The 72,089-nt window shown below is 49.0% G+C and overlaps 5 pseudogenes; all 5 read left to right on the forward strand.

Annotated features, from left to right (window-relative positions):
* Window positions 1–15,223: 15,223 nt before the first annotated feature.
* Window positions 15,224–16,116, forward strand: LOC129737480 (NADH-ubiquinone oxidoreductase chain 2-like; annotated as a pseudogene).
* Window positions 16,117–29,446: 13,330 nt separating this feature from the next.
* On the forward strand, window positions 29,447–30,085 carry LOC129737481 (NADH-ubiquinone oxidoreductase chain 2-like; annotated as a pseudogene).
* A 3,752-nt stretch (window positions 30,086–33,837) lies between these two features.
* Window positions 33,838–36,191, forward strand: LOC129737479 (NADH-ubiquinone oxidoreductase chain 2-like; annotated as a pseudogene).
* A 10,294-nt stretch (window positions 36,192–46,485) lies between these two features.
* LOC129737478 (NADH-ubiquinone oxidoreductase chain 2-like) lies at window positions 46,486–47,319 on the forward strand (annotated as a pseudogene).
* Window positions 47,320–51,060: 3,741 nt separating this feature from the next.
* Window positions 51,061–51,947, forward strand: LOC129737482 (NADH-ubiquinone oxidoreductase chain 2-like; annotated as a pseudogene).
* The last annotated feature ends 20,142 nt before the right edge of the window (window positions 51,948–72,089 follow it).

Consider the following 72,089-nt stretch of genomic DNA (forward strand, 5'->3'; position numbering starts at 1 on the left):
GCCACCGCTTCTGTCTCGTGCCCTAAGTAACTGCCTACTGCCACTATTGGCACTGACTCACCAGCGGTCAGCTACAAGCACTTCTGCTCTTCAGCAGAGCACAAGCATTCCTCTGCTTTGAGAAGAGAGCATTGTGCTCATAAAACATTGAAAAGACTTACTTCTACGCCTCTCCAGCTATAACCAAGAGAATCCTTCCTTCTCCGCACCAAAAAAAATAATGCTGACTTTTCAAGGATGCTATGGATGAGGTTCATAACCAAGGGGTGTCATCCACCTGGCCACACAATTTGTCTCCTGCAAGTTCGATTAAGCATGCCAAGACATCCTATGGATGTGACAAACACCTCATCACCTCTGCTCTGTTGCCCCTTCTTCCCCCAGTTTCTTACTGGAACTAGTAACTCCAGCTCACCAGTTCCTTGAGCATGGCTTCAATCGGTTCCTGAGCCACATGCACATCTTCTGTAGGTCCTTCCAAAGTGATGTTATCCTGTGGCGAGCAGCCTCACAGTTTGCCCTCTTGCCTGTGCTAACAATTGTCTCCGAGTTGCTGTTCTTTGCTGGGAGATCAATTATGGTGTTGCTTTCTTTACGGATCTGCCACAAAGGAAAAAAAAAAAAAAAATCATCTCAGAAGTGTCCCATGTCAGAAGAAAAACCCTCGCAGGCTATATTGGACATCACCAATGGGCAGGAGAGAGCATCCAGTGGGATTTTGCTGCAGGCAGTGATCATCACGAGCACTTGAGTTAGGAGCAATATCTCACCTTCTTGATGTTGGCACCTCCTTTCCCTACGATGTTCTTGTGGAACTGTTTGCGGATGGGGACAGAAATAGAAAAGCTGTTTTCAACCTAAGGGAGAAAGGAAGGGAGAACTGAAGATTACACTGTCGTGGCAAGGGAGGCCCGACTTCAGGAACTCTGATAAACGAGCTTTTGAAAAGAGGCTTAGACCCAAGGAAGTTCTCTATACGAGGGACTTGTAAGACTAAACAAAGGCAAGGACGTTCCCCTATAGCCTTCCCATAACAGGTACTACCCCCTGCCTCCATTCAGCCAAAACAGCGTCGACAGCTCCCTCCTCTTGAGGTGTTTTAGCTCTACCCAAGCCAGTAGAGCTCTGCTTTGCCCCAGGGTTATCCAGGCACGGAGGAGGGAAGTGCAGGCAGAAGACCTCCTTACCAGGTCTGCCACCGTCTTTTGCATGTACTCGGTGCACTTCTCCACCTCGTTTTTGGGACCTCGGAGTTGGACGATGTCACTCTTGTGTGCAGGGTCTGGGAAGTTGATGATAACCTGCAGGAGCGGTCATTTAGAGTTAGCTCAAGCAAAAGCAAGAACCCTTGTGTCAGACACATGCAAAGGTTGGGGGGATCCTACACATGCCCTTTTCCCATTCAGAAAAGGGGAACCGTGTTAGCGGCCTCTGGCTAAAAGAACTATCTTCTCAGACACTTGCGCTACAGAGCCACTAAAGTTACGACTTCTGTGACGACAGGCCTACTACCCATGTAGGAAAGAACCCCTCTGGATTCCTCCTCTCCTACAAAGCCTTACCTCTGGGAATTGCTCCCGGATTTCCCAGACCCGCTCAGCCTTCTGCCCAGTGATGGTCCGGTGGAATTTCTGCTCAACGATTAGGTCCGCAGCGTGTTCATTTTCCTGACGGGAACAGAGGGCACACTGAGTGTTCAGCCGGAGAGCCGTCTACTTTGACTTAGCGGTTTGCTGCCCGACGGTTTACTTGCCAGCACTGTCCCTCTTTTCTCCAGACCAAATTCACTCTGCGTTGACAGAGAAGGGCTACCCGAGGGAACAGGGGAAGACATTTGTGAAGAGGAACTTGCACTTGTCATGAGATCCAAGTGCTCCGTGGGCAAGGGGCACACACTCGCACCAGAAGGTTACAAGGGAACACGAGAGCCCAAACCCTGCAGTCTCCCAAACATCACGTCCTACCCACTCACCATACGGGAAGCGAGTTCCAGCAGCTCGCTCTTGGCCTGTGGGACCCCCTGTGGGTCTCCTTCCATTCTGATCGGGTTGCTCTTCTCGTTGTCCGGGGGAATGCGCACAGACACCTTGTACAGATCCTTCATCCTGTTCACTTCGAGGCAAGGACTGTGGTGACGCCGTCTGCTAGGCAAAGACCTGGAAGCAAGGCACCTGGATTATCACTGCTCAGAGGCTGATGAAGAAGTAAAGCCGCCTCTGGGAAGGGCTCGGTGGGGTAGGGTTGAGCCAGGGGAAATTGCCTCTTCCCCCTGGAGTTCAGCGAGAGCAGACCTGTGCCACACGAGAGCCTGTCCAAGTAAATACCGTGGCATCTACAGAGCCCATTGTTCCCTTGTCAGAGCCAGGCGTGTTTCTTCCCCAAACAGTATCACATTTAGAGCAGAGGATAATCGTTCCTTTCTACCCCAAACTCTTGGCTGGGGACACGTTGCAGTGCTATCAAACTAGCAGACCGCAACAAGGCTTTAGCGTTGGCCATATTCTACTGCCGGTGCTGTAGCACCTTCCTCCAGAGGCCAGACCACACTGCTCCTCCTCCAGCTGACACCCTCTCCCACAAGCCACAGGGCTATTTAACCCCTTAGCGGGAACCAGCTACACCTGCACATCGCCCATGTCAATCAACCCACTGCCTCTGAGGCAAGGCCACAGCTGCGTGTTATCAATGCTAATCAACCCACCGCCTTCATTCCTCTACAGGGAGAAGCTCACCAAGCACATTTCCACCACCCACAACTGGCTGCTAAAATGTCATTCGCACAGAGCAACGTGTGGAAAAAAAAAAAAAAAAAAATTCCTCCAGGACACATCAAAGTAATTCCACTACTGTTCAGGCTCCCAAGGTACTTTCACCCGTTCAAGCCATCGCAAGGCCTCACGGCCCATTTCTCTCCTTGTACCACCACCACTCCAGAAAAGCAGAGGAAATGTGATGGAGACAGCACACTGGGTGAGCTACAGAGCCCCTGATACCATCTACTAAACACGAAGAGTGTGAGCATGGGAAGGACTAGAAAGGCACTCCACTTACCGTTTAGCTGCTTTCTTGCCAATGAGGTGTCGGTGGAATTGGTGGTCAGCCTTGATTATTGCGTAATCCGTCCCGTGGATCTAAAAAGAATTATATCTTTTATATCTATCTATATATGTATGGATGTACATTATTTTATATTATAATATATAGGGCCAGGTAGGACAGGCCACCGCTTCTGTCTCGTGCCCTAAGTAACTGCCTACTGCCACTATTGGCACTGACTCACCAGCGGTCAGCTACAAGCACTTCTGCTCTTCAGCAGAGCACAAGCATTCCTCTGCTTTGAGAAGAGAGCATTGTGCTCATAAAACATTGAAAAGACTTACTTCTACGCCTCTCCAGCTATAACCAAGAGAATCCTTCCTTCTCCGCACCAAAAAAAATAATGCTGACTTTTCAAGGATGCTATGGATGAGGTTCATAACCAAGGGGTGTCATCCACCTGGCCACACAATTTGTCTCCTGCAAGTTCGATTAAGCATGCCAAGACATCCTATGGATGTGACAAACACCTCATCACCTCTGCTCTGTTGCCCCTTCTTCCCCCAGTTTCTTACTGGAACTAGTAACTCCAGCTCACCAGTTCCTTGAGCATGGCTTCAATCGGTTCCTGAGCCACATGCACATCTTCTGTAGGTCCTTCCAAAGTGATGTTATCCTGTGGCGAGCAGCCTCACAGTTTGCCCTCTTGCCTGTGCTAACAATTGTCTCCGAGTTGCTGTTCTTTGCTGGGAGATCAATTATGGTGTTGCTTTCTTTACGGATCTGCCACAAAGGAAAAAAAAAAAAAAAATCATCTCAGAAGTGTCCCATGTCAGAAGAAAAACCCTCGCAGGCTATATTGGACATCACCAATGGGCAGGAGAGAGCATCCAGTGGGATTTTGCTGCAGGCAGTGATCATCACGAGCACTTGAGTTAGGAGCAATATCTCACCTTCTTGATGTTGGCACCTCCTTTCCCTACGATGTTCTTGTGGAACTGTTTGCGGATGGGGACAGAAATAGAAAAGCTGTTTTCAACCTAAGGGAGAAAGGAAGGGAGAACTGAAGATTACACTGTCGCGGCAAGGGAGGCCCGACTTCAGGAACTCTGATAAACGAGCTTTTGAAAAGAGGCTTAGACCCAAGGAAGTTCTCTATACGAGGGACTTGTAAGACTAAACAAAGGCAAGGACGTTCCCCTATAGCCTTCCCATAACAGGTACTACCCCCTGCTTCCATTCAGCCAAAACAGCGTCGACAGCTCCCTCCTCTTGAGGTGTTTTAGCTCTACCCAAGCCAGTAGAGCTCTGCTTTGCCCCAGGGTTATCCAGGCACGGAGGAGGGAAGTGCAGGCAGAAGACCTCCTTACCAGGTCTGCCACCGTCTTTTGCATGTACTCGGTGCACTTCTCCACCTCGTTTTTGGGACCTCGGAGTTGGACGATGTCACTCTTGTGTGCAGGGTCTGGGAAGTTGATGATAACCTGCAGGAGCGGTCATTTAGAGTTAGCTCAAGCAAAAGCAAGAACCCTTGTGTCAGACACATGCAAAGGTTGGGGGGATCCTACACATGCCCTTTTCCCATTCAGAAAAGGGGAACCGTGTTAGCGGCCTCTGGCTAAAAGAACTATCTTCTCAGACACTTGCGCTACAGAGCCACTAAAGTTACGACTTCTGTGACGACAGGCCTACTACCCATGTAGGAAAGAACCCCTCTGGATTCCTCCTCTCCTACAAAGCCTTACCTCTGGGAATTGCTCCCGGATTTCCCAGATCCGCTCAGCCTTCTGCCCAGTGATGGTCCGGTGGAATTTCTGCTCAACGATTAGGTCCGCAGCGTGTTCATTTTCCTGACGGGAACAGAGGGCACACTGAGTGTTCAGCCGGAGAGCCATCTACTTTGACTTAGCGGTTTGCTGCCCGACGGTTTACTTGCCAGCACTGTCCCTCTTTTCTCCAGACCAAATTCACTCTGCGTTGACAGAGAAGGGCTACCCGAGGGAACAGGGGAAGACATTTGTGAAGAGGAACTTGCACTTGTCATGAGATCCAAGTGCTCCGTGGGCAAGGGGCACACACTCGCACCAGAAGGTTACAAGGGAACACGAGAGCCCAAACCCTGCAGTCTCCCAAACATCACGTCCTACCCACTCACCATACGGGAAGCGAGTTCCAGCAGCTCGCTCTTGGCCTGTGGGACCCCCTGTGGGTCTCCTTCCATTCTGATCGGGTTGCTCTTCTCGTTGTCCGGGGGAATGCGCACAGACACCTTGTACAGATCCTTCATCCTGTTCACTTCGAGGCAAGGACTGTGGTGACGCCGTCTGCTAGGCAAAGACCTGGAAGCAAGGCACCTGGATTATCACTGCTCAGAGGCTGATGAAGAAGTAAAGCCGCCTCTGGGAAGGGCTCGGTGGGGTAGGGTTGAGCCAGGGGAAATTGCCTCTTCCCCCTGGAGTTCAGCGAGAGCAGACCTGTGCCACACGAGAGCCTGTCCAAGTAAATACCGTGGCATCTACAGAGCCCATTGTTCCCTTGTCAGAGCCAGGCGTGTTTCTTCCCCAAACAGTATCACATTTAGAGCAGAGGATAATCGTTCCTTTCTACCCCAAACTCTTGGCTGGGGACACCTTGCAGTGCTATCAAACTAGCAGACCGCAACAAGGCTTTAGCGTTGGCCATATTCTACTGCCGGTGCTGTAGCACCTTCCTCCAGAGGCCAGACCACACTGCTCCTCCTCCAGCTGACACCCTCTCCCACAAGCCACAGGGCTATTTAACCCCTTAGCGGGAACCAGCTACACCTGCACATCGCCCATGTCAATCAACCCACTGCCTCTGAGGCAAGGCCACAGCTGCGTGTTATCAATGCTAATCAACCCACCGCCTTCATTCCTCTACAGGGAGAAGCTCACCAAGCACATTTCCACCACCCACAACTGGCTGCTAAAATGTCATTCGCACAGAGCAACGTGTGGAAAAAAAAAAAAAAAAAAATTCCTCCAGGACACATCAAAGTAATTCCACTACTGTTCAGGCTCCCAAGGTACTTTCACCCGTTCAAGCCATCGCAAGGCCTCACGGCCCATTTCTCTCCTTGTACCACCACCACTCCAGAAAAGCAGAGGAAATGTGATGGAGACAGCACACTGGGTGAGCTACAGAGCCCCTGATACCATCTACTAAACACGAAGAGTGTGAGCATGGGAAGGACTAGAAAGGCACTCCACTTACCGTTTAGCTGCTTTCTTGCCAATGAGGTGTCGGTGGAATTGGTGGTCAGCCTTGATTATTGCGTAATCCGTCCCGTGGATCTAAAAAGAATTATATCTTTTATATCTATCTATATATGTATGGATGTACATTATTTTATATTATAATATATAGGGCCAGGTAGGACAGGCCACCGCTTCTGTCTCGTGCCCTAAGTAACTGCCTACTGCCACTATTGGCACTGACTCACCAGCGGTCAGCTACAAGCACTTCTGCTCTTCAGCAGAGCACAAGCATTCCTCTGCTTTGAGAAGAGAGCATTGTGCTCATAAAACATTGAAAAGACTTACTTCTACGCCTCTCCAGCTATAACCAAGAGAATCCTTCCTTCTCCGCACCAAAAAAAATAATGCTGACTTTTCAAGGATGCTATGGATGAGGTTCATAACCAAGGGGTGTCATCCACCTGGCCACACAATTTGTCTCCTGCAAGTTCGATTAAGCATGCCAAGACATCCTATGGATGTGACAAACACCTCATCACCTCTGCTCTGTTGCCCCTTCTTCCCCCAGTTTCTTACTGGAACTAGTAACTCCAGCTCACCAGTTCCTTGAGCATGGCTTCAATCGGTTCCTGAGCCACATGCACATCTTCTGTAGGTCCTTCCAAAGTGATGTTATCCTGTGGCGAGCAGCCTCACAGTTTGCCCTCTTGCCTGTGATAACAATTGTCTCCGAGTTGCTGTTCTTTGCTGGGAGATCAATTATGGTGTTGCTTTCTTTACGGATCTGCCACAAAGGAAAAAAAAAAAAAAAATCATCTCAGAAGTGTCCCATGTCAGAAGAAAAAGCCTCGCAGGCTATATTGGACATCACCAATGGGCAGGAGAGAGCATCCAGTGGGATTTTGCTGCAGGCAGTGATCATCACGAGCACTTGAGTTAGGAGCAATATCTCACCTTCTTGATGTTGGCACCTCCTTTCCCTACGATGTTCTTGTGGAACTGTTTGCAGATGGGGACAGAAATAGAAAAGCTGTTTTCAACCTAAGGGAGAAAGGAAGGGAGAACTGAAGATTACACTGTCGTGGCAAGGGAGGCCCGACTTCAGGAACTCTGATAAACGAGCTTTTGAAAAGAGGCTTAGACCCAAGGAAGTTCTCTATACGAGGGACTTGTAAGACTAAACAAAGGCAAGGACGTTCCCCTATAGCCTTCCCATAACAGGTACTACCCCCTGCCTCCATTCAGCCAAAACAGCGTCGACAGCTCCCTCCTCTTGAGGTGTTTTAGCTCTACCCAAGCCAGTAGAGCTCTGCTTTGCCCCAGGGTTATCCAGGCACGGAGGAGGGAAGTGCAGGCAGAAGACCTCCTTACCAGGTCTGCCACCGTCTTTTGCATGTACTCGGTGCACTTCTCCACCTCGTTTTTGGGACCTCGGAGTTGGACGATGTCACTCTTGTGTGCAGGGTCTGGGAAGTTGATGATAACCTGCAGGAGCGGTCATTTAGAGTTAGCTCAAGCAAAAGCAAGAACCCTTGTGTCAGACACATGCAAAGGTTGGGGGGATCCTACACATGCCCTTTTCCCATTCAGAAAAGGGGAACCGTGTTAGCGGCCTCTGGCTAAAAGAACTATCTTCTCAGACACTTGCGCTACAGAGCCACTAAAGTTACGACTTCTGTGACGACAGGCCTACTACCCATGTAGGAAAGAACCCCTCTGGATTCCTCCTCTCCTACAAAGCCTTACCTCTGGGAATTGCTCCCGGATTTCCCAGATCCGCTCAGCCTTCTGCCCAGTGATGGTCCGGTGGAATTTCTGCTCAACGATTAGGTCCGCAGCGTGTTCATTTTCCTGACGGGAACAGAGGGCACACTGAGTGTTCAGCCGGAGAGCCATCTACTTTGACTTAGCGGTTTGCTGCCCGACGGTTTACTTGCCAGCACTGTCCCTCTTTTCTCCAGACCAAATTCACTCTGCGTTGACAGAGAAGGGCTACCCGAGGGAACAGGGGAAGACATTTGTGAAGAGGAACTTGCACTTGTCATGAGATCCAAGTGCTCCGTGGGCAAGGGGCACACACTCGCACCAGAAGGTTACAAGGGAACACGAGAGCCCAAACCCTGCAGTCTCCCAAACATCACGTCCTACCCACTCACCATACGGGAAGCGAGTTCCAGCAGCTCGCTCTTGGCCTGTGGGACCCCCTGTGGGTCTCCTTCCATTCTGATCGGGTTGCTCTTCTCGTTGTCCGGGGGAATGCGCACAGACACCTTGTACAGATCCTTCATCCTGTTCACTTCGAGGCAAGGACTGTGGTGACGCCGTCTGCTAGGCAAAGACCTGGAAGCAAGGCACCTGGATTATCACTGCTCAGAGGCTGATGAAGAAGTAAAGCCGCCTCTGGGAAGGGCTCGGTGGGGTAGGGTTGAGCCAGGGGAAATTGCCTCTTCCCCCTGGAGTTCAGCGAGAGCAGACCTGTGCCACACGAGAGCCTGTCCAAGTAAATACCGTGGCATCTACAGAGCCCATTGTTCCCTTGTCAGAGCCAGGCGTGTTTCTTCCCCAAACAGTATCACATTTAGAGCAGAGGATAATCGTTCCTTTCTACCCCAAACTCTTGGCTGGGGACACCTTGCAGTGCTATCAAACTAGCAGACCGCAACAAGGCTTTAGCGTTGGCCATATTCTACTGCCGGTGCTGTAGCACCTTCCTCCAGAGGCCAGACCACACTGCTCCTCCTCCAGCTGACACCCTCTCCCACAAGCCACAGGGCTATTTAACCCCTTAGCGGGAACCAGCTACACCTGCACATCGCCCATGTCAATCAACCCACTGCCTCTGAGGCAAGGCCACAGCTGCGTGTTATCAATGCTAATCAACCCACCGCCTTCATTCCTCTACAGGGAGAAGCTCACCAAGCACATTTCCACCACCCACAACTGGCTGCTAAAATGTCATTCGCACAGAGCAACGTGTGGAAAAAAAAAAAAAAAAAATTCCTCCAGGACACATCAAAGTAATTCCACTACTGTTCAGGCTCCCAAGGTACTTTCACCTGTTCAAGCCATCGCAAGGCCTGACGGCCCATTTCTCTCCTTGTACCACCACCACTCCAGAAAAGCAGAGGAAATGTGATGGAGACAGCACACTGGGTGAGCTACAGAGCCCCTGATACCATCTACTAAACACGAAGAGTGTGAGCATGGGAAGGACTAGAAAGGCACTCCACTTACCGTTTAGCTGCTTTCTTGCCAATGAGGTGTCGGTGGAATTGGTGGTCAGCCTTGATTATTGCGTAATCCGTCCCGTGGATCTAAAAAGAATTATATCTTTTATATCTATCTATATATGTATGGATGTACATTATTTTATATTATAATATATAGGGCCAGGTAGGACAGGCCACCGCTTCTGTCTCGTGCCCTAAGTAACTGCCTACTGCCACTATTGGCACTGACTCACCAGCGGTCAGCTACAAGCACTTCTGCTCTTCAGCAGAGCACAAGCATTCCTCTGCTTTGAGAAGAGAGCATTGTGCTCATGAAACATTGAAAAGACTCACTTCTATGCCTCTCCAGCTATAACCAAGAGAATCCTTCCTTCTCCGCACCAAAAAAATTAATGCTGACTTTTCAAGGATGCTATGGATGAGGTTCATAACCAAGGGGTGTCATCCACCTGGCCACACAATTTGTCTCCTGCAAGTTCGATTAAGCATGCCAAGACATCCTATGGATGTGACAAACACCTCATCACCTCTGCTCTGTTGCCCCTTCTTCCCCCAGTTCCTGTTCTCCTTCATAATACCTAGTTGTTCTCTCATTATGAATCCTCCCTTCCCCTTATCAGTGTCAATGGAATCATCGTTCCATGGACAATGAGTCGTCCCTTTCCCCCGCTTGGTCCGAGAGTATTACCTCTGTTCAGTGGCTTGATCCAGGGTGATAGTGCTCGTTCTAGGCGCTGTAAAAAGCGAAATCTATATCCTATGTCCTGATTTTGGGTATCTAACATTAATGCAAAACAGTAATCCTCACACAGTTTTTATTTCATTCTGTAGCGTCGGTGTCGCTATCAGCTGCCTGCGGTAAAGGTTCACGGAAAGGTCTTACATTCTTCGCTGGGATCCATCTAGGTCCTTTTTCTGTAGAGACACAAGCATAACCTTTTCCCCGTGTAACAAGAGGATATGGTCCCATAATTTTACCTGTTTCTGCATCTCGGACCGATACCGGGCCTTTAACCCGTGCCTCGACGGAGGTAGCTGCAGTGAAACGTCGACCTATCGGTGGGTCGTTATCTATTCAAGAACAATTCAAAAAATTAAAAACATACAACGCTTTCTGTAACCGTTCCTCGGGAATAGCCATGCCCATTCCCCCTTTTTGTTGTTGTCATAAACGTTTCAGAGACCGATGAGACCCTTCAATGAGAGATCGACCGGTGGGGGAATGAGCAATGCCGGTAATGTGAGTTCTACCCCATAGGGCAAAAGAGGTTTTTACAGTTGTTGAAACGTAAAGATAAAGACCGATAACGGTCCAGCTTAAGGGAATACCTAAAGCAGCAAAAGCACGCATTAAACGTCTACGAACAGCTCGTGCCTTTTCTCCTGTGTGACACGAGGCAACCAAGGCACCTGAAAATGTATCAATGGAAGAGTGGATATATTTAAGGCTACCAAATTCAGAATCATGCGTGACATCTGTTTGCCATAACGGTAGGCTTTGTAATCCTCTAGGATTAGCTCCTGCAGCAACTGATGGGAAAGAATGTTTTTGACAGTCGGGACAGACAGCAATAATACTTGATGCTTGTTGAGCAGCAAGGCCAAACTGTCGCTTAAGAGCTCCAGCGTTTCGATGGAAAAAAAGAGTGACTTCGCTTAGCTTGTGCAATACGGTCTGGCAGTACTTGAACTGGTCACGGCAATAGGTCAGCTCGTCGATTGCCTTCTGCAAGAAAACCAGGTAGCGAGGTATGAGACCTAATATGCATAACAAAATAAGGCGCAGATCGAGAGTCCAAAAGGAAAATAAGTTCCTGTAACAGGGTAAAGGGTTGTGAATGCGAAACACTCCGCAGCACAGAAGCTTCAGCTCGTGGAACAATACCTGCAACATAAGCAGAATCAGTAACAAGGTGGAGTGGTACATTCCATTCTCGGAAAACACGAACAACTGCATTCAGTTCTCCTGTTTGAGGTGAACCGGAGACCGTCTCTATGTCCGAATCCCATTGCCTCCGTTGATCATCCCACCACAGAAGAACAGATTTATGCGATTGGCCCGATCCATCTGTAAACACAGTAAGCGCCGGTAAGGGTTGTTCGCTTCTTCTGGGTTTTAACATCAGACGAAAATCAACGTTAAACAGTTTGTGTGAAGGTGGATGGGAAGTTATTCGACCTGTATGTTCTCGCCTGGCACCTCCCCGGGACCTACAGCTTGACAAACTATTGCTGTACAATTCAACCACGAGAACCTCTAACACCTTTACCGCTCAAACCTAGCCTTCTCCTTAACATCTTATATATCCCATAAACACCACCTACCCAAAACCTCAGCACTAAAATCATATTAACCCAAACCCCCCATACACACACGCCCCTAAGACTATAGGCGCCCAAACAGCCAACGAAGCCAACGAAACCAACGAAACCACGTCCCCGTAGCTTACAATCCAAAGCGTGGCACTGAAGATGCCAAGATGGCGTCCAATATGAAAGCCGAGGACAAAAGACTTAGCCCTAACCTTACGGTTGGCTCCTGCTAGACCTAGACGTGCAAGTATCTGCGGCCCAGTGTAAATGCCCTAGGCCTCCTGCTAAGACCGAAGGAGCAGGCATCAGGCACACGCTACCAACTGCAGCCCAAGACGCCTTGCTCAGCCACACCCCCACGGGCACTCAGCAGTAATTAACAGTAAGCAAGAAGCGCAAGCTTGACTTAGTCACGGCAACCTTCAGGGTTGGTAAATCTCGTGCCAGCCGCCGCGGTCACACCAGAAACCCAAGCCAACAGTCACACGGCGTAGAGAGCGGACCAGAGCCTGTCAGAATAACTAGGAAACCGAAACACAGCTAAGCTGTCGTAAGCCCGAGATACCCCTAAGGCCAACCTAAAGATGATCCTAGTAAACCTGACTGCGGCCAATGAAGAGAAGGGACGCAGCTTGATGCAAGCAAATGTCAATGCGTTGTGCAGAAGCACGAGGTTTTATACGCTTGCAGAAGCTGCGCGTTTTAAACCAATTGCTTCTTGAGGCTAAGCCTTGCATACTAGGCAATCCCTGATTGGTGGTTAACTACCGGCACTTAACAGCAAGGTGTTACCTTTCCTTGGCGCCATCCGTCTCCCACTCCCCTGTGCTCTGTAAACATGCCCCATCATGTTGTTAATTGTTGTCTAGACAAGCTCGAGCACACTCCCCTCAGCTGACCGATTGCCACGCGTGGTCCTAGTTTCCAGCCCGCTCCTGCACCTCCCCCCCTTCCTGTTGCACAAAAGAACCTTTGAAAGCGAACGAGGAAAAACAAGGCCTAAGCAACAGAACAAATAAAAAACCAACTAAGACATATTATCACTGTCAAAATAACCCACTGCCTTTGTTCCGTACAATTCTACAATTTCCCCTTTTTGTTTTTGAACAGCTAGTACCAGGTTTGCCATGTTCCGCAGGGCCCTTGCAAACATGACAGCAACCAAGGTAATAGCAAACAAACAACACTGCCAATCGAGTGAATGGATGCCAGAAAAGGCTGAAATTTTCTCAGATTTTGATAACATGTTGCTGCAGTGGGGCGCCTAAAATCCACGCAGCACATACCATCAAAATCCTCACAGCCACGTCCTTGAACCAACAACAAAAAGCAGCGGCAATTTTGACTCACATGCTTAACTGCCTACCAAACAAGGTGATTGAACTCTTTAATGCTTTCCCTGCTGTTACTCTGCATAAGAGAAGAAGCGCTGCGACACGTTCCCATCCTAGCCTCCTACTACATTAGCATCTACAGAAAGACAATGCTCGACATGCAAAGTGTAAACAACATCACCTTCTTTTGGATTAACGTTATACGTAGGCGGAAGGGCACACCAAACATGAACCGTTTCCGTCAAAAAGTTCGAAACATAGCATGCCTTCTCTGAACATACCTCTGGGGTCATCCCCTTCATTCCCTCCTTTTGATGCAAAGAGAGACACTTTACCCTAACAGAGAAGCCCCTGTTTACATCTCTGAGCCAGGACACAAGCCACAGCTGTGCGCGCCACCAGGCTCAGGGCAGAAACCACTCCTGTAGTTACCTAACTATATATCTCGACAAGCGTGCAGACACCTATTAAACACTAAATAACCATGTTTATCGTTCCTGTTCTCCTTCGTAATACCTAGTTGTTCTCTCATTATGAATCCTCCCTTCCCCTTATCAGTGTCAATGGAATCATCGTTCCATGGACAATGAGTCGTCCCGTTCCCCCGCTTGGTCCGAGAGTATTACCTCTGTTCAGTGGCTTGATCCAGGGTGATAGTGCTCGTTCTAGGCGCTGTAAAAAGCGAAATCTATATCCTATGTCCTGATTTTGGGTATCTAACATTAATGCAAAACAGTAATCCTCACACAGTTTTTATTTCATTCTGTAGCGTCGGTGTCGCTATCGGCTGCCTGCGGTAAAGGTTCACGGAAAGGTCTTACATTCTTCGCTGGGATCCATCGAGGTCCTTTTTCTGTAGAGACACAAGCATAACCTTTTCCCCGTGTAACAAGAGGATATGGTCCCATAATTTTACCTGTTTCTGCATCTCGGACCGATACCGGGCCTTTAACCCGTGCCTCGACGGAGGTAGCTGCAGTGAAACGTCGACCTATCGGTGGGTCGTTATCTATTCAAGAACAATTCAAAAAATTAAAAACATACAACGCTTTCTGTAACCGTTCCTCGGGAATAGCCATGCCCATTCCCCCTTTTTGTTGTTGTCATAAACGTTTCAGAGACCGATGAGACCCTTCAATGAGAGATCGACCGGTGGGGGAATGAGCAATGCCGGTAATATGAGTTCTACCCCATAGGGCAAAAGAGGTTTTTACAGTTGTTGAAACGTAAAGATAAAGACCGATAACGGTCCAGCTTAAGGGGATACCTAAAGCAGCAAAAGCACGCATTAAATGTCTACGAACAGCTCGTGCCTTTTCTCCTGTGTGACACGAGGCAACCAAGGCACCTGAAAATGTATCAATGGAAGAGTGGATATATTTAAGGCTACCAAATTCAGAATCATGCGTGACATCTGTTTGCCATAACGGTAGGCTTTGTAATCCTCTAGGATTAACTCCTGCAGCAACTGATGGGAAAGAATGTTTTTGACAATCGGGACAGACAGCAATAATACTTGATGCTTGTTGAGCAGCAAGGCCAAACTGTCGCTTAAGAGCTCCAGCGTTTCGATGGAAAAAAAGAGTGCCTTCGCTTAGCTTGTGCAATACGGTCTGGCAGTACTTGAACTGGTCACGGCAATAGGTCAGCTCGTCGATTGCCTTCTGCAAGAAAACCAGGTAGCGAGGTATGAGACCTAATATGCATAACAAAATAAGGCGCAGATCGAGAGTCCAAAAGGAAAATAAGTTCCTGTAACAGGGTAAAGGGTTGTGAATGCGAAACACTCCGCAGCACAGAAGCTTCAGCTCGTGGAACAATACCTGCAACATAAGCAGAATCAGTAACAAGGTGGAGTGGTACATTCCATTCTCGGAAAACACGAACAACTGCATTCAGTTCTCCTGTTTGAGGTGAACCGGAGACCGTCTCTATGTCCGAATCCCATTGTCTCCGTTGAAAACCTTAGGAAGACAGGAATTGAACCTGCACAGAAGAGATCAAAGCGCTCCATACTCCCCTTATATTACTTCCCAGTAGGGTCAGCTAAACAAAAGCTATCGGGCCCATACCCCGAAAATGATGGTTTAACCTCTTCCTCTACTAAATGAGCCCCGTCACAAAACTAACGTTCTCCTTAAGCCTTCTACTAGGAACAACCATCACAATTTCAAGCAACCACTGACTGCTAGCCTGGCCTGGACTAGAAATCAACACCCTTGCCATTATCCCCTTCCTTTCAAAATCACACCACCCTCGAGCTATGGAAGCTGCAATCAAATACTTTCTCGTCCAAGCAACCGCCTCCGCATTAATCCTCTTCTCAAGCACAATCAACGCACAGTTCACCGGACAATGAGACATTCCGCGACTAAGCCACCCAACAGCCTCCCTACTACTAACTACAGCAGTCGCAATAAAACTAGGCCTAGTACCCTTTCACTTCCGATGTCCAGAGGTCATACAAGGCTCACCTATAACCACTGCCCTACTCGTCTCTACATGAATAAAACTCCCCCCACTCACTCTTCTTTTCTTAACTGCCCCCTCACTGAACCCACTCCTACTGACAACCGTGGCCATTGCATCCGCAGCCATCGGAGGGCGAACAGGACTTAACCAAACACAAATCCGAAAAGTCCTAGCTTTCTCATCGATCGCCCACCTAGGCTGAATAACCATCATCCTCATATACAACCCCAAGCTAACATTAATAACCTTCTACCTATACTCCTTAAGAACCGCCTCCATTTTCTTAGCCCTCAACACAACCAACTCCTCAAAACTATCCACAATAATAACCTCCTGAACAAAAATACCATCACTAAACGCATCCTTGACGCTAGCACTACTATCCCTAGCCGGCCTGCCCCCACTCCCTGGCTTTTTACCAAAATGACTCATTATCCAGGAACTAACTAAGCAAGAGATATCAACCGCAGCCATAATTATTTCAATACTCTCCCTACTAGGTTTATTTTTCTACCTACGCCTTGCATATTGCTCCACACTCCCACCAAACACTACAAGCTTCATAAAACAATGATACAATAACAAATCCACAGGCACACCAATTGCTACCTTAATTTCTCTGTCAGTCCTCCTTCTCCCCCCTTCTCCCGCAATCCTGACCGTTACCTAAGAAACTTAGGATCCCCTGCCTACCAAACCGAAGGCCTTCAAAGCCTTAACTAAGAGTTAAATCCTCTTAGTTTCTGCCCACACCACTAAGGCCCGCAGGACACTAAACCTGCACCATCTAAATGCAACGCAGATACTCTAATTCAGCTAGGGCCTCCACGATAAGCCTAGACAGACGGGCCTCGATCCCATAAACTTCTAATTAACAGCTAGACGCTCAAACCAACGAGCTTCTGTCTACCAGACTCCGGCACACTCTCAGCGTACATCAATGAGTTTGCAACTCAACATGAACTTCACCACAGAGTCGATAAGAAGAGGAATTCAACCTCTGTAAAAAGGACTACAGCCTAACGCCTAAACACTCAGCCACCTGACCCGTGACCTTCATCAACCGATGACTAGTTTCAACAAACCACAATGACATCGGCACCCTATACCTACTCTTCGGAGCATGGGCAGGCATAGCCGAGTACCGCCCTCAGCCTCCTTATTCGAGCAGAACTTGGCCAACCAGGAACTCTCCTAGGAGACGACCAAATCTACAATGTCATCATCACCGCCCATGCCTTCGTAAGAATCTTCTTCACAGTTATAGCCATTATAATCGAAGGGTTTGGAAACTGACTAGTCCCCCTTATAATTGGAGCCCCAGACATAGCATTCCCCCGCATAAACAACATCAGTTTCTGAACTACTTCCTCCGTCCTTCCTACTGCTCCTAGCGTCCTCCACAGTAGAAGCTGGAGTCGGAACAGGATGAACCATATACCCGCCCCTAGCAGGCAACCTAGCCCATGCTGGCGCCTCAGTAGACCTAGCCATCTTCTCCCTACACCTCGCAGGTGTGTCTTCCATCTTAGGGGCCATCAACTTTAACACAACAGCCATTAACATAACCCCCCCTGCCTTATCGCAATATCCAACTCCCCTATTCGTATGATCCGTACTCCTAGTGCCCTCACTTCCAGTCCTGGCCGCCGGCATCACCATACTACTGACCGACCGAAACCTAAACACTTTTCATTGACCCCGCTGGAGGGGGAGACCCCATTCTCTACCAGCACCTGTTCTGATTCTTTGGCCACCAGGAAGTTTACATCTTAATCCTTCACGGCTTTGGAATCATCTCACATGTTGTAACGTATTACGCAGGCAAAAAAGAACCATTCGGCTACATAGGAATAGTCTGAGCTATACTATCGATTGGATTCCTGGGCTTTGTCATATGAGCCCACCACATATTCACTGTCGGAATAGACGTAGACAGCCGAGCATACTTCATCTCCGCCACTATAATCATCGCCATCCCAACCGGCATTCAGGTATTCAGCTGACTAGCCACACCACACGGAGGCACCATCAAATGAGATCCACCGATACTGTGAGCCTTGGGCTTCATCTTCCTCTTCACACTTGCCAATAAGGTGTCGGTGGAATTGGTGGTCAGCCTTGATTACTGCGTAATCCATCCCGTGGATCTAAAAAGAATTTTATATATATATAATATTGTACGCACATACATACATATATATATTATATAGGGCCAGGTAGGACAGGCCACCGCTTCTGTCTCGTGCCCTAAGTAACTGCCTACTGCCAGTATTGGCACTGACTCACCAGCGGTCAGCTACAAGCACTTCTGCTCTTCAGCAGAGCACAAGCATTCCTCTGCTTTGAGAAGAGAGCATTGTGCTCATGAAACATTGAAAAGACTCACTTCTACGCCTCTCCAGCTATAACCAAGAGAATCCTTCCTTCTCCGCACCAAAAAAAATAATGCTGACTTTTCAAGGATGCTATGGATGAGGTTCATAACCAAGGGGTGTCATCCACCTGGCCACACAATTTGTCTCCTGCAAGTACGATTAAGCATGCCAAGACATCCTATGGATGTGACAAACACCTCATCACCTCTGCTCTGTTGCCCCTTCTTCCCCCAGTTTCTTACTGGAACTAGTAACTCCAGCTCACCAGTTCCTTGAGCATGGCTTCAATCTGTTCCTGAGCCACATGCACATCTTCTGTAGGTCCTTCCAAAGTGATGTTATCCTGTGGCGAGCAGCCTCACAGTTTGCCCTCTTGCCTGTGATAACAATTGTCTCCGAGTTGCTGTTCTTTGCTGGGAGATCAATTTTGGTGTTGCTTTCTTTACGGATCTGCCACAAAGGGAAAAAAAAAAAAAATCATCTCAGAAGTGTCCCATGTCAGAAGAAAAAGCCTCGCAGGCTATATTGGACATCACCAATGGGCAGGAGAGAGCATCCAGTGGGATTTTGCTGCAGGCAGTGATCATCACGAGCACTTGAGTTAGGAGCAGTATCTCACCTTCTTGATGTTGGCACCTCCTTTCCCTACGATGTTCTTGTGGAACTGTTTGCAGATGGGGACAGAAATAGAAAAGCTGTTTTCAACCTAAGGGAGAAAGGAAGGGAGAACTGAAGATTACACTGTCGTGGCAAGGGAGGCCCGACTTCAGGAACTCTGATAAACGAGCTTTTGAAAAGAGGCTTAGACCCAAGGAAGTTCTCTATACGAGGGACTTGTAAGACTAAACAAAGGCAAGGACGTTCCCCTATAGCCTTCCCATAACAGGTACTACCCCCTGCCTCCATTCAGCCAAAACAGCGTCGACAGCTCCCTCCTCTTGAGGTGTTTTAGCTCTACCCAAGCCAGTAGAGCTCTGCTTTGCCCCAGGGTTATCCAGGCACGGAGGAGGGAAGTGCAGGCAGAAGACCTCCTTACCAGGTCTGCCACCGTCTTTTGCATGTACTCGGTGCACTTCTCCACCTCGTTTTTGGGACCTCGGAGTTGGACGATGTCACTCTTGTGTGCAGGGTCTGGGAAGTTGATGATAACCTGCAGGAGCGGTCATTTAGAGTTAGCTCAAGCAAAAGCAAGAACCCTTGTGTCAGACACATGCAAAGGTTGGGGGGATCCTACACATGCCCTTTTCCCATTCAGAAAAGGGGAACCGTGTTAGCGGCCTCTGGCTAAAAGAACTATCTTCTCAGACACTTGCGCTACAGAGCCACTAAAGTTACGACTTCTGTGACGACAGGCCTACTACCCATGTAGGAAAGAACCCCTCTGGATTCCTCCTCTCCTACAAAGCCTTACCTCTGGGAATTGCTCCCGGATTTCCCAGATCCGCTCAGCCTTCTGCCCAGTGATGGTCCGGTGGAATTTCTGCTCAACGATTAGGTCCGCAGCGTGTTCATTTTCCTGACGGGAACAGAGGGCACACTGAGTGTTCAGCCGGAGAGCCGTCTACTTTGACTTAGCGGTTTGCTGCCCGACGGTTTACTTGCCAGCACTGTCCCTCTTTTCTCCAGACCAAATTCACTCTGCGTTGACAGAGAAGGGCTACCCGAGGGAACAGGGGAAGACATTTGTGAAGAGGAACTTGCACTTGTCATGAGATCCAAGTGCTCCGTGGGCAAGGGGCACACACTCGCACCAGAAGGTTACAAGGGAACACGAGAGCCCAAACCCTGCAGTCTCCCAAACATCACGTCCTACCCACTCACCATACGGGAAGCGAGTTCCAGCAGCTCGCTCTTGGCCTGTGGGACCCCCTGTGGGTCTCCTTCCATTCTGATCGGGTTGCTCTTCTCGTTGTCCGGGGGAATGCGCACAGACACCTTGTACAGATCCTTCATCCTGTTCACTTCGAGGCAAGGACTGTGGTGACGCCGTCTGCTAGGCAAAGACCTGGAAGCAAGGCACCTGGATTATCACTGCTCAGAGGCTGATGAAGAAGTAAAGCCGCCTCTGGGAAGGGCTCGGTGGGGTAGGGTTGAGCCAGGGGAAATTGCCTCTTCCCCCTGGAGTTCAGCGAGAGCAGACCTGTGCCACACGAGAGCCTGTCCAAGTAAATACCGTGGCATCTACAGAGCCCATTGTTCCCTTGTCAGAGCCAGGCGTGTTTCTTCCCCAAACAGTATCACATTTAGAGCAGAGGATAATCGTTCCTTTCTACCCCAAACTCTTGGCTGGGGACACGTTGCAGTGCTATCAAACTAGCAGACCGCAACAAGGCTTTAGCGTTGGCCATATTCTACTGCCGGTGCTGTAGCACCTTCCTCCAGAGGCCAGACCACACTGCTCCTCCTCCAGCTGACACCCTCTCCCACAAGCCACAGGGCTATTTAACCCCTTAGCGGGAACCAGCTACACCTGCACATCGCCCATGTCAATCAACCCACTGCCTCTGAGGCAAGGCCACAGCTGCGTGTTATCAATGCTAATCAACCCACCGCCTTCATTCCTCTACAGGGAGAAGCTCACCAAGCACATTTCCACCACCCACAACTGGCTGCTAAAATGTCATTCGCACAGAGCAACGTGTGGAAAAAAAAAAAAAAAAAAATTCCTCCAGGACACATCAAAGTAATTCCACTACTGTTCAGGCTCCCAAGGTACTTTCACCCGTTCAAGCCATCGCAAGGCCTCACGGCCCATTTCTCTCCTTGTACCACCACCACTCCAGAAAAGCAGAGGAAATGTGATGGAGACAGCACACTGGGTGAGCTACAGAGCCCCTGATACCATCTACTAAACACGAAGAGTGTGAGCATGGGAAGGACTAGAAAGGCACTCCACTTACCGTTTAGCTGCTTTCTTGCCAATGAGGTGTCGGTGGAATTGGTGGTCAGCCTTGATTATTGCGTAATCCGTCCCGTGGATCTAAAAAGAATTATATCTTTTATATCTATCTATATATGTATGGATGTACATTATTTTATATTATAATATATAGGGCCAGGTAGGACAGGCCACCGCTTCTGTCTCGTACCCTAAGTAACTGCCTACTGCCACTATTGGCACTGACTCACCAGCGGTCAGCTACAAGCACTTCTGCTCTTCAGCAGAGCACAAGCATTCCTCTGCTTTGAGAAGAGAGCATTGTGCACATGAAACATTGAAAAGACTGACTTCTATGCCTCTCCAGCTATAACCAAGGGAATCCTTCCTTCTCCGCACCAAAAAAATTAATGCTGACTTTTCAAGGATGCTATGGATGAGGTTCATAACCAAGGGGTGTCATCCACCTGGCCACACAATTTGTCTCCTGCAAGTTCGATTAAGCATGCCAAGACATCCTATGGATGTGACAAACACCTCATCACCTCTGCTCTGTTGCCCCTTCTTCCCCCAGTTTCTTACTGGAACTAGTAACTCCAGCTCACCAGTTCCTTGAGCATGGCTTCAATCGGTTCCTGAGCCACATGCACATCTTCTGTAGGTCCTTCCAAAGTGATGTTATCCTGTGGCGAGCAGCCTCACAGTTTGCCCTCTTGCCTGTGATAACAATTGTCTCCGAGTTGCTGTTCTTTGCTGGGAGATCAATTATGGTGTTGCTTTCTTTACGGATCTGCCATAAAGAAAAAAAAAAAAAAAATCATCTCAGAAGTGTCCCATGTCAGAAGAAAAACCCTCGCAGGCTATATTGGACATCACCAATGGGCAGGAGAGAGCATCCAGTGGGATTTTGCTGCAGGCAGTGATCATCACGAGCACTTGAGTTAGGAGCAATATCTCACCTTCTTGATGTTGGCACCTCCTTTCCCTACGATGTTCTTGTGGAACTGTTTGCAGATGGGGACAGAAATAGAAAAGCTGTTTTCAACCTAAGGGAGAAAGGAAGGGAGAACTGAAGATTACACTGTCGTGGCAAGGGAGGCCCGACTTCAGGAACTCTGATAAACGAGCTTTTGAAAAGAGGCTTAGACCCAAGGAAGTTCTCTATACGAGGGACTTGTAAGACTAAACAAAGGCAAGGACGTTCCCCTATAGCCTTCCCATAACAGGTACTACCCCCTGCCTCCATTCAGCCAAAACAGCGTCGACAGCTCCCTCCTCTTGAGGTGTTTTAGCTCTACCCAAGCCAGTAGAGCTCTGCTTTGCCCCAGGGTTATCCAGGCACGGAGGAGGGAAGTGCAGGCAGAAGACCTCCTTACCAGGTCTGCCACCGTCTTTTGCATGTACTCGGTGCACTTCTCCACCTCGTTTTTGGGACCTCGGAGTTGGACGATGTCACTCTTGTGTGCAGGGTCTGGGAAGTTGATGATAACCTGCAGGAGCGGTCATTTAGAGTTAGCTCAAGCAAAAGCAAGAACCCTTGTGTCAGACACATGCAAAGGTTGGGGGGATCCTACACATGCCCTTTTCCCATTCAGAAAAGGGGAACCGTGTTAGCGGCCTCTGGCTAAAAGAACTATCTTCTCAGACACTTGCGCTACAGAGCCACTAAAGTTACGACTTCTGTGACGACAGGCCTACTACCCATGTAGGAAAGAACCCCTCTGGATTCCTCCTCTCCTACAAAGCCTTACCTCTGGGAATTGCTCCCGGATTTCCCAGATCCGCTCAGCTTTCTGCCCAGTGATGGTCCGGTGGAATTTCTGCTCAACGATTAGGTCCGCAGCGTGTTCATTTTCCTGACGGGAACAGAGGGCACACTGAGTGTTCAGCCGGAGAGCCATCTACTTTGACTTAGCGGTTTGCTGCCCGACGGTTTACTTGCCAGCACTGTCCCTCTTTTCTCCAGACCAAATTCACTCTGCGTTGACAGAGAAGGGCTACCCGAGGGAACAGGGGAAGACATTTGTGAAGAGGAACTTGCACTTGTCATGAGATCCAAGTGCTCCGTGGGCAAGGGGCACACACTCGCACCAGAAGGTTACAAGGGAACACGAGAGCCCAAACCCTGCAGTCTCCCAAACATCACGTCCTACCCACTCACCATACGGGAAGCGAGTTCCAGCAGCTCGCTCTTGGCCTGTGGGACCCCCTGTGGGTCTCCTTCCATTCTGATCGGGTTGCTCTTCTCGTTGTCCGGGGGAATGCGCACAGACACCTTGTACAGATCCTTCATCCTGTTCACTTCGAGGCAAGGACTGTGGTGACGCCGTCTGCTAGGCAAAGACCTGGAAGCAAGGCACCTGGATTATCACTGCTCAGAGGCTGATGAAGAAGTAAAGCCGCCTCTGGGAAGGGCTCGGTGGGGTAGGGTTGAGCCAGGGGAAATTGCCTCTTCCCCCTGGAGTTCAGCGAGAGCAGACCTGTGCCACACGAGAGCCTGTCCAAGTAAATACCGTGGCATCTACAGAGCCCATTGTTCCCTTGTCAGAGCCAGGCGTGTTTCTTCCCCAAACAGTATCACATTTAGAGCAGAGGATAATCGTTCCTTTCTACCCCAAACTCTTGGCTGGGGACACATTGCAGTGCTATCAAACTAGCAGACCGCAACAAGGCTTTAGCGTTGGCCATATTCTACTGCCGGTGCTGTAGCACCTTCCTCCAGAGGCCAGACCACACTGCTCCTCCTCCAGCTGACACCCTCTCCCACAAGCCACAGGGCTATTTAACCCCTTAGCGGGAACCAGCTACACCTGCACATCGCCCATGTCAATCAACCCACTGCCTCTGAGGCAAGGCCACAGCTGCGTGTTATCAATGCTAATCAACCCACCGCCTTCATTCCTCTACAGGGAGAAGCTCACCAAGCACATTTCCACCACCCACAACTGGCTGCTAAAATGTCATTCGCACAGAGCAACGTGTGGAAAAAAAAAAAAAAAAAAAAATTCCTCCAGGACACATCAAAGTAATTCCACTACTGTTCAGGCTCCCAAGGTACTTTCACCCGTTCAAGCCATCGCAAGGCCTCACGGCCCATTTCTCTCCTTGTACCACCACCACTCCAGAAAAGCAGAGGAAATGTGATGGAGACAGCACACTGGGTGAGCTACAGAGCCCCTGATACCATCTACTAAACACGAAGAGTGTGAGCATGGGAAGGACTAGAAAGGCACTCCACTTACCGTTTAGCTGCTTTCTTGCCAATGAGGTGTCGGTGGAATTGGTGGTCAGCCTTGATTATTGCGTAATCCGTCCCGTGGATCTAAAAAGAATTATATCTTTTATATCTATCTATATATGTATGGATGTACATTATTTTATATTATAATATATAGGGCCAGGTAGGACAGGCCACCGCTTCTGTCTCGTGCCCTAAGTAACTGCCTACTGCCACTATTGGCACTGACTCACCAGCGGTCAGCTACAAGCACTTCTGCTCTTCAGCAGAGCACAAGCATTCCTCTGCTTTGAGAAGAGAGCATTGTGCTCATAAAACATTGAAAAGACTTACTTCTACGCCTCTCCAGCTATAACCAAGAGAATCCTTCCTTCTCCGCACCAAAAAAAATAATGCTGACTTTTCAAGGATGCTATGGATGAGGTTCATAACCAAGGGGTGTCATCCACCTGGCCACACAATTTGTCTCCTGCAAGTTCGATTAAGCATGCCAAGACATCCTATGGATGTGACAAACACCTCATCACCTCTGCTCTGTTGCCCCTTCTTCCCCCAGTTTCTTACTGGAACTAGTAACTCCAGCTCACCAGTTCCTTGAGCATGGCTTCAATCGGTTCCTGAGCCACATGCACATCTTCTGTAGGTCCTTCCAAAGTGATGTTATCCTGTGGCGAGCAGCCTCACAGTTTGCCCTCTTGCCTGTGATAACAATTGTCTCCGAGTTGCTGTTCTTTGCTGGGAGATCAATTATGGTGTTGCTTTCTTTACGGATCTGCCATAAAGAAAAAAAAAAAAAAAATCATCTCAGAAGTGTCCCATGTCAGAAGAAAAACCCTCGCAGGCTATATTGGACATCACCAATGGGCAGGAGAGAGCATCCAGTGGGATTTTGCTGCAGGCAGTGATCATCACGAGCACTTGAGTTAGGAGCAATATCTCACCTTCTTGATGTTGGCACCTCCTTTCCCTACGATGTTCTTGTGGAACTGTTTGCAGATGGGGACAGAAATAGAAAAGCTGTTTTCAACCTAAGGGAGAAAGGAAGGGAGAACTGAAGATTACACTGTCGTGGCAAGGGAGGCCCGACTTCAGGAACTCTGATAAACGAGCTTTTGAAAAGAGGCTTAGACCCAAGGAAGTTCTCTATACGAGGGACTTGTAAGACTAAACAAAGGCAAGGACGTTCCCCTATAGCCTTCCCATAACAGGTACTACCCCCTGCCTCCATTCAGCCAAAACAGCGTCGACAGCTCCCTCCTCTTGAGGTGTTTTAGCTCTACCCAAGCCAGTAGAGCTCTGCTTTGCCCCAGGGTTATCCAGGCACGGAGGAGGGAAGTGCAGGCAGAAGACCTCCTTACCAGGTCTGCCACCGTCTTTTGCATGTACTCGGTGCACTTCTCCACCTCGTTTTTGGGACCTCGGAGTTGGACGATGTCACTCTTGTGTGCAGGGTCTGGGAAGTTGATGATAACCTGCAGGAGCGGTCATTTAGAGTTAGCTCAAGCAAAAGCAAGAACCCTTGTGTCAGACACATGCAAAGGTTGGGGGGATCCTACACATGCCCTTTTCCCATTCAGAAAAGGGGAACCGTGTTAGCGGCCTCTGGCTAAAAGAACTATCTTCTCAGACACTTGCGCTACAGAGCCACTAAAGTTACGACTTCTGTGACGACAGGCCTACTACCCATGTAGGAAAGAACCCCTCTGGATTCCTCCTCTCCTACAAAGCCTTACCTCTGGGAATTGCTCCCGGATTTCCCAGATCCGCTCAGCTTTCTGCCCAGTGATGGTCCGGTGGAATTTCTGCTCAACGATTAGGTCCGCAGCGTGTTCATTTTCCTGACGGGAACAGAGGGCACACTGAGTGTTCAGCCGGAGAGCCATCTACTTTGACTTAGCGGTTTGCTGCCCGACGGTTTACTTGCCAGCACTGTCCCTCTTTTCTCCAGACCAAATTCACTCTGCGTTGACAGAGAAGGGCTACCCGAGGGAACAGGGGAAGACATTTGTGAAGAGGAACTTGCACTTGTCATGAGATCCAAGTGCTCCGTGGGCAAGGGGCACACACTCGCACCAGAAGGTTACAAGGGAACACGAGAGCCCAAACCCTGCAGTCTCCCAAACATCACGTCCTACCCACTCACCATACGGGAAGCGAGTTCCAGCAGCTCGCTCTTGGCCTGTGGGACCCCCTGTGGGTCTCCTTCCATTCTGATCGGGTTGCTCTTCTCGTTGTCCGGGGGAATGCGCACAGACACCTTGTACAGATCCTTCATCCTGTTCACTTCGAGGCAAGGACTGTGGTGACGCCGTCTGCTAGGCAAAGACCTGGAAGCAAGGCACCTGGATTATCACTGCTCAGAGGCTGATGAAGAAGTAAAGCCGCCTCTGGGAAGGGCTCGGTGGGGTAGGGTTGAGCCAGGGGAAATTGCCTCTTCCCCCTGGAGTTCAGCGAGAGCAGACCTGTGCCACACGAGAGCCTGTCCAAGTAAATACCGTGGCATCTACAGAGCCCATTGTTCCCTTGTCAGAGCCAGGCGTGTTTCTTCCCCAAACAGTATCACATTTAGAGCAGAGGATAATCGTTCCTTTCTACCCCAAACTCTTGGCTGGGGACACGTTGCAGTGCTATCAAACTAGCAGACCGCAACAAGGCTTTAGCGTTGGCCATATTCTACTGCCGGTGCTGTAGCACCTTCCTCCAGAGGCCAGACCACACTGCTCCTCCTCCAGCTGACACCCTCTCCCACAAGCCACAGGGCTATTTAACCCCTTAGCGGGAACCAGCTACACCTGCACATCGCCCATGTCAATCAACCCACTGCCTCTGAGGCAAGGCCACAGCTGCGTGTTATCAATGCTAATCAACCCACCGCCTTCATTCCTCTACAGGGAGAAGCTCACCAAGCACATTTCCACCACCCACAACTGGCTGCTAAACTGTCATTCGCACAGAGCAACGTGTGGAAAAAAAAAAAAAAAAAAATTCCTCCAGGACACATCAAAGTAATTCCACTACTGTTCAGGCTCCCAAGGTACTTTCACCCGTTCAAGCCATCGCAAGGCCTCACGGCCCATTTCTCTCCTTGTACCACCACCACTCCAGAAAAGCAGAGGAAATGTGATGGAGACAGCACACTGGGTGAGCTACAGAGCCCCTGATACCATCTACTAAACACGAAGAGTGTGAGCATGGGAAGGACTAGAAAGGCACTCCACTTACCGTTTAGCTGCTTTCTTGCCAATGAGGTGTCGGTGGAATTGGTGGTCAGCCTTGATTATTGCGTAATCCGTCCCGTGGATCTAAAAAGAATTATATCTTTTATATCTATCTATATATGTATGGATGTACATTATTTTATATTATAATATATAGGGCCAGGTAGGACAGGCCACCGCTTCTGTCTCGTGCCCTAAGTAACTGCCTACTGCCACTATTGGCACTGACTCACCAGCGGTCAGCTACAAGCACTTCTGCTCTTCAGCAGAGCACAAGCATTCCTCTGCTTTGAGAAGAGAGCATTGTGCTCATGAAACATTGAAAAGACTCACTTCTATGCCTCTCCAGCTATAACCAAGAGAATCCTTCCTTCTCCGCACCAAAAAAAATAATGCTGACTTTTCAAGGATGCTATGGATGAGGTTCATAACCAAGGGGTGCCATCCACCTGGCCACACAATTTGTCTCCTGCAAGTTCGATTAAGCATGCCAAGACATCCTATGGATGTGACAAACACCTCATCACCTCTGCTCTGTTGCCCCTTCTTCCCCGAGTTCCTGTTCTCCTTCATAATACCTAGTTGTTCTCTCATTATGAATCCTCCCTTCCCCTTATCAGTGTCAATGGAATCATCGTTCCATGGACAATGAGTCGTCCCGTTCCCCCGCTTGGTCCGAGAGTATTACCTCTGTTCAGTGGCTTGATCCAGGGTGATAGTGCTCGTTCTAGGCGCTGTAAAAAGCGAAATCTATATCCTATGTCCTGATTTTGGGTATCTAACATTAATGCAAAACAGTAATCCTCACACAGTTTTTATTTCATTCTGTAGCGTCGGTGTCGGTATCGGCTGCCTGCGGTAAAGGTTCACGGAAAGGTCTTACATTCTTCGCTGGGATCCATCGAGGTCCTTTTTCTGTAGAGACACAAGCATAACCTTTTCCCCGTGTAACAAGAGGATATGGTCCCATAATTTTACCTGTTTCTGCATCTCGGACCGATACCGGGCCTTTAACCCGTGCCTCGACGGAGGTAGCTGCAGTGAAACGTCGACCTATCGGTGGGTCGTTATCTATTCAAGAACAATTCAAAAAATTAAAAACATACAACGCTTTCTGTAACCGTTCCTCGGGAATAGCCATGCCCATTCCCCCTTTTTGTTGTTGTCATAAACGTTTCAGAGACCGATGAGACCCTTCAATGAGAGATCGACCGGTGGGGGAATGAGCAATGCCGGTAATGTGAGTTCTACCCCATAGGGCAAAAGAGGTTTTTACAGTTGTTGAAACGTAAAGATAAAGACCGATAACGGTCCAGCTTAAGGGAATACCTAAAGCAGCAAAAGCACGCATTAAATGTCTACGAACAGCTCGTGCCTTTTCTCCTGTGTGACACGAGGCAACCAAGGCACCTGAAAATGTATCAATGGAAGAGTGGATATATTTAAGGCTACCAAATTCAGAATCATGCGTGACATCTGTTTGCCATAACGGTAGGCTTTGTAATCCTCTAGGATTAACTCCTGCAGCAACTGATGGGAAAGAATGTTTTTGACAGTCGGGACAGACAGCAATAATACTTGATGCTTGTTGAGCAGCAAGGCCAAACTGTCGCTTAAGAGCTCCAGCGTTTCGATGGAAAAAAAGAGTGCCTTCGCTTAGCTTGTGCAATACGGTCTGGCAGTACTTGAACTGGTCACGGCAATAGGTCAGCTCGTCGATTGCCTTCTGCAAGAAAACCAGGTAGCGAGGTATGAGACCTAATATGCATAACAAAATAAGGCGCAGATCGAGAGTCCAAAAGGAAAATAAGTTCCTGTAACAGGGTAAAGGGTTGTGAATGCGAAACACTCCGCAGCACAGAAGCTTCAGCTCGTGGAACAATACCTGCAACATAAGCAGAATCAGTAACAAGGTGGAGTGGTACATTCCATTCTCGGAAAACACGAACAACTGCATTCAGTTCTCCTGTTTGAGGTGAACCGGAGACCGTCTCTATGTCCGAATCCCATTGTCTCCGTTGAAAACCTTAGGAAGACAGGAATTGAACCTGCACAGAAGAGGTCAAAGCGCTCCATACTCCCCTTATATTACTTCCCAGTAGGGTCAGCTAAACAAAAGCTATCGGGCCCATACCCCGAAAATGATGGTTTAACCTCTTCCTCTACTAAATGAGCCCCGTCACAAAACTAACGTTCTCCTTAAGCCTTCTACTAGGAACAACCATCACAATTTCAAGCAACCACTGACTGCTAGCCTGGCCTGGACTAGAAATCAACACCCTTGCCATTATCCCCTTCCTTTCAAAATCACACCACCCTCGAGCTATGGAAGCTGCAATCAAATACTTTCTCGTCCAAGCAACCGCCTCCGCATTAATCCTCTTCTCAAGCACAATCAACGCACAGTTCACCGGACAATGAGACATTCCGCGACTAAGCCACCCAACAGCCTCCCTACTACTAACTACAGCAGTCGCAATAAAACTAGGCCTAGTACCCTTTCACTTCTGATGTCCAGAGGTCATACAAGGCTCACCTATAACCACTGCCCTACTCGTCTCTACATGAATAAAACTCCCCCCACTCACTCTTCTTTTCTTAACTGCCCCCTCACTGAACCCACTCCTACTGACAACCGTGGCCATTGCATCCGCAGCCATCGGAGGGCGAACAGGACTTAACCAAACACAAATCCGAAAAGTCCTAGCTTTCTCATCGATCGCCCACCTAGGCTGAATAACCATCATCCTCATATACAACCCCAAGCTAACATTAATAACCTTCTACCTATACTCCTTAAGAACCGCCTCCATTTTCTTAGCCCTCAACACAACCAACTCCTCAAAACTATCCACAATAATAACCTCCTGAACAAAAATACCATCACTAAACGCATCCTTGACGCTAGCACTACTATCCCTAGCCGGCCTGCCCCCACTCCCTGGCTTTTTACCAAAATGACTCATTATCCAGGAACTAACTAAGCAAGAGATATCAACCGCAGCCATAATTATTTCAATACTCTCCCTACAAGGTTTATTTTTCTACCTACGCCTTGCATATTGCTCCACACTCCCACCAAACACTACAAGCTTCATAAAACAATGATACAATAACAAATCCACAGGCACACCAATTGCTACCTTAATTTCTCTGTCAGTCCTCCTTCTCCCCCCTTCTCCCGCAATCCTGACCGTTACCTAAGAAACTTAGGATCCCCTGCCTACCAAACCGAAGGCCTTCAAAGCCTTAACTAAGAGTTAAATCCTCTTAGTTTCTGCCCACACCACTAAGGCCCGCAGGACACTAAACCTGCACCATCTAAATGCAACCACAAATACCCAAATAGCCAATAAGGCAAACAAACAAAAACTATTAAACAAAATAAACAAAATAAACAAAATAAACGAGATAAACAAAATAAACAAAATAAACAAAATAAACAAAATAAACGAAATAGATGAGATAAACAAAATAAACGAAATAGATGAGATAAACAAAATAAACGAAATAGATGAGATAAACAAAATAAACGAAATAGATGAGATAAACAAAATAAACGAAATAGATGAGATAAACAAAATAAACGAAATAGATGAGATAAACAAAATAAACGAAATAGATGAGATAAACAAAATAAACGAAATAGATGAGATAAACAAAATAAACGAAATAGATGAGATAAACAAAATAAACGAAATAGATGAGATAAACAAAATAAACGAAATAGATGAGATAAACGTCCCCGTAGCTTACAGTCCAAAGCATGGCACTGAAGATGCCAAGATGGTGTGCAATATAAAACCCAGGGACAAAAGACTTAGTTCTAGCCTTACAGTTGGCCCCTGCTAGACATATACATGCAAGTATCTGCGGTCCAGTGTAGATGCCCTAAACCTCTTGCCAAGACTAAAGGAGCAGGCATCAGGCACACACCATCAACTGTAGCCCAAGACGCCTTGCTCAGCCACACCCCCACGGGCACTCAGCAGTAATTAACATTAAGCAATAAGCGCAAGCTTGACTTAGTCATAGCAGCCTTAGGGTTGGTAAATCTTGTGCCAGCCACCGCGGTCATACAAGAAACCCGAGCCAACAGTCACACGGCGTAAAGAGTGGACTAGAACCTGTCATAATAACTAGGAATAACCAAAACATAACTGAGCTGTCATAAGCCCAAGATATCCCTAAGGCCAACTTAAAAATGATCCTAGTATATCCGACGGACCAAACCCCACGAAAGCTAGGGTCCAAACTGGGATTAGATACCCCACTATGCCTAGCCCTAAATCCTGATGTTCATCGTACCATAGCACATCCGCCCGAGAATTACGAGCACAAACGCTTGAAACTCTAAGGACTTGGCGGTGCCCCAAACCCACCTAGAGGAGCCTGTTCTGTAAACGACACCCCACGCTACACCCTACCACTTCTCGCCAGAATACAGCCTACATACCGCCGTCGCCAGCTCACCCTAATTGAAGGGCGCACAGTGAGCACAATAACCACCCCGTTAGCACGACAGGTCAAGGTATAGCCTACGAAGTGGAAGTAATGGGCTACATTTTCTAATATAGAACACTCCAACGGAAGGAGACATGAAATTGTTTCCAGAAGGCGGATTTAGCAGTAAAGCAGGATAACATAAGCCTACTTTAAGTTGGCCCTGAGGCACGTACATACCGCCCGTCACCCTCCTCACAAGCTACCAACCCCAGATAACTAACCCACCACTATAGCCAAAGATGAGGTAAGTCGTAACAAGGTAAGTGTACCGGAAGGTGTACTTAGCATATCAGGGTGTAGCTACAAGACTAAAGCACTCAGCTTACACCTGAGAGATATCTGCCACCAACCAGATCACCCTGAGCCTCCTCTAGCCCAGCCACAACACCCGAAGACTAATCAAAAATTCACCCTTCCCCATCACTAAGCCAAAACATTCTCCTGCCTTAGTATAGGCGATAGAAAAGGCCCACTGGCGCAATAGAGCTCCGTACCGCAAGGGATAGATGAAATAAAAATGAAACCTCAAGCAATAAACAGCAAAGATATACCCTTTTACCTCCTGCATCATGGTTTAGCAAGAACAACCAAGCAAAGCGAACTTAAGCTTGCCACCCCGAAACCCATGCGAGCTACTTACAAGCAGCTACCCCCGAGCGAACCCGTCTCTGTTGCAAAAGAGTGGGACGACTTGTCAGTAGAGGTGAAAAGCCAACCGAGCTGGGTGATAGCTGGTTACCTGCAAAACGAATCTAAGTTCACCCTTAGTCTCTCCCTCAAGGACCCCAATCAACCCAAATTGAAATGAGCTAAGAGCTATTTAAAGGGGGTACAGCTCCTTTAATAAAGAATACAGCCTTCATTAGCGGATAACTTATAAAGCTTTAAAAATTGTAGGCCCTCAAGCAGCCACCAACAAAGAGTGCGTCAAAGCTCCATGTAAAAAAATACAAAAGCAGCACGACTCCCTTCAAAACTAGCAGGTCAATCTATAAGCAATAGAAGAGCTAATGCTAAAATGAGTAACTAGGTAATCTACTACCTCTCGAGCGCAAACTTAGTAACAAGTACCATTAACAGAAAAATTAATGTTCCCAACCACAACAAGACCAAACATTCCAATACACTGTTAACCCAACCCAGGTGCGCCCACTAGAAAGATTAAAATCTGTAAAAGGAATTCAGCAAACACAAGGCCCGACTGTTTACCAAAAACATAGCCTCCAGCTTAACAAGTATTGGAGGTGATGCCTGCCCAGTGACACCACATTAAACGGCCGCGGTATCCTAACCGTGCAAAGGTAGCGCAATCAATTGTCTCATAAATCGGGACCTGTATGAATGGCTAAACGAGGTCTTAACTGTCTCTTACAGATAATCAGCGAAATTGATCTTCCTGTGCAAAAGCAGGAATAAGCACATAAGACGAGAAGACCCTGTGGAACTTAAAAATCAATGGCCATCACGCACCAAACTTAAACCTACCAGGCACACTACCCCCTCACAACATTGGCTCATAATTTTTCGGTTGGGGCAACCTTGGAGTAAAACACACCCTCCAAAAATAAGACAACCCATCTTAACCAAGAACCACCCATCAACGTGCAAACAGCAACCAGACCCAACACAGTTGAACAATGGACCAAGCTACCCCAGGGATAACAGCGCAATCTCTCCCAAGAGCCCCCATCGACGGAGAGGTTTACGACCTCGATGTTGGATCAGGACATCCCAATGGTGCAGCCGCTATTAAAGGTTCGTTTGTTCAACGATTAACAGTCCTACGTGATCTGAGTTCAGACCGGAGCAATCCAGGTCGGTTTCTATCTATGATAAACCTTTCCCAGTACGAAAGGACCGGAAAGGTGGGGCCAATACTCCCCGGCACGCCCCCCTCCCCAAGCAATGACCTCAACTAAACTGCTCAAGGGACTACCCACCCCAAACCCCTAAAAAAGGGCCGCTAGTGTAGCAAAGCCTGGCAAATGCAAAAGGCTTAAACCCTTTAATTAGAGGTTCAAATCCTCTCCCTAGCTCCCCACAACTCAACCATGACCCAACCAACACCCCTAATGCACCTTACCATATTCTTAGCCTATGCTCTTCCAATCTTAATCGCCGTAGCCTTCCTAACACTAGTAGAACGAAAAGTCCTAAGCTACATGCAAGCCCGAAAAGGCCCAAACATTGTTGGCCCCTTTGGACTCCTACAACCAGTAGCAGATGGTGTAAAACTATTCACCAAAGAACCCATCCGACCATCAACCTCCTCCCCCCTACTCTTCACCCTAACCCCAATACTAGCCCTCCTTCTTGCAGTTTCAATTTGAACCCCTCTCCCCCTACCCTTCTCTCTTGCAGACTTGAACCTGGGCCTACTATTCCTCTTAGCCATGTCAAGCTTAGCAGTATATTCAATTTTATGATCGGGCTGAGCTTCAAACTCAAAATACGCCCTAATCGGCGCCCTCCGAGCAGTCGCACAGACCATCTCATACGAAGTAACACTAGCTATCATCCTCCTCTCCATAATCATACTAAGTGGAAACTATACCCTAAACACCCTTGCCACCACCCAAGAACCCCTATACCTAATCTTCTCCACCTGACCCCTCATAATAATATGATACATTTCCACCCTTGCTGAAACCAACCGCGCCCCATTCGATCTGACAGAGGGGGAATCCGAACTAGTCTCAGGCTTCAATGTAGAATACGCCGCAGGTCCATTCGCCTTATTCTTCCTAGCTGAGTACGCAAACATTATATTAATAAACACACTCACCGCCATTCTTTTCATCAACCCAAGCTCCCTAGGCCTCCCCCCAGAACTATTCCCAATAATCCTCGCCACAAAAACCCTCCTCCTCTCCTTTGGCTTTCTCTGAATTCGCGCCTCATACCCACGATTTCGTTACGACCAACTCATACACCTTCTCTGAAAAAACTTCCTACCGCTAACACTAGCTCTATGCCTATGACACACCAGCATACCAATCTGCTATGCAGGCCTCCCTCCCGCTTAAAACACGCCTGCATAAGGAAATGTGCCTGAACACCTAAGGGTCACTATGATAAAGTGAACATAGAGGTCTACCAATCCTCTCATTTCCTTGCAAAACCTTAGGAAGATAGGAATTGAACCTGCACAGAAGAGATCAAAACCCTCCATACTTCCCTTATATTACTTCCTAGTAGGGTCAGCTAAACATAAAGCTATCGGGCCCATACCCCGAAAATGATGGTTTAACCCCTTCCTCTACTAAATGAGCCCGCTCACAAAACTAATATTCTCCTTAAGTCTTCTACTGGGAACAACCATTACAATTTCAAGCAACCATTGAATACTAGCCTGAACTGGATTAGAAATCAACACCCTTGCCATTATCCCCTTCATTTCAAAATCACATCATCCTCGAGCTGTCGAAGCTGCAATCAAATACTTTCTCATCCAAGCAACCGCCTCCGCACTAATCCTTTTCTCGAGCACAATCAACGCACAGCTCACCGGACAATGAGACATTACCCAATTAACCCAACCAGTAGCCTCCCTCCTACTGACTATAGCAGTAGCAATAAAACTAGGACTAGTACCCTTCCATTTCTGATTCCCAGAGGTCATGCAAGGCTCACCCATAACCACCGCCCTACTCCTCTCCACATTAATAAAACTCCCCCCCATCACTATTTTATTCTTAACTGCCCCCTCACTAAACCCACTCCTGCTAACAACCATGGCCATCGCATCCGCAGCTGTCGGAGGGTGAATAGGACTCAACCAGACACAAATTCGAAAAATCCTAGCCTTCTCATCAATCGCCCACCTACGCTGAATGACCATTATCCTCATATACAACCCCAAACTAACAATAATATCCTTCTACCTATACTCCCTGATAACTGCCTCCATTTTCTTAGCCCTCAACACAACCAACTCATTAAAACTATCCACAATAATAACCTCCTGAACAAAAATACCATCGCTAAACGCATCCTTGACGCTAGCACTACTATCCCTAGCCGGCCTGCCCCCACTCCCTGGCTTTTTACCAAAATGACTCATCATTCAAGAATTAACTAAACAAGAGATATCAACCACGGCCATAATTATCTCAATACTCTCCCTATTAGGCCTATTTTTTTACCTACGCCTTGCATATTGCTCCACAATCACACTCCCACCAAACACCACAAATTTCATAAAGCAATGATACAATAACAAACCTACAAACACGCCAACTGCTGCCCTAATTTCCCTATCAATCCTTCTCCTCCCCCTTTCCCCCACAATCTTAACCATCACCTAAGAAACTTAGGATAACCGCCCACTTAAACCGAAGGCCTTCAAAGCCTTAAATAAGAGTTAAATCCTCTTAGTTTCTGCCCGCACCACTAAGGCCCGCAGGACACTAAACCTGCACCATCTAAATGCAACGCAGATACTCTAATTCAGCTAGGGCCTCCACGATAAGCCTAGACAGACGGGCCTCAATCCCATAAACTTCTAATTAACAGCTAGACGCTCAAACCAACGAGCTTCTGTCTACCAGACTCCGGCACACTCTCAGCGTACATCAATGAGTTTGCAACTCAACATGAACTTCACCACAGAGTCGATAAGAAGAGGAATTCAACCTCTGTAAAAAGGACTACAGCCTAACGCCTAAACACTCAGCCACCTGACCCGTGACCTTCATCAACCGATGACTAGTTTCAACAAACCACAATGACATCGGCACCCTATACCTACTCTTCGGAGCATGGGCAGGCATAGCCGAGTACCGCCCTCAGCCTCCTTATTCGAGCAGAACTTGGCCAACCAGGAACTCTCCTAGGAGACGACCAAATCTACAATGTCATCATCACCGCCCATGCCTTCGTAAGAATCTTCTTCACAGTTATAGCCATTATAATCGAAGGGTTTGGAAACTGACTAGTCCCCCTTATAATTGGAGCCCCAGACATAGCATTCCCCCGCATAAACAACATCAGTTTCTGAACTACTTCCTCCGTCCTTCCTACTGCTCCTAGCGTCCTCCACAGTAGAAGCTGGAGTCGGAACAGGATGAACCATATACCCGCCCCTAGCAGGCAACCTAGCCCATGCTGGCGCCTCAGTAGACCTAGCCATCTTCTCCCTACACCTCGCAGGTGTGTCTTCCATCTTAGGGGCCATCAACTTTAACACAACAGCCATTAACATAACCCCCCCTGCCTTATCGCAATATCCAACTCCCCTATTCGTATGATCCGTACTCCTAGTGCCCTCACTTCCAGTCCTGGCCGCCGGCATCACCATACTACTGACCGACCGAAACCTAAACACTTTTCATTGACCCCGCTGGAGGGGGAGACCCCATTCTCTACCAGCACCTGTTCTGATTCTTTGGCCACCAGGAAGTTTACATCTTAATCCTTCACGGCTTTGGAATCATCTCACATGTTGTAACGTATTACGCAGGCAAAAAAGAACCATTCGGCTACATAGGAATAGTCTGAGCTATACTATCGATTGGATTCCTGGGCTTTGTCATATGAGCCCACCACATATTCACTGTCGGAATAGACGTAGACAGCCGATCATACTTCATCTCCGCCACTATAATCATCGCCATCCCAACCGGCATTCAGGTATTCAGCTGACTAGCCACACCACACGGAGGCACCATCAAATGAGATCCACCGATACTGTGAGCCTTGGGCTTCATCTTCCTCTTCACACTTGCCAATAAGGTGTCGGTGGAATTGGTGGTCAGCCTTGATTACTGCGTAATCCATCCCGTGGATCTAAAAAGAATTTTATATATATATAATATTGTACGCACATACATACATATATATATTATATAGGGCCAGGTAGGACAGGCCACCGCTTCTGTCTCGTGCCCTAAGTAACTGCCTACTGCCAGTATTGGCACTGACTCACCAGCGGTCAGCTACAAGCACTTCTGCTCTTCAGCAGAGCACAAGCATTCCTCTGCTTTGAGAAGAGAGCATTGTGCTCATGAAACATTGAAAAGACTGACTTCTATGCCTCTCCAGCTATAACCAAGAGAATCCTTCCTTCTCCGCACCAAAAAAATTAATGCTGACTTTTCAAGGATGCTATGGATGAGGTTCATAACCAAGGGGTGTCATCCACCTGGCCACACAATTTGTCTCCTGCAAGTTCGATTAAGCATGCCAAGACATCCTATGGATGTGACAAACACCTCATCACCTCTGCTCTGTTGCCCCTTCTTCCCCCAGTTTCTTACTGGAACTAGTAACTCCAGCTCACCAGTTCCTTGAGCATGGCTTCAATCTGTTCCTGAGCCACATGCACATCTTCTGTAGGTCCTTCCAAAGTGATGTTATCCTGTGGCGAGCAGCCTCACAGTTTGCCCTCTTGCCTGTGATAACAATTGTCTCCGAGTTGCTGTTCTTTGCTGGGAGATCAATTTTGGTGTTGCTTTCTTTACGGATCTGCCACAAAGGGAAAAAAAAAAAAAATCATCTCAGAAGCGTCCCATGTCAGAAGAAAAAGCCTCGCAGGCTATATTGGACATCACCAATGGGCAGGAGAGAGCATCCAGTGGGATTTTGCTGCAGGCAGTGATCATCACGAGCACTTGAGTTAGGAGCAATATCTCACCTTCTTGATGTTGGCACCTCCTTTCCCTACGATGTTCTTGTGGAACTGTTTGCAGATGGGGACAGAAATAGAAAAGCTGTTTTCAACCTAAGGGAGAAAGGAAGGGAGAACTGAAGATTACACTGTCGTGGCAAGGGAGGCCCGACTTCAGGAACTCTGATAAACGAGCTTTTGAAAAGAGGCTTAGACCCAAGGAAGTTCTCTATACGAGGGACTTGTAAGACTAAACAAAGGCAAGGACGTTCCCCTATAGCCTTCCCATAACAGGTACTACCCCCTGCCTCCATTCAGCCAAAACAGCGTCGACAGCTCCCTCCTCTTGAGGTGTTTTAGCTCTACCCAAGCCAGTAGAGCTCTGCTTTGCCCCAGGGTTATCCAGGCACGGAGGAGGGAAGTGCAGGCAGAAGACCTCCTTACCAGGTCTGCCACCGTCTTTTGCATGTACTCGGTGCACTTCTCCACCTCGTTTTTGGGACCTCGGAGTTGGACGATGTCACTCTTGTGTGCAGGGTCTGGGAAGTTGATGATAACCTGCAGGAGCGGTCATTTAGAGTTAGCTCAAGCAAAAGCAAGAACCCTTGTGTCAGACACATGCAAAGGTTGGGGGGATCCTACACATGCCCTTTTCCCATTCAGAAAAGGGGAACCGTGTTAGCGGCCTCTGGCTAAAAGAACTATCTTCTCAGACACTTGCGCTACAGAGCCACTAAAGTTACGACTTCTGTGACGACAGGCCTACTACCCATGTAGGAAAGAACCCCTCTGGATTCCTCCTCTCCTACAAAGCCTTACCTCTGGGAATTGCTCCCGGATTTCCCAGATCCGCTCAGCCTTCTGCCCAGTGATGGTCCGGTGGAATTTCTGCTCAACGATTAGGTCCGCAGCGTGTTCATTTTCCTGACGGGAACAGAGGGCACACTGAGTGTTCAGCCGGAGAGCCGTCTACTTTGACTTAGCGGTTTGCTGCCCGACGGTTTACTTGCCAGCACTGTCCCTCTTTTCTCCAGACCAAATTCACTCTGCGTTGACAGAGAAGGGCTACCCGAGGGAACAGGGGAAGACATTTGTGAAGAGGAACTTGCACTTGTCATGAGATCCAAGTGCTCCGTGGGCAAGGGGCACACACTCGCACCAGAAGGTTACAAGGGAACACGAGAGCCCAAACCCTGCAGTCTCCCAAACATCACGTCCTACCCACTCACCATACGGGAAGCGAGTTCCAGCAGCTCGCTCTTGGCCTGTGGGACCCCCTGTGGGTCTCCTTCCATTCTGATCGGGTTGCTCTTCTCGTTGTCCGGGGGAATGCGCACAGACACCTTGTACAGATCCTTCATCCTGTTCACTTCGAGGCAAGGACTGTGGTGACGCCGTCTGCTAGGCAAAGACCTGGAAGCAAGGCACCTGGATTATCACTGCTCAGAGGCTGATGAAGAAGTAAAGCCGCCTCTGGGAAGGGCTCGGTGGGGTAGGGTTGAGCCAGGGGAAATTGCCTCTTCCCCCTGGAGTTCAGCGAGAGCAGACCTGTGCCACACGAGAGCCTGTCCAAGTAAATACCGTGGCATCTACAGAGCCCATTGTTCCCTTGTCAGAGCCAGGCGTGTTTCTTCCCCAAACAGTATCACATTTAGAGCAGAGGATAATCGTTCCTTTCTACCCCAAACTCTTGGCTGGGGACACGTTGCAGTGCTATCAAACTAGCAGACCGCAACAAGGCTTTAGCGTTGGCCATATTCTACTGCCGGTGCTGTAGCACCTTCCTCCAGAGGCCAGACCACACTGCTCCTCCTCCAGCTGACACCCTCTCCCACAAGCCACAGGGCTATTTAACCCCTTAGCGGGAACCAGCTACACCTGCACATCGCCCATGTCAATCAACCCACTGCCTCTGAGGCAAGGCCACAGCTGCGTGTTATCAATGCTAATCAACCCACCGCCTTCATTCCTCTACAGGGAGAAGCTCACCAAGCACATTTCCACCACCCACAACTGGCTGCTAAACTGTCATTCGCACAGAGCAACGTGTGGAAAAAAAAAAAAAAAAAAAATTCCTCCAGGACACATCAAAGTAATTCCACTACTGTTCAGGCTCCCAAGGTACTTTCACCCGTTCAAGCCATCGCAAGGCCTCACGGCCCATTTCTCTCCTTGTACCACCACCACTCCAGAAAAGCAGAGGAAATGTGATGGAGACAGCACACTGGGTGAGCTACAGAGCCCCTGATACCATCTACTAAACACGAAGAGTGTGAGCATGGGAAGGACTAGAAAGGCACTCCACTTACCGTTTAGCTGCTTTCTTGCCAATGAGGTGTCGGTGGAATTGGTGGTCAGCCTTGATTATTGCGTAATCCGTCCCGTGGATCTAAAAAGAATTATATCTTTTATATCTATCTATATATGTATGGATGTACATTATTTTATATTATAATATATAGGGCCAGGTAGGACAGGCCACCGCTTCTGTCTCGTGCCCTAAGTAACTGCCTACTGCCACTATTGGCACTGACTCACCAGCGGTCAGCTACAAGCACTTCTGCTCTTCAGCAGAGCACAAGCATTCCTCTGCTTTGAGAAGAGAGCATTGTGCTCATGAAACATTGAAAAGACTGACTTCTATGCCTCTCCAGCTATAACCAAGAGAATCCTTCCTTCTCCGCACCAAAAAAATTAATGCTGACTTTTCAAGGATGCTATGGATGAGGTTCATAACCAAGGGGTGTCATCCACCTGGCCACAGAATTTGTCTCCTGCAAGTACGATTAAGCATGCCAAGACATCCTATGGATGTGACAAACACCTCATCACCTCTGCTCTGTTGCCCCTTCTTCCCCGAGTTCCTGTTCTCCTTCATAATACCTAGTTGTTCTCTCATTATGAATCCTCCCTTCCCCTTATCAGTGTCAATGGAATCATCGTTCCATGGACAATGAGTCGTCCCTTTCCCCCGCTTGGTCCGAGAGTATTACCTCTGTTCAGTGGCTTGATCCAGGGTGATAGTGCTCGTTCTAGGCGCTGTAAAAAGCGAAATCTATATCCTATGTCCTGATTTTGGGTATCTAACATTAATGCAAAACAGTAATCCTCACACAGTTTTTATTTCATTCTGTAGCGTCGGTGTCGGTATCAGCTGCCTGCGGTAAAGGTTCACGGGAAGGTCTTACATTCTTCGCTGGGATCCATCGAGGTCCTTTTTCTGTAGAGACACAAGCATAACCTTTTCCCCGTGTAACAAGAGGATATGGTCCCATAATTTTACCTGTTTCTGCATCTCGGACCGATACCGGGCCTTTAACCCGTGCCTCGACGGAGGTAGCTGCAGTGAAACGTCGACCTATCGGTGGGCCGTTATCTATTCAAGAACAATTCAAAAAATTAAAAACATACAACGCTTTCTGTAACCGTTCCTCGGGAATAGCCATGCCCATTCCCCCTTTTTGTTGTTGTCATAAACGTTTCAGAGACCGATGAGACCCTTCAATGAGAGATCGACTGGTGGGGGAATGAGCAATGCCGGTAATATGAGTTCTACCCCATAGGGCAAAAGAGGTTTTTACAGTTGTTGAAACGTAAAGATAAAGACCGATAACGGTCCAGCTTAAGGGAATACCTAAAGCAGCAAAAGCACGCATTAAATGTCTACGAACAGCTCGTGCCTTTTCTCCTGTGTGACACGAGGCAACCAAGGCACCTGAAAATGTATCAATGGAAGAGTGGATATATTTAAGGCTACCAAATTCAGAATCATGCGTGACATCTGTTTGCCATAACGGTAGGCTTTGTAATCCTCTAGGATTAACTCCTGCAGCAACTGATGGGAAAGAATGTTTTTGACAGTCGGGACAGACAGCAATAATACTTGATGCTTGTTGAGCAGCAAGGCCAAACTGTCGCTTAAGAGCTCCAGCGTTTCGATGGAAAAAAAGAGTGCCTTCGCTTAGCTTGTGCAATACGGTCTGGCAGTACTTGAACTGGTCACGGCAATAGGTCAGCTCGTCGATTGCCTTCTGCAAGAAAACCAGGTAGCGAGGTATGAGACCTAATATGCATAACAAAATAAGGCGCAGATCGAGAGTCCAAAAGGAAAATAAGTTCCTGTAACAGGGTAAAGGGTTGTGAATGCGAAACACTCCGCAGCACAGAAGCTTCAGCTCGTGGAACAATACCTGCAACATAAGCAGAATCAGTAACAAGGTGGAGTGGTACATTCCATTCTCGGAAAACACGAACAACTGCATTCAGTTCTCCTGTTTGAGGTGAACCGGAGACCGTCTCTATGTCCGAATCCCATTGCCTCCGTTGATCATCCCACCACAGAAGAACAGATTTATGCGATTGGCCCGATCCATCTGTAAACACAGTAAGCGCCGGTAAGGGTTGTTCGCTTCTTCTGGGTTTTAACATCAGACGAAAATCAACGTTAAACAGTTTGTGTGAAGGTGGATGGGAAGTTATTCGACCTGTATGTTCTCGCCCGGCACCTCCCCGGGACCTACAGCTTGACAAACTATTGCTGTACAATTCAACCACGAGAACCTCTAACAGCTTTACCGCTCAAACCTAGCCTTCTCCTTAACATCTTATATATCCCATAAACACCACCTACCCAAAACCTCAGCACTAAAATCATATTAACCCAAACCCCCCATACACACACGCCCCTAAGACTATAGGCGCCCAAACAGCCAACGAAGCCAACGAAACCAACGAAACCACATCCCCGTAGCTTACAATCCAAAGCGTGGCACTGAAGATGCCAAGATGGCGTCCAATATGAAAGCCGAGGACAAAAGACTTAGCCCTAACCTTACGGTTGGCTCCTGCTAGACCTAGACGTGCAAGTATCTGCGGCCCAGTGTAAATGCCCTAGGCCTCCTGCTAAGACCGAAGAAGCAGGCATCAGGCACACGCTACCAACTGCAGCCCAAGACGCCTTGCTCAGCCACACCCCCACGGGCACTCAGCAGTAATTAACAGTAAGCAAGAAGCGCAAGCTTGACTTAGTCACGGCAACCTTCAGGGTTGGTAAATCTCGTGCCAGTCGCCGCGGTCACACCAGAAACCCAAGCCAACAGTCACACGGCGTAGAGAGTGGACCAGAGCCTGTCAGAATAACTAGGAAACCGAAACACAACTAAGCTGTCGTAAGCCCGAGATACCCCTAAGGCCAACCTAAAGATGATCCTAGTAAACCTGACTGCGGCGAATGAAGAGAAGGGACGCAGCTTGATGCAAGCAAATGTCAATGCGTTGTGCAGAAGCACGAGGTTTTATACGCTTGCAGAAGCTGCGCGTTTTAAACCAATTGCTTCTTGAGGCTAAGCCTTGCATACTAGGCAATCCCTGATTGGTGGTTAACTACCGGCACTTAACAGCAAGGTGTTACCTTTCCTTGGCGCCATCCGTCTCCCACTCCCCTGTGCTCTGTAACCATGCCCCATCATGTTGTTAATTGTTGTCTAGACAAGCTCGAGCACACTCCCCTCAGCTGACCGATTGCCACGCGTGGTCCTAGTTTCCAGCCCGCTCCTGCACCTCCCCCTTCCTGTTGCACAAAAGAACCTTTGAAAGCGAACGAGGAAAAACAAGGCCTAAGCAACAGAACAAATAAAAAACCAACTAAGACATATTATCACTGTCAAAATAACCCACTGCCTTTGTTCCGTACAATTCTACAATTTCCCCTTTTTGTTTTTGAACAGCTAGTACCAGGTTTGCCATGTTCCGCAGGGCCCTTGCAAACATGACAGCAACCAAGGTAATAGCAAACAAACAACACTGCCAATCGAGTGAATGGATGCCAGAAAAGGCTGAAATTTTCTCAGATTTTGATAACATGTTGCTGCAGTGGGGCGCCTAAAATCCACGCAGCACATACCATCAAAATCCTCACAGCCACGTCCTTGAACCAACAACAAAAAGCAGCGGCAATTTTGACTCACATGCTTAACTGCCTACCAAACAAGGTGATTGAACTCTTTAATGCTTTCCCTGCTGTTACTCTGCATAAGAGAAGAAGCGCTGCGACACGTTCCCATCCTAGCCTCCTACTACATTAGCATCTACAGAAAGACAATGCTCGACATGCAAAGTGTAAACAACATCACCTTCTTTTGGATTAACGTTATACGTAGGCGGAAGGGCACACCAAACAAGAACCGTTTCCGTCAAAAAGTTCGAAACATAGCATGCCTTCTCTGAACATACCTCTGGGGTCATCCCCTTCATTCCCTCCTTTTGATGCAAAGAGAGACACTTTACCCTAACAGAGAAGCCCCTGTTTACATCTCTGAGCCAGGACACAAGCCGCAGCTGTGCGCGCCACCAGGCCTAGGGCAGAAACCACTCCTGTAGTTACCTAACTATATATCTCGACAAGCGTGCAGACACCTATTAAACACTAAATAACCATGTTTATCGTTCCTGTTCTCCTTCGTAATACCTAGTTGTTCTCTCATTATGAATCCTCCCTTCCCCTTATCAGTGTCAATGGAATCATCGTTCCATGGACAATGAGTCGTCCCGTTCCCCCGCTTGGTCCGAGAGTATTACCTCTGTTCAGTGGCTTGATCCAGGGTGATAGTGCTCGTTCTAGGCGCTGTAAAAAGCGAAATCTATATCCTATGTCCTGATTTTGGGTATCTAACATTAATGCAAAACAGTAATCCTCACACAGTTTTTATTTCATTCTGTAGCGTCGGTGTCGGTATCGGCTGCCTGCGGTAAAGGTTCACGGAAAGGTCTTACATTCTTCGCTGGGATCCATCTAGGTCCTTTTTCTGTAGAGACACAAGCATAACCTTTTCCCCGTGTAACAAGAGGATATGGTCCCATAATTTTACCTGTTTCTGCATCTCGGACCGATACCGGGCCTTTAACCCGTGCCTCGACGGAGGTAGCTGCAGTGAAACGTCGACCTATCGGTGGGTCGTTATCTATTCAAGAACAATTCAAAAAATTAAAAACATACAACGCTTTCTGTAACCGTTCCTCGGGAATAGCCATGCCCATTCCCCCTTTTTGTTGTTGTCATAAACGTTTCAGAGACCGATGAGACCCTTCAATGAGAGATCGACCGGTGGGGGAATGAGCAATGCCGGTAATGTGAGTTCTACCCCATAGGGCAAAAGAGGTTTTTACAGTTGTTGAAACGTAAAGATAAAGACCGACAACGGTCCAGCTTAAGGGAATACCTAAAGCAGCAAAAGCACGCATTAAATGTCTACGAACAGCTCGTGCCTTTTCTCCTGTGTGACACGAGGCAACCAAGGCACCTGAAAATGTATCAATGGAAGAGTGGATATATTTAAGGCTACCAAATTCAGAATCATGCGTGACATCTGTTTGCCATAACGGTAGGCTTTGTAATCCTCTAGGATTAACTCCTGCAGCAACTGATGGGAAAGAATGTTTTTGACAGTCGGGACAGACAGCAATAATACTTGATGCTTGTTGAGCAGCAAGGCCAAACTGTCGCTTAAGAGCTCCAGCGTTTCGATGGAAAAAAAGAGTGACTTCGCTTAGCTTGTGCAATACGGTCTGGCAGTACTTGAACTGGTCACGGCAATAGGTCAGCTCGTCGATTGCCTTCTGCAAGAAAACCAGGTAGCGAGGTATGAGACCTAATATGCATAACAAAATAAGGCGCAGATCGAGAGTCCAAAAGGAAAATAAGTTCCTGTAACAGGGTAAAGGGTTGTGAATGCGAAACACTCCGCAGCACAGAAGCTTCAGCTCGTGGAACAATACCTGCAACATAAGCAGAATCAGTAACAAGGTGGAGTGGTACATTCCATTCTCGGAAAACACGAACAACTGCATTCAGTTCTCCTGTTTGAGGTGAACCGGAGACCGTCTCTATGTCCGAATCCCATTGTCTCCGTTGAAAACCTTAGGAAGACAGGAATTGAACCTGCACAGAAGAAATCAAAGCGCTCCATACTCCCCTTATATTACTTCCCAGTAGGGTCAGCTAAACAAAAGCTATCGGGCCCATACCCCGAAAATGATGGTTTAACCTCTTCCTCTACTAAATGAGCCCCGTCACAAAACTAACCTTCTCCTTAAGCCTTCTACTAGGAACAACCATCACAATTTCAAGCAACCACTGACTGCTAGCCTGGCCTGGACTAGAAATCAACACCCTTGCCATTATCCCCTTCCTTTCAAAATCACACCACCCTCGAGCTATGGAAGCTGCAATCAAATACTTTCTCGTCCAAGCAACCGCCTCCGCATTAATCCTCTTCTCAAGCACAATCAACGCACAGTTCACCGGACAATGAGACATTCCGCGACTAAGCCACCCAACAGCCTCCCTACTACTAACTACAGCAGTCGCAATAAAACTAGGCCTAGTACCCTTTCACTTCCGATGTCCAGAGGTCATACAAGGCTCACCTATAACCACTGCCCTACTCGTCTCTACATGAATAAAACTCCCCCCACTCACTCTTCTTTTCTTAACTGCCCCCTCACTGAACCCACTCCTACTGACAACCGTGGCCATTGCATCCGCAGCCATCGGAGGGCGAACAGGACTTAACCAAACACAAATCCGAAAAGTCCTAGCTTTCTCATCGATCGCCCACCTAGGCTGAATAACCATCATCCTCATATACAACCCCAAGCTAACATTAATAACCTTCTACCCATACTCCTTAAGAACCGCCTCCATTTTCTTAGCCCTCAACACAACCAACTCCTCAAAACTATCCACAATAATAACCTCCTGAACAAAAATACCATCACTAAACGCATCCTTGACGCTAGCACTACTATCCCTAGCCGGCCTGCCCCCACTCCCTGGCTTTTTACCAAAATGACTCATTATCCAGGAACTAACTAAGCAAGAGATATCAACCGCAGCCATAATTATTTCAATACTCTCCCTACAAGGTTTATTTTTCTACCTACGCCTTGCATATTGCTCCACACTCCCACCAAACACTACAAGCTTCATAAAACAATGATACAATAACAAATCCACAGGCACACCAATTGCTACCTTAATTTCTCTGTCAGTCCTCCTTCTCCCCCCTTCTCCCGCAATCCTGACCGTTACCTAAGAAACTTAGGATCCCCTGCCTACCAAACCGAAGGCCTTCAAAGCCTTAACTAAGAGTTAAATCCTCTTAGTTTCTGCCCACACCACTAAGGCCCGCAGGACACTAAACCTGCACCATCTAAATGCAACGCAGATACTCTAATTCAGCTAGGGCCTCCACGATAAGCCTAGACAGACGGGCCTCGATCCCATAAACTTCTAATTAACAGCTAGACGCTCAAACCAACGAGCTTCTGTCTACCAGACTCCGGCACACTCTCAGCGTACATCAATGAGTTTGCAACTCAACATGAACTTCACCACAGAGTCGATAAGAAGAGGAATTCAACCTCTGTAAAAAGGACTACAGCCTAACGCCTAAACACTCAGCCACCTGACCCGTGACCTTCATCAACCGATGACTAGTTTCAACAAACCACAATGACATCGGCACCCTATACCTACTCTTCGGAGCATGGGCAGGCATAGCCGAGTACCGCCCTCAGCCTCCTTATTCGAGCAGAACTTGGCCAACCAGGAACTCTCCTAGGAGACGACCAAATCTACAATGTCATCATCACCGCCCATGCCTTCGTAAGAATCTTCTTCACAGTTATAGCCATTATAATCGAAGGGTTTGGAAACTGACTAGTCCCCCTTATAATTGGAGCCCCAGACATAGCATTCCCCCGCATAAACAACATCAGTTTCTGAACTACTTCCTCCGTCCTTCCTACTGCTCCTAGCGTCCTCCACAGTAGAAGCTGAAGTCGGAACAGGATGAACCATATACCTGCCCCTAGCAGGCAACCTAGCCCATGCTGGCGCCTCAGTAGACCTAGCCATCTTCTCCCTACACCTCGCAGGTGTGTCTTCCATCTTAGGGGCCATCAACTTTAACACAACAGCCATTAACATAACCCCCCCTGCCTTATCGCAATATCCAACTCCCCTATTCGTATGATCCGTACTCCTAGTGCCCTCACTTCCAGTCCTGGCCGCCGGCATCACCATACTACTGACCGACCGAAACCTAAACACTTTTCATTGACCCCGCTGGAGGGGGAGACCCCATTCTCTACCAGCACCTGTTCTGATTCTTTGGCCACCAGGAAGTTTACATCTTAATCCTTCCCGGCTTTGGAATCATCTCACATGTTGTAACGTATTACGCAGGCAAAAAAGAACCATTCGGCTACATAGGAATAGTCTGAGCTATACTATCGATTGGATTCCTGGGCTTTGTCATATGAGCCCACCACATATTCACTGTCGGAATAGACGTAGACAGCCGAGCATACTTCATCTCCGCCACTATAATCATCGCCATCCCAACCGGCATTCAGGTATTCAGCTGACTAGCCACACCACACGGAGGCACCATCAAATGAGATCCACCGATACTGTGAGCCTTGGGCTTCATCTTCCTCTTCACACTTGCCAATAAGGTGTCGGTGGAATTGGTGGTCAGCCTTGATTACTGCGTAATCCATCCCGTGGATCTAAAAAGAATTTTATATATATATAATATTGTACGCACATACATACATATATATATTATATAGGGCCAGGTAGGACAGGCCACCGCTTCTGTCTCGTGCCCTAAGTAACTGCCTACTGCCACTATTGGCACTGACTCACCAGCGGTCAGCTACAAGCACTTCTGCTCTTCAGCAGAGCACAAGCATTCCTCTGCTTTGAGAAGAGAGCATTGTGCTCATGAAACATTGAAAAGACTGACTTCTATGCCTCTCCAGCTATAACCAAGAGAATCCTTCCTTCTCCGCACCAAAAAAATTAATGCTGACTTTTCAAGGATGCTATGGATGAGGTTCATAACCAAGGGGTGTCATCCACCTGGCCACACAATTTGTCTCCTGCAAGTTCGATTAAGCATGCCAAGACATCCTATGGATGTGACAAACACCTCATCACCTCTGCTCTGTTGCCCCTTCTTCCCCGAGTTCCTGTTCTCCTTCATAATACCTAGTTGTTCTCTCATTATGAATCCTCCCTTCCCCTTATCAGTGTCAATGGAATCATCGTTCCATGGACAATGAGTCGTCCCTTTCCCCCGCTTGGTCCGAGAGTATTACCTCTGTTCAGTGGCTTGATCCAGGGTGATAGTGCTCGTTCTAGGCGCTGTAAAAAGCGAAATCTATATCCTATGTCCTGATTTTGGGTATCTAACATTAATGCAAAACAGTAATCCTCACACAGTTTTTATTTCATTCTGTAGCGTCGGTGTCGCTATCAGCTGCCTGCGGTAAAGGTTCACGGGAAGGTCTTACATTCTTCGCTGGGATCCATCGAGGTCCTTTTTCTGTAGAGACACAAGCATAACCTTTTCCCCGTGTAACAAGAGGATATGGTCCCATAATTTTACCTGTTTCTGCATCTCGGACCGATACCGGGCCTTTAACCCGTGCCTCGACGGAGGTAGCTGCAGTGAAACGTCGACCTATCGGTGGGTCGTTATCTATTAAAGAACAATTCAAAAAATTAAAAACATACAACGCTTTCTGTAACCGTTCCTCGGGAATAGCCATGCCCATTCCCCCTTTTTGTTGTTGTCATAAACGTTTCAGAGACCGATGAGACCCTTCAATGAGAGATCGACCGGTGGGGGAATGAGCAATGCCGGTAATGTGAGTTCTACCCCATAGGGCAAAAGAGGTTTTTACAGTTGTTGAAACGTAAAGATAAAGACCGATAACGGTCCAGCTTAAGGGAATACCTAAAGCAGCAAAAGCACGCATTAAACGTCTACGAACAGCTCGTGCCTTTTCTCCTGTGTGACACGAGGCAACCAAGGCACCTGAAAATGTATCAATGGAAGAGTGGATATATTTAAGGCTACCAAATTCAGAATCATGCGTGACATCTGTTTGCCATAACGGTAGGCTTTGTAATCCTCTAGGATTAGCTCCTGCAGCAACTGATGGGAAAGAATGTTTTTGACAGTCGGGACAGACAGCAATAATACTTGATGCTTGTTGAGCAGCAAGGCCAAACTGTCGCTTAAGAGCTCCAGCGTTTCGATGGAAAAAAAGAGTGACTTCGCTTAGCTTGTGCAATACGGTCTGGCAGTACTTGAACTGGTCACGGCAATAGGTCAGCTCGTCGATTGCCTTCTGCAAGAAAACCAGGTAGCGAGGTATGAGACCTAATATGCATAACAAAATAAGGCGCAGATCGAGAGTCCAAAAGGAAAATAAGTTCCTGTAACAGGGTAAAGGGTTGTGAATGCGAAACACTCCGCAGCACAGAAGCTTCAGCTCGTGGAACAATACCTGCAACATAAGCAGAATCAGTAACAAGGTGGAGTGGTACATTCCATTCTCGGAAAACACGAACAACTGCATTCAGTTCTCCTGTTTGAGGTGAACCGGAGACCGTCTCTATGTCCGAATCCCATTGTCTCCGTTGAAAACCTTAGGAAGACAGGAATTGAACCTGCACAGAAGAGATCAAAGCGCTCCATACTCCCCTTATATTACTTCCCAGTAGGGTCAGCTAAACAAAAGCTATCGGGCCCATACCCCGAAAATGATGGTTTAACCTCTTCCTCTACTAAATGAGCCCCGTCACAAAACTAACCTTCTCCTTAAGCCTTCTACTAGGAACAACCATCACAATTTCAAGCAACCACTGACTGCTAGCCTGGCCTGGACTAGAAATCAACACCCTTGCCATTATCCCCTTCCTTTCAAAATCACACCACCCTCGAGCTATGGAAGCTGCAATCAAATACTTTCTCGTCCAAGCAACCGCCTCCGCATTAATCCTCTTCTCAAGCACAATCAACGCACAGTTCACCAGACAATGAGACATTCCGCGACTAAGCCACCCAACAGCCTCCCTACTACTAACTACAGCAGTCGCAATAAAACTAGGCCTAGTACCCTTTCACTCCTGATGTCCAGAGGTCATACAAGGCTCACCTATAACCACTGCCCTACTCGTCTCTACATGAATAAAACTCCCCCCACTCACTCTTCTTTTCTTAACTGCCCCCTCACTGAACCCACTCCTACTGACAACCGTGGCCATTGCATCCGCAGCCATCGGAGGGCGAACAGGACTTAACCAAACACAAATCCGAAAAGTCCTAGCTTTCTCATCGATCGCCCACCTAGGCTGAATAACCATCATCCTCATATACAACCCCAAGCTAACATTAATAACCTTCTACCCATACTCCTTAAGAACCGCCTCCATTTTCTTAGCCCTCAACACAACCAACTCCTCAAAACTATCCACAATAATAACCTCCTGAACAAAAATACCATCACTAAACGCATCCTTGACGCTAGCACTACTATCCCTAGCCGGCCTGCCCCCACTCCCTGGCTTTTTACCAAAATGACTCATTATCCAGGAACTAACTAAGCAAGAGATATCAACCGCAGCCATAATTATTTCAATACTCTCCCTACTAGGTTTATTTTTCTACCTACGCCTTGCATATTGCTCCACACTCCCACCAAACTCTACAAGCTTCATAAAACAATGATACAATAACAAATCCACAGGCACACCAATTGCTACCTTAATTTCTCTGTCAGTCCTCCTTCTCCCCCCTTCTCCCGCAATCCTGACCGTTACCTAAGAAACTTAGGATCCCCTGCCTACCAAACCGAAGGCCTTCAAAGCCTTAACTAAGAGTTAAATCCTCTTAGTTTCTGCCCGCACCACTAAGGCCCGCAGGACACTAAACCTGCACCATCTAAATGCAACGCAGATACTCTAATTCAGCTAGGGCCTCCACGATAAGCCTAGACAGACGGGCCTCGATCCCATAAACTTCTAATTAACAGCTAGACGCTCAAACCAACGAGCTTCTGTCTACCAGACTCCGGCACACTCTCAGCGTACATCAATGAGTTTGCAACTCAACATGAACTTCACCACAGAGTCGATAAGAAGAGGAATTCAACCTCTGTAAAAAGGACTACAGCCTAACGCCTAAACACTCAGCCACCTGACCCGTGACCTTCATCAACCGATGACTAGTTTCAACAAACCACAATGACATCGGCACCCTATACCTACTCTTCGGAGCATGGGCAGGCATAGCCGAGTACCGCCCTCAGCCTCCTTATTCGAGCAGAACTTGGCCAACCAGGAACTCTCCTAGGAGACGACCAAATCTACAATGTCATCATCACCGCCCATGCCTTCGTAAGAATCTTCTTCACAGTTATAGCCATTATAATCGAAGGGTTTGGAAACTGACTAGTCCCCCTTATAACTGGAGCCCCAGACATAGCATTCCCCCGCATAAACAACATCGGTTTCTGAACTACTTCCTCCGTCCTTCCTACTGCTCCTAGCGTCCTCCACAGTAGAAGCTGAAGTCGGAACAGGATGAACCATATACCCTACAATACCCTAGTCCATAGTTTCTCACACTGTCTGACCTTTACATTGGGCTTAACATAAATCTTAATAAACAATACCCTAGCCCATAGTTTCTCACAATCCCCCCTTTTTCTTTTTATCCTATTATTGTTTATTAGACGCTACTTTCATTCTCGGCACTGCGAACAAACCTTTTTCCACAATCCCAACATTTATCATAACACTCACAAGGTAATACCTCACAATTACAATAGGCATAGTTCTCACGTGGCATAATGCATTCGCAACAATCTTCATCCTCATTAATCGATATACTCTTATACTTTGCCCCAGCCCTCGTAGTTAAAATAAGCAATTGAGCTATGTCAAACCGTTCTTTAATAAAATGTAAAATATAGCGTAATATACAAGGCCCAAATATCAGTCCTAGAATCAACATAATAAGTGGTCCTGCTAAAGCAGACAACAAAGTGGTTAGCCAAGGTGAGATATTAAACCAGTTTTCATACCATGACCTGCCCGCCTCAAGACTCTTTTTACGTTGTTCCAACCTTTTCCGGAGTTCAGACATGGCATCCAGGACTACTCCCGTATGGTCAGCAAAAGAACAACGTTCCTCTTTGAGAGCTACACATAACCCTCCTTCTTTTAAGAACAATAGATCTAATCCTCTTCTATTTTGCAGCACTACTTCTGATAAAGACTTCACTGAAGTGGCTAAATTTTCAATAGATTGTTCTATTCTTGTTAAATCCTCATTTACAGCCATCTGCAAACTTTGTAATTCCTGACCTTTTACTAGGGAGGCTATGCCTGTACCTGCTCCAACTCCGCCCGCTATCAGCAGTGTAGCTAGGGTTACCACTGTAATTGGCTCTCGTTTTTGCCTATTCAGGTCTCCTTCAAAGTGGCGTAACACCTCCTCAGAGGTGTGATAGATCAGACGAGGAACAATAATCACCTGTACGCAAAACTGAGATTGATTAAACACGTTTAGGGATAGGCAAGGCGTTACTCCGAAGTCTGAACAAACCCATTTAGCTCCTGGTGTCGGGATAGCCCATTTGTCATTTTGATTCTTGTGTTTCTTTATGTTAGCTTTAGTGATTGTTTGATTACACAAGGGCTGATATTGTTCGGGCACTGTACCTATACATTTTCCTTGACCTGTTAGCAATTGAATAGTAATTCCTTGCGTATGGTTCCTCTGGTCATCCCATGGGCATTCTTGTGGGTTTGAACCACTAGACCATTGAATCCTATCTGGTATTCCGATTGCCTCAAAATATGGGGGTCTAACATTGTAACATAACCAGCACTCCTTAGTTAAATTTGGTTTGCTTTCATTAAGGGTATGATAAGAGGCTTGCATTAAATCCCATAAGGGGTCTTTAGACTCTGACACTCCTGAATCCCTAACTAAAGAGAACTCAGTCACCGTGTCATTAGTTGTTTTATCTGTTACTGATAGGGAGTTTGGACGAGTGGCTGTAACACTTGTGGGGACAATCTTTTTCTTAGGGAAAGTGGGTGAATTCAATACTTTATTCGGCCCAACAGGGAGTGAATCATATGGTATTTTAATTTTTCTTATGAGAAAGTGCCCTCCCCAATCCTTAGGAATTCCTGCATAGACACGTATTCCCCATGTTCGTCCTACTAACATGTTCGTCTTCTAGGGGATGCAATACTTGAAATTTGATGTGGGTACAGACTTTTTTGTTACGTGGAGCTACATAATCCACGTCGCGCAGACCTGTAAGATCTACACCTGTTTGTTCAGGTACACATCCGTTAGGAGTCCAGGTTGCTTTTATATATTTATCAGGAGCCTTTACTGTCCAGCCCGAGGCTATTGTCTCACATCCCCAATAACCACAATAATAGTGTCCGGGATAATTACAGTAAGGCTGTCCAGAGGCCGGGCATAAATAAAATGGAGGTCCTTTTTCACAAGGTATTGGTACTAAATTACAAAGTTTCACTACACATTCAGGTGGCCCTGGGTTGCTAAAAGTGGCTATTGTTTTCGTTCCTTCCCAAGATATTAGTTCCCACTTAAATGGTTCATGTGGGTTTCCCCCTTTTGCTTGGGTTATTATCAATAGCACAATTAATGGTATACCAGGAAAAAGGGTGTTTGTTAATTTTGTTAATTTAAGTATATTCTTACCAGTCCTGGGGAAGTTCGGCCATGGCTGCTTTTGCATCCCATTTTTCTGGCTCTTTTCTCCACGGTTTGTTTCTCCTCTGCCTCGCCCGTCGACTCGGTTGCTTCGAGCCACGGGGTGTACCATCTTCTCGGCAGCAAGGGAATTCTTCAGGAGAATAGCTGTTGCGGGCTTTTTGCCTGTTTACATAGGCTTCCTACTTCGCAGCTTTAATTAATGGGGCCGAGCAAGACACGGTTAGTACTTCCCTCCTGCACTTTATAGCCAAGATTTCAGCTACAAAGGGGACTGGTTCGGTGGAGTGGTAACAATAATATTGAGGGTTTATTCCTTTGGCAAAAATTTCCCACCACTCATGGGATTCTCGAATAATTTCTTGTTTAGACTCTAATTGTTTTAATTTCCACTCCGTAAGAGTTCTTTGAATTTTCCAACACTGTGTGCAAACTCCTATTGGAGGGTATCCATATTCACAGTGTGTCCACCATTTATTCTGGCATACCTTACACCTGAAACAAGCAAATGGATAACAATTGCAGTTCAAATTATTACATCTAATTCATATATCTAGAGTGCATACATTATTTGCATCAGCATATCTTCTTATACTTGATATTGTGTGGTTGCATAAGTTTAGCAATTTCCTTCAACACACTTTGTACGCTTCCATATATAATAGATAAAAAAAGAAATAATTATAGCAAATATAAACAACAATACACACTTTATACCAAAAGGTAATGCGGCAAAATAATCAAATAAAGTCTCTATCATTACGTTATCTTTTCAGGGTTATCTTGGTGTCACCTGGAGTACTGATTACTTTCCAGTGGGGTCTCGTCACTGGGCCTTTAATGCGACTAGCATGAGTCCATCCACGCTCAGCAGTCCGGACAGCCGTTTCTGTTGTAAGCAGAACAAGATAAGGTCCCTCCCAATTGGGTTTTAGGGTTTCTTCTTTCCACGTTTTAACCAATACCCAGTCCCCAGGTTTAAGAGTATGAATGTTTAAGTCCAACGGTGGTCGTTGTACAATCAGTCCATGTTCCCAAAGCTTGTTACGATGTTCTGCTAATCGTGAAACGTATTCATTAATCACACGGTCTCGAATTAAAACATTTGTTTGTGGACTTTCAATTCTATAGGACATTCCATACACCATTTCAAACGCTGATATTCCTACATCTGCTCGGGGTCTGGTTCTGAGAATGAATAGCGCCATGGGTAGGCACTTAATCCATGATAATTTGGTTTCTATCCTTAATTTAGTCAAAATAGTTTTGATTTCTCCATTCATCCTTTCAACTTTTCCCCAACTTTGTGGATGCCATGGCGTATGGTATTCCCACTTAATACCCAAGCTTTCTGTTAGATCTCTAACAATTTTTGACACAAAGTGTGTTCCTCTGTCCGAGTCGATTACTTCAGGTACTCCATATCGAGGTATAATGTGTTCAAGTAACACTTTAGTAACTTGGTTAGCAGTTGCCTTGGAGGTAGGAAAAGCCTCAACATAATGTGTTAAATGATCCACCATTACTAATAAATATTTGTAACGCCCTACCCTGGGTAGTTCAGTAAAATCCACTTGTATGTGTGAGAAAGGTCTGTATGCTGGGGAACGTCCTCCAAGAGGCTTTTGTCTCATGTTGTTTCGATTAACCTTTTGACAGGTCTCGCAGGCTGCCGTGACTGTCTTTGCTATGTTATATACGCCTATACAGGCAAACTGTTGATTGAAATGATCAACTAACGCCTGGGTTCCCCAGTGTGTTTTACTATGTATTTTTGAAAATATTTCAAGTGCTATGCCCTTCGGCAAAACTTCTCTCCCATCTGGCAATATGTACTTACCATCCTGTTCCTTAGCTCCCATTTGTTCTAGTTTTTCCTTTTCTGCAGACTCAAACCTCAAATTTTTACTAACAGGTATTTGTTGTATAGTTAAAATCGTACTATAATTGCCTGCCACTCGTTTTGCTTCTGTATCAGCTGCATTATTTCCCCTAACTTGGTAACTTGTACCTCGCTGGTGTCCCTTTATATGTACAACTGCTATTTTATTCGGCATTTTTAATGCCTCCAGAACTCGGCGAATTAATTCCGGGTGTATCAGTTCTTTTCCCTGTGAGTTAACGAATCCTCTGTCTTCCCGTATTTTCCCAAAAGTGTGCACTACTCCGAACGCATAGCGTGAGTCTGTATATATAGTTCCATCCTTTCCCTTCAGTGACACTAATGCTTTCCACAATGCATACAGCTCACAGGCTTGAGCCGACCAGCTGGCACTCAGGGGGCCTGATTCTATTGTCTTAAATTCTCTTTTTTCCAACTTAACGATGGCATATCCGGACAATCGTTTACCTTCCACTATTCGTGATGACCCATCTGTAAATAATACTTCTCCACATTGTAGTTCTTCTTCTTCTAAGTCTGGCCTAATGCGTGTCTGCTGTTCAATTGTTTGAAAACAATTGTGCAATAGTTCATTACCTTCTCCTGGGTACAAAAATTCAGCGGGGTTAACTGCTCCAATAGTTTTCAAAGATAGTTTAGGGGATTCTATAAGTATTCCCTCATACTTTAATAATCGGCTATCTGTAAGCCATTTTTCTGCTTTTTGTTGTAACACTCCCCTGATATTATGAGGCGCATATAAGACAACTTCTCCATTAAAGGTAATGCGATTCGTTTCCTCAAGTAATAAGGCAGCAGCAACAATGATTTGTAAACAACTCGGCCAACCCCTGCTCACAGGGTCCAACAGCTTTGATAAGTATGCCACCGGTTTCTTTTGTCCGGCCCATTCCTGAGTTAATACTCCGAATGCCGTTCCTTCATATATGTTAACAAATAAATGGAATGGCCGCTTTAAATCTGGGAGGCTTAAAACCGGTGCTTGGCTTAGCTCCCTTTTGAGACTGGCAAACTGCTCTTGATCCTGAGGGGTCCACTTGGGCATTTTGTCTTTAGACAGTTGTTCATATAAGAATTTAACTTTAAAGCTGTAGTTCTCTATCCATTGCCTACAATACCCAAATAGCCCTAATGCCTGCCGAATTTGCCTCTTAGTGACAGGCATAGGTAATTCCAGAATTCCTTTAATGCGCTCTGGATCCAATATCTTCTTGCCGTTAAACAAATAACGCCCCAAATATTTCACTTTTTCCTCCACAAATTGTAACTTTTCTTGTGATACCCGTAGTCCCTTTTGTGCAAGAAAGTTTAGGAGCCGAATGCTTTCTTTTCTTACATCCTCCTTATTATTCCCTGCTATGAGCAGATCATCTACATACTGTAACAGCACGTTTCCCGTTTGTACCTGGTATTCTTTTAAGAGCTCTTCCAGGGCCTGTCCAAACAGATTAGGGGACTCAGTGAACCCTTGGGGGAGCACGGTCCATCTCAATTGCTGTTTACGGCCTGTCTCTATGTCTTCCCATTCAAAGGCAAAATAATCACGGCATTCTTCTGCCAGTGGACAGGCCCAAAAGGCATCCTTTAAATCAGCCACACTATACCAGGAGTTATGGGGTCCTAGCTTGCTTAGCAGTGTGTATGGATTTGCTACTACAGGGAACCGGGCGATAGTTCTTTTGTTTATTTCCCTTAGATCATGTACGAGCCGATATTTCCCATTTGGTTTCTTCACAGGCAGAATGGGGGTGTTAAAGGGTGACATACAAGGCTCTAAGAATTCCTTGTGCTAACAATCGATCGATTTCTGGTTTGAATCCCCTCCGTCCTTCTAGGGATATGGGATATTGCCTTACCCTCACAGGTATGTGGGGTTCGGAAATTTGGATTTTAATCGGTGGGATTTCCAGTCTACTAATTGTGTCCGGAGAGTACCAGACACCGGGGTTAATTTGTTTTTGATCATCCACGGTCAAAGGATAAGCAGACACTGTTAGCTCTTGATTTTTCACTTTAATTTCTAATTGCAATTCAACAATTAAATCTCGTCCTAACAGATTAAATTCTGCTTCAGGGACGAGCAAGAGTTCACCCATTCCAAATTTATTTTCAGTTTCGAATACCACATTTTTGATTTTGCTTACTTTAAAGGGTTCTCCTTTTGCCCCAATTACTTGTACTTTTTCAGGGGAAACTTTACATCCCTCAGGTATTTGCTTAATAGTTGATTTCTCAGCCCCAGTGTCTACTAAAAAGGTGAACTCTTGTTTATGGGGACCTATTTTTAATTTTATCAAGGGCTCATGATGACTCCGGTCCCCTAAGATATAGAGCCCCTGACTCTCCTAATCCGTTTTCAATATTTCCTCATCCCTGATCCTTTCTCTGCAATTCTGTTTTATATGTCCCCTTTTTCCACAGTAAAAACAACATCTCTGTTCCTTCTTCACTACTACGTTCCCTTGTTTCGTTCCAGCAGATCTGTGTTCACCAGTTTGCCCTTTGCGATCCTCTCTGACTGCTGCTACCATCATTTTTACTTGTCGCTTGCTGCTCTCTTCTTCCCGCCTTACGTAGACTTTCTGAGCTTCCCTCAATAATTCATCCAAGCCTCTATTCTGCCAGTCTTCTAACTTTTCAATCTTCTTTCTGATATCTTCCCATGATTTTGCCACAAACTGAGTTTTGAGGAGCGCTTGCCCTAAAGGGTCGTCTGGATTTACCCCAGAGTACAGCTGAAGGGCTTTCCTCAGTCGTTCCAGCCACTCAGTAGGGCTTTCATCTTTCTTTTGCATTTCATTAAATGCTTTATTGATATTCTGGCCACGGGGTACTGCTTCCCCAATCCCCTGGATTACTATAGTTCTCAGGTCCTGCATATGAGTTCTATGCACTGGATCCTGATTATCCCAATGAGGTCTTTGGAGTGGCCATTTAATATCTGCTTGGGGTCCCTGGGCATGCTGAGCATCCCACAGTCTCATTCCTGCTCGTCTAATCATATCTCTTTCCTCGGTAGTAAATAATTGACCAAGGATAGATTGCATCTCATCCCAAGTATAAAGGTTTGGTCCCAAAAATGGATTTAATCTTTCTGCCACTCCGAGTGGGTCTTCAATTAAGTTTCCCATCTCGGTTCTTTTAAAATCTCGTAGGTCAGCCGAGTTTAGGGGTACGGAAATATATCCGATCACAGGTTGAGGTCCCCCCATGGGTATTTCCCTTAGGGGGTACATTTGAGCTGCCCCTTTCTGACTTCTAGTTATGCGTCTAGGAAGAGGGGGAGACCCTTGTTCCGACTCTGGTGGGGGAGTGGGCGCTCTGGGGACCTCTGCGGGAGCAGGAGGAGGAATGTAAGGAGGGGGGGTTAGAAGGGTTTCGTCCAACTCTTCCTGCTTTTTCTTTTGTTTAGTTTTCATTTCATTCAGTGGGTAAAGTCTAGCTCCCGGTCTTTCTAGCCACACTTCCGCATATCGACTCTCCTCCGGGTTAAGGGGTTTTTTATTATTAACCCAGAGGTTTAATTGCTGTCTTACCCAATCTTCTTCTGACCCATAGACTGGCCAAAAGACATTTTTAGAAATCTTCTTCCCTCCCCATATCTTAGTACAATATTCTATCATCTTCTGCTTATCTTTCCCTAGGGTTCCAAGGAAATATCTCCAATTGTCTAAGATATATGCCAGAGGGGTATTCTTAGGTACAGTGGGTACCCTTCCCATGGGAGTCGAAGGCTTGCTGCCCTTCGCCCCCATCTTCTGGAATATCCACAAACATACACTCACTCGCTCCCCTTGTTCCTGGCCCAGTCCCTCGCGGGAGATGGGAAACGCAGTACTTAAGAGTCCGCACTCGCTTGGTTCAGTATATCGAACCTCTCACTCGTTATATCCCAGGAAACCCAATCCCGCCCGAATGGCAAACCCGCAAACAAATTCGCAATATACTTACGCGTCCTGCGTCTTCGTCCGGACTCCCGTGCACAGAATTTTTATGGGATTTTACCGGTTTCTCCTTTGCTCATTATTCTAGAATTTAGGTTCGTCGGTAAGGTTGGAGTAAGCTGTTGGTCGCGGGGCCGCGAAATGTCGCGGGGCGCCTCCCCGGAGGACCAAAGCCCACCGTTCCTTATCCGAGTCACGGCACCAGAAATTGTTATAAATTGAGACCACAACGGATCATAATCCAATTAAAATTTTATTAATTATAGCAAGTAGAATATGAGCAAAAACAGCGCTGGACGACAGGGGAGTCTGCGCTCCGCCCACTGCCGTCCTGAGCACTTCAAACAGTCCCTTTTTATACATCTTTACTCCCGTGTTCATGAGGTAGTGGAGGTACTCTGCGCATGCTTCAGTTGTTGTTAGGGGGTCGTTTTCTGCCTTCTGGTGGTCGTTGAGGCCGAAGTAAGAAGTCTTCCTCCTTTGTCCCATAGTTGACCCCTCACTCATATGTCCTTATATGGGGTAGTTTGTCCTGTTTCTGTCGGTTCCTGGACATCTGGTGGTTATCTTATCTTGCACAAGCGGTATCTTGTGGCTGTTTATATCTTTTGCTGTCTGTCCTTTACATTGGGCCTAACATAAATCTTTATAAACAATACCCTAGTCCATAGTTTCTCACACTGTCTGACCTTTACATTGGGCTTAACATAAATCTTAATAAACAATACCCTAGTCCATAGTTTCTCACATTCCCCAAACAGTATCACATTTAGAGCAGAGGATAATCGTTCCTTTCTACCCCAAACTCTTGGCTGGGGACACCTTGCAGTGCTATCAAACTAGCAGACCGCAACAAGGCTTTAGCGTTGGCCATATTCTACTGCCGGTGCTGTAGCACCTTCCTCCAGAGGCCAGACCACACTGCTCCTCCTCCAGCTGACACCCTCTCCCACAAGCCACAGGGCTATTTAACCCCTTAGCGGGAACCAGCTACACCTGCACATCGCCCATGTCAATCAACCCACTGCCTCTGAGGCAAGGCCACAGCTGCGTGTTATCAATGCTAATCAACCCACCGCCTTCATTCCTCTACAGGGACAAGCTCACCAAGCACATTTCCACCACCCACAACTGGCTGCTAAAATGTCATTCGCACAGAGCAACGTGTGGAAAAAAAAAAAAAAAATTCCTCCAGGACACATCAAAGTAATTCCACTACTGTTCAGGCTCCCAAGGTACTTTCACCCGTTCAAGCCATCGCAAGGCCTGACGGCCCATTTCTCTCCTTGTACCACCACCACTCCAGAAAAGCAGAGGAAATGTGATGGAGACAGCACACTGGGTGAGCTACAGAGCCCCTGATACCATCTACTAAATACGAAGAGTGTGAGCATGGGAAGGACTAGAAAGGCACTCCACTTACCGTTTAGCTGCTTTCTTGCCCATGAGGTGTCGGTGGAATTGGTGGTCAGCCTTGATTATTGCGTAATCCGTCCCGTGGATCTAAAAAGAATTATATTTTTTATATCTATCTATATATGTATGTATGTACATTATTTTATATTATAATATATAGGGCCAGGTAGGACAGGCCACCGCTTCTGTCTCGTGCCCTAAGTAACTGCCTCCTGCCAGTATTGGCACTGACTTACCAGCGGTCAGCTACAAGCACTTCTGCTCTTCAGCAGAGCACAAGCATTCCTCTGCTTTGAGAAGAGAGCATTGTGCTCATGAAACATTGAAAAGACTCACTTCTATGCCTCTCCAGCTATAACCAAGAGAATCCTTCCTTCTCCGCACCAAAAAAATTAATGCTGACTTTTCAAGGATGCTATGGATGAGTTTCATAACCAAGGGGTGTCATCCACCTGGCCACACAATTTGTCTCCTGCAAGTTCGATTAAGCATGCCAAGACATCCTATGGATGTGACAAACACCTCATCACCTCTGCTCTGTTGCCCCTTCTTCCCCCAGTTTCTTACTGGAACTAGTAACTCCAGCTCACCAGTTCCTTGAGCATGGCTTCAATCGGTTCCTGAGCCACATGCACATCTTCTGTAGGTCCTTCCAAAGTGATGTTATCCTGTGGCGAGCAGCCTCACAGTTTGCCCTCTTGCCTGTGATAACAATTGTCTCCGAGTTGCTGTTCTTTGCTGGGAGATCAATTTTGGTGTTGCTTTCTTTACGGATCTGCCACAAAGGGAAAAAAAAAAAAAAATCATCTCAGAAGTGTCCCATGTCAGAAGAAAAACCCTCGCAGGCTATATTGGACATCACCAATGGGCAGGAGAGAGCATCCAGTGGGATTTTGCTGCAGGCAGTGATCATCACGAGCACTTGAGTTAGGAGCAATATCTCACCTTCTTGATGTTGGCACCTCCTTTCCCTACGATGTTCTTGTGGAACTGTTTGCAGATGGGGACAGAAATAGAAAAGCTGTTTTCAACCTAAGGGAGAAAGGAAGGGAGAACTGAAGATTACACTGTCGTGGCAAGGGAGGCCCGACTTCAGGAACTCTGATAAATGAGCTTTTGAAAAGAGGCTTAGACCCAAGGAAGTTCTCTATGTGAGGGACTTGTAAGACTAAACAAAGGCAAGGACGTTCCCCTATAGCCTTCCCATAACAGGTACTACCCCCTGCCTCCATTCAGCCAAAACAGCGTCGACAGCTCCCTCCTCTTGAGGTGTTTTAGCTCTACCCAAGCCAGTAGAGCTCTGCTTTGCCCCAGGGTTATCCAGGCACGGAGGAGGGAAGTGCAGGCAGAAGACCTCCTTACCAGGTCTGCCACCGTCTTTTGCATGTACTCGGTGCACTTCTCCACCTCGTTTTTGGGACCTCGGAGTTGGACGATGTCACTCTTGTGTGCAGGGTCTGGGAAGTTGATGATAACCTGCAGGAGCGGTCATTTAGAGTTAGCTCAAGCAAAAGCAAGAACCCTTGTGTCAGACACATGCAAAGGTTGGGGGGATCCTACACATGCCCTTTTCCCATTCAGAAACGGGGAACCGTGTTAGCGGCCTCTGGCTAAAAGAACTATCTTCTCAGACACTTGCGCTACAGAGCCACTAAAGTTACGACTTCTGTGACGACAGGCCTACTACCCATGTAGGAAAGAACCCCTCTGGATTCCTCCTCTCCTACAAAGCCTTACCTCTGGGAATTGCTCCCGGATTTCCCAGACCCGCTCAGCCTTCTGCCCAGTGATGGTCCGGTGGAATTTCTGCTCAACGATTAGGTCCGCAGCGTGTTCATTTTCCTGACGGGAACAGAGGGCACACTGAGTGTTCAGCCGGAGAGCCATCTACTTTGACTTAGCGGTTTGCTGCCCGACGGTTTACTTGCCAGCACTGTCCCTCTTTTCTCCAGACCAAATTCACTCTGCCTTGACAGAGAAGGGCTACCCGAGGGAACAGGGGAAGACATTTGTGAAGAGGAACTTGCACTTGTCATGAGATCCAAGTGCTCCGTGGGCAAGGGGCACACACTCGCGCCAGAAGGTTACAAGGGAACACGAGAGCCCAAACCCTGCAGTCTCCCAAACACCACGTCCTACCCACTCACCATACGGGAAGCGAGTTCCAGCAGCTCTTTCTTGGCCTGTGGGACCCCCTGTGGGTCTCCTTCCATTCTGATCGGGTTGCTCTTCTCGTTGTCCGGGGGAATGCGCACAGACACCTTGTACAGATCCTTCATCCTGTTCACTTCGAGGCAAGGACTGTGGTGACGCCGTCTGCTAGGCAAAGACCTGGAAGCAAGGCACCTGGATTATCACTGCTCAGAGGCTGTTGAAGAAGTAAAGCCGCCTCTGGGAAGGGCTTGGTGGGGTAGGGTTGAGCCAGGGGAAATTGCCTCTTCCCCCTGGAGTTCAGCGAGAGCAGACCTGTGCCACACGAGAGCCTGTCCAAGTAAATACCGTGGCATCTACAGAGCCCATTGTTCCCTTGTCAGAGCGAGGCGTGTTTCTTCCCCAAACAGTATCACATTTAGAGCAGAGGATAATCGTTCCTTTCTACCCCAAACTCTTGGCTGGGGACACCTTGCAGTGCTATCAAACTAGCAGACCGCAACAAGGCTTTAGCGTTGGCCATATTCTACTGCCGGTGCTGTAGCACCTTCCTCCAGAGGCCAGACCACACTGCTCCTCCTCCAGCTGACACCCTCTCCCACAAGCCACAGGGCTATTTAACCCCTTAGCGGGAACCAGCTACACCTGCACATCGTCCATGTCAATCAACCCACTGCCTCTGAGGCAAGGCCACAGCTGCGTGTTATCAATGCTAATCAACCCACCGCCTTCATTCCTCTACAGGGACAAGCTCACCAAGCACATTTCCACCACCCACAACTGGCTGCTAAAATGTCATTCGCACAGAGAAGTAATTCCACTACTGTTCAGCCTCCCAAGGTACTTTCACCCGTTAAAGCCATCGCAAGGCCTCACGGCCCATTTCTCTCCTTGTACCACCACCACTCCAGGAAAGCAGAGGAAACGTGATGGAGACAGCACACTGGGTGAGCTACAGAGCCCCTGATACCATCTACTAAACACGAAGAGTGTGAGCATGGGAAGGACTAGAAAGGCACTCCACTTCCCGTTTAGCTGCGTTCTTGCCAATGAGGTGTCGGTGGAATTGGTGGTCAGCCTTGATTATTGCGTAATCCATCCCGTGGATCTAAAAAGAATTATATTTTTATATCTATATCTATAGATGTATGTATGTCCACTATTATATATTATATTATATAGGGCCAGGTAGGACAGGCCACCGCTTCTGTCTCGTGCCCTAAGTAACTGCCTACTGCCAGTATTGGCACTGACTCACCAGCGGTCAGCTACAAGCACTTCTGCTCTTCAGCAGAGCACAAGCATTCCTCTGCTTTGAGAAGAGAGCATTGTGCTCATGAAAGATTGAAAAGACTCACTTCTATGCCTCTCCAGCTATAACCAAGAGAATCCTTCCTTCGCCGCACCAAAAAAATTAATGCTGACTTTTCAAGGATGCTATGGATGACCAAGGGGCGTCATCCACCTGCCACACAATTTGTCTCCTGCAAGTTCGATTAAGCATGCCAAGACATCCTATGGATGTGACAAACACCTCATCACCTCTGCTCTGTTGCCCCTTCTTCCCCCAGTTTCTTACTGGAACTAGTAACTGCAGCTCACCAGTTCCTTGAGCATGGCTTCAATCGGTTCCTGAGCCACATGCACATCTTCTGTAGGTCCTTCCAAAGTGATGTTATCCTCTCCTCCAGTGAATTTGATGTGAACCTTGAGGTGAAGGACAATGAATCTCTTCAGAATTTGCGAAGATCCAAGCCAGGCCAATGCTTTTGGTCAGGCCTACACCATCGATCCCTGCCACTGAGAGATGTGCTCCTTCCCAAAAAGCCCAGACCAAATCCCCACAATTTTACAAGTCAGAAACTTAACAATTTCGGCCATATGGCAGTGCCTAGAGCCCAAGGCTCTGGTGCCGTCCCGGTTTCTGCAAGGGCTTTGGAGAAGTTTACTCATTTAGCCTTTATCTAGATACCGTCTAACTCCCCAGGGAGAAGCCTCGCTGCACTCGCCATTTCCAGGTATCCTACTACATCAGTTCTCAAAACAGCACCACATAAAGCTTCCTTGGAAGGGCTCAACCCATGACAATAGCATAGGAGGAGCAGTGTTTGCAGCAGTAAAAGAGAGGGTTCCCTTGAACAGCAAAGATCTGTGTCATTTCCCCCTGGGTTTACCCACGCTAGAATACACCTCTCTCTTTCGTGACGAGTGATCTGGACTAAACCTTTTTCTACGCCGGGGGTGCTAAGCTAACCAGCTCACCCATACCTTTGGCATCTGCTGAGTTATTTTGGCCAGGTTCTGTCCTTTCTTTCTAATAATGAAACGATGAAGCCAAGAGGGGGCAGAGACCGAGGAGACGGTAAAACTGTTGGCCTGAGAGACAGAAAAACAGAGAAGCTGTTTGATGGACAAACCACAGCACACCACAGCAAGTCCCAGCCCACCACAGCCCGTCCCAGCCCGTCCCAGCTCACCACAGCCCATCCCAGCCCACCACAGCCCACCAGAGCCCGTCCAGGACCACCACAGTCCGTTCCAGCCCACCACAGCCCGTCCCAGCCCGTCCCAGCCCGTCCCAGCCCACCAGAGCCCGTCCCAGCCCACCACAGCCCACCACGGCCCGTCCCAGTCCACCACAACCCACCACAGCCAAACACGGCCCACCACAGCCAAACACGGCCCACCACAGCCCGTCCCAGCCCACCATATCCTGTCCCAGCCCACCACAGCCCACCAGAGCCCGTGCCAGCCCACCACAGCCCGTCCCAGCCCACCAGAGCCCGTCCCAGCCCACCACAGCCCGTCCTAGCCCACCACAGCCCGTCCCAGCCCACTGCGGCCCGTCCCAGCCCACCACAGCCCGTCTTAGCCCGACCCAGCCCCCCACAGCCCGTCCCAGCCCACCACAGTTCACCACGGCTCGTCCCAGCCCACCACAGCCCGTCCCAGCCTACCACAGCCCGACCCGGATCACGACATCCCGTCCCAACCCACCACCATTCGTCCCAGTGCACCACAGCGCGTCCCAGCCCACCACAGACCGTCCCAGGCCATCACAGCCCGTCCCGGCACACCACAGCCCATCCCGTCCCACCAGAGCCCGTCCCGGCCCACCAGAGCCCGTCTCAGCCCACCAGAGCCCGTCCCGGCTCACCACAGCCCGTCCCGTCCCACCACAGCCCGTCCCAGCCCACCACAGCCCGTCCCAGCCCACCACAGGCCACTACAGCACACCACAGGCTACCGTAGACCACCACAGCCCGTCCCAGCCCACCACAGCCCGTCCCAGCCCACCACAGCCCGTCCCAGCCCACTACAGCCCGCCACAGCCCGTCCCAGCCCACCACAGCCCGTCCCAGCCCACCACAGCCCACCATAGCCCAATACAGCCCCTCCCAGCCCGTCCCAGCCCACCACAGCCCACCACAGCCCGTCCAAGCCCACCACAGCCCATTACAGCTTACCACAGCCCGTCCCAGGCCACCACAGCCCTTCCCTGCTCACCACAGCCTGTCCCCACCTACCACAACTTGACGCGGCCCACTACAGCCCGGCCCGGCACACCACGGCCCGTCACGGCCAACCAAGGCCAGTCCTGGCCAACCACGGCCCCTCCCAGCCCACCACAGCTTGTCCCAGCCCACCACGTTTGACCACAGCCCACCACGGCCCACCACAACCCACCACGGCTTACCACAGCCCACCACAGTTCACCACAGCCCACCACGGCACGTCATAGCCCACCACAGCCTGTCCCAGCACACCACGGCCCACCACAGCCCACCACGGCCCACCGCATCCCGTCCCAGCCCACCGCATCCCGTCCCAGCCCACCACAGCCCATCCCAGCCCACCACAGCCCGTCCCAGCCCACCACAGCCCGTCCCAGCCCGTCACAGCTGGTCCCAGTCAACCACAGCCCGTCCCAGCCCACCACGGCCCGTCCCTGATTACCACGGACCGTCAGGGCCCACCACTGCCCGTCCCGGCCCACCACGGCCCATCCCAGCCCACCACGGCCCATCCCAGCACACCACGGCCCGTCCCAGCCCCCCACGGCCCGTCCCAGCCCACCACGGCCCACCACGACAGATCTCAACCCACCACAGCCTGTCCAAGCCCACCACAGCCCTCCACAGCCCGTCCCAACCCACCACAGACTGTCTCAGCTCATCACAACCCAACACAGCGCACCAGAGCCTGTCCCAACCCACCACAGCCCGGCCCAGCCCACCACATCCTGTCCCAGCCCACCACAGCCCGTCTCAACTCACCACAGCCTGTCCCAGCCCACCACAACCCACCACAGCCAAACACGGCCCACCACAGCCCGTCCCAGCCCACCACATGCCGCTACAGCACACCACAGCCTACCGCAGACCACCACAGCCCGTCCCAGCCCACCACAGCCCGTCCCAGCCCTCCACAGCCCACCTCAGCCCACCACAGCCCGTCCCAGCCCACCACAGCCCGTCCCAGCCCACCACAGCCCGTCCCAGCCCACCACAGCCCGTCCTAGCCCATCCCAGCCCACCACAGCCCGTCCCAGCCCACCACAGCCTGTCCCAGCCCACCACAGCCCGTCCCAGCCCACGACAGCCAATCCCAGCACACCTCAGCCTACCACATCACGTACCGGCCCACCAGAGCCTGTCCCAGCCCACCACAGCCCATCCCAGCCCACCACAGCGCGTCGCAGCCCACCACAGCGCGTCCACGCCCACCACAGCTCGTCCCAGCCCACCACAGCGCGTCGCAGCCCACCACAGCCCTTCCCAGCCCACGACAGCCAATCCCAGCACACCACAGCCTACCACAGCACGTACCGGCCCACCACAGCCCGTCCCAGCCCACCACAGCCCTTCCAGGCCCATCATCAGCCCGTCCCAGCACACCACAGCTCATCCCAGCCCGTCCCAGCCCACCACAGCCCGTCCCAGCCCACCACAGCCCGTCCCAGCCCGCCACGGCCCGTCCCAGCCCGCCACGGCCCGTCCCAGCCCACCACAGCCCGTCCCAGCCCACCACAGCCCACCATAGCCCAATACAGCCCACCACAGCCCGTCCCAGCCCATCTCAGCTCACCACAACCCACCACAGCCCGTCCAAGCCCACCACAGCCCATTACAGCTTACCACAGCCCGTTCCAGCCCAGCAGAGCCCGTCCCAGCCCACCAGAGCCCACCAAAGCCCGTCCCCGCTCCCCACAGCCCGTCCCAGCCCGTCCCAGGCCACCACAGCACTTACCTGCTCACCACAGCCTGTCCCCGCCCACCACAACGTGACCCGGCCCACTACAGCCCGGCCCGGCCCACCACGGCACGTCACGGCCAACCAAGGCCGGTCCTGGCCCACCACGGCCCCTCCCAGCCCACCACAGCTTGTCCCAGCCCACCACGTCCGACCACAGCCCACCACGGCCCACCACAACCCACCACGGCTTACCACAGCCCACCACAGTTCACCACGGCCCACCACGGCATGTCATAGCCCACCACAGCCTATCCCAGCCCACCACGGCCCACCACAGCACACCGCGGCCCACCGCAGCCTATCCCAACCCGTCCCAGCCCACCATGGCCCGTCCCAGCCTACGGCAGCCCTTCACAGCCCGTCGCAGCCCACCACAGCTCGTCCCAGCCCACCACAGCCCGTCGCAGCCCGTCCCACCTCACCACAGCCCGTCCCAGCTCACCACAGCCCGTCCCAGCTCACCACAGCCCGTCCCAGAACACCACAGGCCGTCCCAGAACACCACAGGCCGTCCCAGACCAGCACAGGCCGTCCCAGACAACAACAGGCCGTCGAGACCACCACAGCCTGTCCCAGCCCACACAGCCCGTACCAGGCCACCACAGCCTGTCCCAGCTCATCAAAGCCTGTCCCAGCCCACCACAGCTTGTCCCAGCCCACTACAGACCACCACAGCCCGTCCCAGCCCACCACGGCCCGTCCCAGCCCACCACGGCCCGTCCCAGCCCACCAAGGCCCGTCCCAGCCCCCCATAGCCCACCACAGCCCGTCCCTGTCCTACCACAGCCTGTCCCAGCCCACCACAGCCCGCTCCAGACCGTCCCAGCTCACCACAGCCTGTCCCAGCCCACCACAGCCCACCACAGGCCACCGCAGGCCATCCCAGCCCAAAACAGACGGTCCCAGCCAACCACAGCCCGTCGAGCCAACCACAGCCCGTCCCAGCCCTCCACAGCCCACCACAGCCCGTCCCAGCCCACCACAGCCCGTCCCAGCCTGTCCTGGCCCGGCATAGCCCGTCCCAGCCCACCACAGCACGTCCCAGCCCACCACAGCCCGTCCCAGCCCACCACAGCCCGCCCAAGCCCACCACAGCCCGTCCCAGCCCACCACAACCCACCACAGACCGTCCCAACCCACCACAGCGTGTCTAAGCTCACCAGAACCCACCACAGCCCACCACAGCTCGTCCCAGCCCACCACAGCTCGTCCCAGCCCACCACAACCTGTCCCAGCCCACCACGGGCTGTCCCAGCCCACCACGGCCCGTCCCAGCTCACCACGGCCCGTCCCAGCCCGTCCCAGCCCACGACAACCCGTCCCAGCCCACGAAAGCCCGTCCCAGCTTACCACATCCCGTCCCAGCATACCACAGCCCATCACAGCCCACCACGGTCCACCACAGACCACCACAGACCACCACAGTTCGTCCCAGTCCTCCACAACCCATCGCGGTCCACCATGGCCCGTCCCAGCCCACCACGGCCCGTCCCGGCACCCAGCGGCCCTTCCCGGCCCACCACGGCCCGGCCCGGCCCACCACAGCCTGTCCCAGCCAAACACAGCCTTTCCTGGCCCACCATGGCCCGTCCCGGCCCGCCACGGCCCGTCCCAGCCCGCCACGGCCCGTCCCAGCCCGCCACGGCCCGTCCCAGCCCGCCACGGCCCGTCCCAGCCCACCACAGCCCGCCCCAGCCCACCACAGACCACCACAGTTCATCCCAGCCCACCACGGCCCGTCCCAGCCCACCACGGCACACTATATCCCGTCCCAGCCCTCCACAGCCCACCACAGCCCGTCCCAGCCCGTCCCAGCCCGTCCCAGCTCATCCCAGCCCACCACAGTTTGTCCCAGCCCACCACAGCCCGTCCCAGCCCACCACAGGCCACTACAGCATACCACAGGCCACTACAGCATACCACAGGCCACTACAACACACCACAGCCCGTCACAGCTCGTCCCAGCTCGTCACAGCACGTCCCAGCGCACCACAGCCCACCCCAGCATGTCCCAGGCCCCCACAGCCCACGACAGCCCTTCCCAGCCCACGACAGCCCATCCCAGCCCACCACAGCCCGTCCCAGCCCACCACAGACCACTACAGAACACCACAGACCACTACAGAGCACCACAGCCTACCGCAGCCCACCACAGCCCGTCCCAGCTTGTCCCAGCCCGTCCCAGGCCTTCCCAGCCCACCACAGCCCGTCCCGGACCACGACAGCCCGTCACAGCCCGTCCCAGCCCTACCACAGCCCGTCCCAGCCTGTCCCAGCCCGTCCCAGCCTGTCCCAGCCCGTCCCAGCCCACCACAGCCCGTCCCAGCCCACCACAGGCCACCACAGCACAAAAGAGATCACCGCAGCCTTCC

This window comes from Falco cherrug, chromosome 16, assembly GCF_023634085.1.
Source record: "Falco cherrug isolate bFalChe1 chromosome 16, bFalChe1.pri, whole genome shotgun sequence".
NCBI lineage: Eukaryota > Metazoa > Chordata > Aves > Falconiformes > Falconidae > Falco > Falco cherrug.